The sequence below is a fragment of the Brassica napus genome, chromosome C1 (genome assembly GCF_020379485.1).
Source record: "Brassica napus cultivar Da-Ae chromosome C1, Da-Ae, whole genome shotgun sequence".
Lineage (NCBI taxonomy): Eukaryota > Viridiplantae > Streptophyta > Magnoliopsida > Brassicales > Brassicaceae > Brassica > Brassica napus.
In genome coordinates, this window is record NC_063444.1 from 3387821 (window position 1) to 3455109 (window position 67289).

The 67289-nt window shown below is 34.9% G+C and overlaps 10 protein-coding genes and 1 pseudogene across 19 annotated transcripts in view; 5 read left to right on the top strand and 6 right to left on the bottom strand.

The window, feature by feature from the left end:
* Nucleotides 1-978: 978 nt before the first annotated feature.
* LOC106374218 (receptor-like protein 4) lies at nucleotides 979-3787 on the top strand. Of its 2 annotated transcripts, XM_022694511.2 has the most exons (6): nucleotides 979-1917; nucleotides 1992-2133; nucleotides 2198-2269; nucleotides 2348-2413; nucleotides 2477-2623; nucleotides 2701-3787. In XM_022694511.2, the coding sequence occupies exons 2-6, from the start codon at nucleotides 2000-2002 to the stop codon at nucleotides 2891-2893; spliced, it is 612 nt and encodes a 203-aa protein (XP_022550232.1). In that variant the 5' UTR covers nucleotides 979-1917; nucleotides 1992-1999; the 3' UTR covers nucleotides 2894-3787. The 2 variants fall into 2 exon arrangements, with proteins under 2 accessions (XP_022550232.1, XP_048601169.1); XM_048745212.1 differs by having other exon boundaries at nucleotides 979-2133.
* Nucleotides 3788-6134: 2347 nt separating this feature from the next.
* Nucleotides 6135-9328, bottom strand: LOC106374219. Its single transcript, XM_013814294.3, has 2 exons — nucleotides 7156-9328; nucleotides 6135-7088 (listed from the first exon to the last, which is right to left on the bottom strand). Exons 1-2 carry the CDS (start codon nucleotides 7304-7306, stop codon nucleotides 6775-6777), a joined length of 465 nt encoding a protein of 154 aa, XP_013669748.1. The 5' UTR covers nucleotides 7307-9328; the 3' UTR covers nucleotides 6135-6774.
* Nucleotides 9329-13298: 3970 nt separating this feature from the next.
* On the top strand, nucleotides 13299-15142 carry LOC106375342 (nucleolar and coiled-body phosphoprotein 1-like). The gene is made up of 3 exons (XM_013815222.3): nucleotides 13299-13955; nucleotides 14285-14534; nucleotides 14619-15142. The coding sequence occupies exons 1-3, from the start codon at nucleotides 13653-13655 to the stop codon at nucleotides 14984-14986; spliced, it is 921 nt and encodes a 306-aa protein (XP_013670676.1). The 5' UTR covers nucleotides 13299-13652; the 3' UTR covers nucleotides 14987-15142.
* Nucleotides 15143-16486: 1344 nt separating this feature from the next.
* On the top strand, nucleotides 16487-17949 carry BNAC01G05870D (uncharacterized protein At2g39795, mitochondrial). Its single transcript, XM_013815223.3, has 3 exons — nucleotides 16487-16741; nucleotides 16835-17157; nucleotides 17550-17949. The coding sequence occupies exons 1-3, from the start codon at nucleotides 16565-16567 to the stop codon at nucleotides 17731-17733; spliced, it is 684 nt and encodes a 227-aa protein (XP_013670677.1). The 5' UTR covers nucleotides 16487-16564; the 3' UTR covers nucleotides 17734-17949.
* On the bottom strand, nucleotides 17880-19899 carry LOC106375344 (annotated as a pseudogene).
* On the bottom strand, nucleotides 19865-22736 carry LOC106375346 (photosynthetic NDH subunit of subcomplex B 3, chloroplastic). Of its 2 annotated transcripts, XR_007318297.1 has the most exons (8): nucleotides 22477-22736; nucleotides 22282-22395; nucleotides 22166-22219; nucleotides 21377-21439; nucleotides 21186-21248; nucleotides 21033-21076; nucleotides 20067-20858; nucleotides 19865-19924 (listed from the first exon to the last, which is right to left on the bottom strand). XR_007318297.1 is itself a non-coding variant. In XM_048745214.1 (7 exons), the coding sequence occupies exons 1-6, from the start codon at nucleotides 22651-22653 to the stop codon at nucleotides 21041-21043; spliced, it is 507 nt and encodes a 168-aa protein (XP_048601171.1). In that variant the 5' UTR covers nucleotides 22654-22736; the 3' UTR covers nucleotides 19865-19924; nucleotides 21033-21040. The 2 variants fall into 2 exon arrangements, 1 of the variants encoding a protein (XP_048601171.1); XM_048745214.1 differs by lacking the exon at nucleotides 20067-20858.
* Nucleotides 22737-23915: 1179 nt separating this feature from the next.
* On the top strand, nucleotides 23916-26243 carry LOC106375347 (protein TIFY 8-like). 2 transcript variants are annotated; one of them, XM_013815226.3, is made up of 6 exons: nucleotides 23916-24349; nucleotides 24871-25034; nucleotides 25116-25348; nucleotides 25427-25523; nucleotides 25591-25822; nucleotides 26002-26243. In XM_013815226.3, the coding sequence occupies exons 1-6, from the start codon at nucleotides 24139-24141 to the stop codon at nucleotides 26097-26099; spliced, it is 1035 nt and encodes a 344-aa protein (XP_013670680.2). In that variant the 5' UTR covers nucleotides 23916-24138; the 3' UTR covers nucleotides 26100-26243. The 2 variants fall into 2 exon arrangements, with proteins under 2 accessions (XP_013670680.2, XP_048601170.1); XM_048745213.1 differs by having other exon boundaries at nucleotides 23935-24349; nucleotides 25984-26243.
* A 1591-nt stretch (nucleotides 26244-27834) lies between these two features.
* LOC106375349 (coiled-coil domain-containing protein 93) lies at nucleotides 27835-30260 on the bottom strand. The gene is made up of 10 exons (XM_013815227.3): nucleotides 30049-30260; nucleotides 29847-29921; nucleotides 29628-29744; nucleotides 29354-29524; nucleotides 29180-29259; nucleotides 28902-28941; nucleotides 28700-28807; nucleotides 28435-28515; nucleotides 28215-28337; nucleotides 27835-28118 (listed from the first exon to the last, which is right to left on the bottom strand). The coding sequence occupies exons 1-10, from the start codon at nucleotides 30073-30075 to the stop codon at nucleotides 28056-28058; spliced, it is 885 nt and encodes a 294-aa protein (XP_013670681.2). The 5' UTR covers nucleotides 30076-30260; the 3' UTR covers nucleotides 27835-28055.
* Nucleotides 30261-33484: 3224 nt separating this feature from the next.
* On the bottom strand, nucleotides 33485-39139 carry LOC106375351 (transcriptional corepressor LEUNIG-like). 3 transcript variants are annotated; one of them, XM_013815232.3, is made up of 19 exons: nucleotides 38953-39139; nucleotides 38780-38823; nucleotides 37908-38005; nucleotides 37695-37804; nucleotides 37001-37516; nucleotides 36831-36916; nucleotides 36671-36749; nucleotides 36510-36585; nucleotides 36369-36415; nucleotides 35968-36288; nucleotides 35615-35800; nucleotides 35282-35530; nucleotides 35092-35209; nucleotides 34917-35026; nucleotides 34685-34834; nucleotides 34444-34599; nucleotides 34247-34363; nucleotides 33950-34156; nucleotides 33485-33850 (listed from the first exon to the last, which is right to left on the bottom strand). In XM_013815232.3, the coding sequence occupies exons 2-19, from the start codon at nucleotides 38809-38811 to the stop codon at nucleotides 33707-33709; spliced, it is 2802 nt and encodes a 933-aa protein (XP_013670686.2). In that variant the 5' UTR covers nucleotides 38812-38823; nucleotides 38953-39139; the 3' UTR covers nucleotides 33485-33706. The 3 variants fall into 3 exon arrangements, with proteins under 3 accessions (XP_013670686.2, XP_048601172.1, XP_013670685.2); XM_048745215.1 differs by having other exon boundaries at nucleotides 35615-35803; XM_013815231.3 differs by having other exon boundaries at nucleotides 35615-35821; nucleotides 38953-39138.
* An 8931-nt stretch (nucleotides 39140-48070) lies between these two features.
* On the bottom strand, nucleotides 48071-52736 carry LOC106374221 (probable indole-3-pyruvate monooxygenase YUCCA1). Its single transcript, XM_013814296.3, has 4 exons — nucleotides 50793-52736; nucleotides 50443-50691; nucleotides 49827-49949; nucleotides 48071-49751 (listed from the first exon to the last, which is right to left on the bottom strand). Exons 1-4 carry the CDS (start codon nucleotides 51453-51455, stop codon nucleotides 49524-49526), a joined length of 1263 nt encoding a protein of 420 aa, XP_013669750.2. The 5' UTR covers nucleotides 51456-52736; the 3' UTR covers nucleotides 48071-49523.
* Nucleotides 52737-62472: 9736 nt separating this feature from the next.
* The window catches only part of LOC106375352 (WD repeat-containing protein 75), a 5323-nt gene continuing 506 nt past the window's right edge, over nucleotides 62473-67289 (top strand). The window contains exons 1-16 of one of the 5 annotated variants that reach the window (XM_048745216.1): nucleotides 62473-62828; nucleotides 62901-63050; nucleotides 63335-63516; nucleotides 63707-64504; nucleotides 64608-64757; nucleotides 64957-65302; nucleotides 65380-65498; nucleotides 65577-65654; nucleotides 65738-65902; nucleotides 65985-66032; nucleotides 66115-66284; nucleotides 66351-66506; nucleotides 66587-66716; nucleotides 66800-66935; nucleotides 67024-67184; nucleotides 67267-67289. The exon at nucleotides 67267-67289 is cut by the window's right edge and continues 506 nt beyond it. In XM_048745216.1, coding sequence (XP_048601173.1) covers nucleotides 64217-64504; nucleotides 64608-64757; nucleotides 64957-65302; nucleotides 65380-65498; nucleotides 65577-65654; nucleotides 65738-65902; nucleotides 65985-66032; nucleotides 66115-66284; nucleotides 66351-66506; nucleotides 66587-66716; nucleotides 66800-66935; nucleotides 67024-67184; nucleotides 67267-67289 — 1970 coding nt within the window. In that variant the 5' untranslated portion in view covers nucleotides 62473-62828; nucleotides 62901-63050; nucleotides 63335-63516; nucleotides 63707-64216. Of the gene's footprint in view, nucleotides 62829-62900; nucleotides 64505-64607; nucleotides 64758-64927; nucleotides 65303-65379; nucleotides 65499-65576; nucleotides 65655-65737; nucleotides 65903-65984; nucleotides 66033-66114; nucleotides 66285-66350; nucleotides 66507-66586; nucleotides 66717-66799; nucleotides 66936-67023; nucleotides 67185-67266 lie in introns of those variants that run through there. The other 4 variants (XM_048745218.1, XM_048745217.1, XM_048745219.1 and 1 more) reach the window with 4 other exon arrangements.

Here is a 67289-nt window from a genome sequence, read left to right on the forward strand (position 1 = left end):
GTCTTTACGGTCTCAAGCAAGCCCCAAGACAATGGTATAAGAAGTTTGACTCCTTCATGGTGGATCACAACTTCAAGAAAACCAAGAATGATCATTGCGTTTTTATAAAGAGGTACGAAAGCGGCGACTTTCTCATATTATTACTCTATGTTGACGATATGTTGATTGTGGGCCAAGATCGCAACAAAATAGCCGCATTGAAGAATGACCTAGGAGAGTCCTTTGCAATGAAAGATTTGGGGCAAGCGAGACAGATTCTTGGAATGAAAATCACTCGGGATAGACCAAAGAAGCTTTTGTGGTTATCCCAAGAACGATATGTTGAAAGGGTGTTGGAGAGATTCAACATGAATAAGGCAAAGCCAGTGAACACTCCACTTGGTGGACATTTCAAGTTATGTTCGGAGCAAAGTCCAACAAGTGAGAAAGAGAAAGAAGAAATGAAGACTACCCCATATGCATCAGCAGTAGGCAGTCTCATGTATGCTATGGTGTGCACCAGACCGGACATTGCCTATGCAGTAGGAGTTGTGAGTCGCTTTCTAGCGAATCCAGGAAAGGAGCATTGGAAAGCAGTTAAGTGGATCCTACGCTATCTACGAGGCACAACGAAGAAGTGTCTATGTTTTGGCAATGGAAAATTGGAGCTGAACGGTTACACCGATGCAGATTGGGCTGGTGATAAAGATTCAAGGAAATCAACATCAGGATTTGTGACTACCTTTGCAGGGGGAGCTGTTTCCTGGCAATCGAAATTACAAAAGTGTGTTGCCTTATCCACAACGGAAGCGGAGTACATCGCAGCAACGGAAGCATGCAAGGAGATGCTATGGATGAAGAACTTCTTGCTTGAGTTGAGAGTAAAGCAAGACAAGTACAACATGCTATGTGACAACCAAAGTGCTATTCACTTAGCAAAGAATCCAACGTTTCACTCTCGCTCAAAGCACATTGATATCCGACATCACTTGATCCGAGAAGTTCTGGAAGAGAAGCTCATACATCTCACAAAGGTACACACCGACGAAAATTGGTCAGACTTTATGACCAAAGTATTACCGATCAAGAAGTTTGAAGATTGCTGCAAAGGCACAGGCATGGCGACTGTTTCGGGCTAAATCGGGAAGGGGGAGATTTGTTGGATTTCCCTCCTTAAGCCCAAAACTAATCAAATCATAATCAAGCCTTAGTCCAAGAAGAAGAAACATCTAGAGAAAAGTGGAGAAGTATAGATGAAGAAGTGTGTAGAAAAGAAAGTGTGTAGAAGATGAAGTGTGTAGAAGATGAAGTGTGTAGAAGATGAAGTGTGTAGAACTAACTTGTAGTCTCCACTTACTAGTATAAATAGGGGTGCTTAGCACCATTTGTAATCATCCAAGAATCAAGAAAAACAAAGAGAGAAAATATTTGTAAGAGAGAGTTTCCAAAAACAAAATCTTTGTAGTAAACCCTTTCCTAAATATTAAGAGTCTTCTTCTTAAATTTTCTAGTTGTCTAATACCATCTTCATCTCATCGATATTGGATAATTTTCCCAACAAAACGATTAGTATAGAGGAAACTACTATCCATTGAATCGATTAGGAGTAAACTGTGTAGATGAAAGCGATTCTCGTAACGCATCACCATAAGCATTGAGTAATTGCAGATTCTGTTCTCCGCTAGCTATAGTTTTTAGATCGAGAAGGAGATTAGTAATGGGTTAGTAATCGAGAATGATAATCAGCAAGTCGTTTAGATCGAGAAGGAGAATGATAATCGGATTACGAGAATCTGCATTAATGTAACTTCGAATGTTCACCTTTGTTTGATGAAGATTATTAATCTTTACTTCCATTGGTTTGATGAAGATTCAGCTTCTAATATATAACTTTGAATGTCTCTGTATACAGCGTTCTTACCACACTACCAAAAGAAGGTTTGCTTACTTTTTATGCATGAATGAAGGATACATTGAACAGTGTCAATGGTAACAATTTTCATTATTTGCAGTTGAGGCTATGGAGTCACTCAAAAGATCCTTAGGTATTCCAGAAAGACTAGGCTGGGAGGCAGATCCATGTACTCCTTCCAGCTGGGAAGGAGTGACATGTATTACTGACCCAATTGGTCAAGGCTTTGTAATCTACGAAATGTGAGTTGGGAACATAATTTTTGATCAATAACACTTCACGTCTAAAATTTGTTTTGCTGTATAGTGACCTTGCAGACAAAGGACTCAAAGGATATATCAGTGGAATGATCATGCTATTGCAAAACTTGAATTCCCTGTGAGTGATATTGATGTATTTAGTGATTCTGATTTAAAAGCCACAAAATTCACTCAGTATTATTCTTGCTTTTGTTAGGAACTTGAGTTCCAATTGTCTGATTGGTGAAATTTCGAGTCTAGTGAATACGAACCTGGTTAAACTGTAAGTATTCAATCATTTTTCTTGTACGATAATAGAAAGTTCTTAAAAAAGTCTTGATTGCAGGGACCTGTCAGACAACCATCTTAGTGGAACAATACATTCAAAGCTATCTTCTGCAAGACTAGAGCTGTTGAATCTGAGTAAAAACCAGTTCACTGGATGGTTCCCGAATGAGCTATATTCAATTTTATATCGTGGGGGTATATTAGAGTATGTTTTCCTCTTTCTTTGTGTTGTTCATGCTCAGTTTATATCTACAGCTGGTAACCAATGTCTATTTTTAACAGCGTCTCTGGAAACAAGGGTTTATGTGGCGTTGGAATACCAAGTCTGCCTCAGTGTTCACTGTGGACAATGGTTCTCCATACCAAACTTTCTATTGGTGGTTTCCTATGGTGTGCTCCGTATGCGAGTAGCATTTTATATCTCCTTATTCCACTTCCTGAGGGTTGTGCTGCTATACACCATCTCAGACTTTAGCGTGGATGACAGCTACGCCCTCTTGCGTTTCACAGCGACAGAGCAGATTCTCTTCGTCTATGCGGTGTTTGTGTCATTGTGGCCGCACTAAGGGGTACATGGGGACAAACAAAAAGCTACTTTATGGCTGTCATTATTCTCTGCTTCTGCCTTTTCTCAATGCAGCTCTCTGCAGCTGCATCTAAGGCGATCTATAAAAGACCATGTGCTTATGAACCTGGAAAGGCTTTGGGTTGTCACCAACTACAGCGTTCTCGTTTGTTTCTATCATATGAGCGACTCGTTCGATCTGAAAGCCTATCTGGTTGCCAGGATCGGAATTCCTCTGCTACAAGCTATGCGTTCGATGAGTTTAATGCACTACACTTACCTGATGCTAGCTTTTTGCTATCTGGTCAGCGCTATCATGGCATATTAGAACTTTTACTTTCATGAGTTTTATTGACTATCGGTTGGATACTCGAATGTTTTTTTTTTTTTTCTTTTTGTCAAATTATACTCGAATGCATTATCTCTCTTTCATTTGGTTATTGATTGCAACTCTTTCTTTTTAACATTAGTTTTTTTTTTTTAAATATATAATCAATGAGAGAGAGAGAGGTTGGATGTAGTTCCAATTACAAGAGTGAAGAGGTAGAAAAACAAAAAAATTGGAGAACTTTCAAACAAAAAAAGGCGAATGGCGACGAAAATAACAAGCCTGAGGAATCAAAGACCAAAAATATCTTGTCGCCCTTCCGTGTTATTGTTTATTGTTATTGTTATTGTTTTCAGAAAACTTCTGTTGTGTGAATTTATTGTTAATTCAAGTTCTGAATCCTAAGTATTCTCGCTTCCTGGCGAGGTCTTACCTTAGTGTTCATACGTTACGTTGTTTTCTTGTTTGCAGGTCTATTAAAGACACTACGAGTTCGTTCAATAAGAATCCGGTACAGAAAGTGGCTGCATATGGGAAATCACGAGCTCGATGTCTCGTTTACACAGGAGCACTTTATGGAAGCTCGACAGAACAATACATGTTTCCTATTCATGACTACAATTTTGCATTGGAACCGCTAAACGAGACGAACCTACAGTTAAGTGTTTCCCGTGAGCAAAAATGCGTCCAATGATACTCTTCAAAACTCAAGGACCCACAGTGAAGAACAATATCTGGAAGGAAAAGACGAGGTTGATACTCAGTAAACTCAAAATGAAAGCTATGTCAACGCTTTTGACCTCTGATAATGATTTGTCAGAGAAATGATAAACTAGCTTTAATGGTTTCTCAGGAACTCATTGATAACTTACAGTTGGGAGTCCGTCATCGCATACTTCCCTGGACATATAAGCCTTTCTAACAGCTAGACTTAGCTCCACCTCTTGGTCGATGCCCGGTCTCTGGTTACAGCTCCTGAGCACCACTTGGTCTTTGGTACAGAATTTTCCCCTGTCCTAGATGCCGCAATTGCCATGCGCTTTGAGATGCAGACAACTTTACTGCAAAGTGCCTCTACTGTGGATTCAATATGCCAAGCTTCCTGATGCGCCAACCTTTACAATAAAGAAGACTATTCACGGGAATCATACATACATGTGGTGGTGTCTCCCACCTTGGTCACTATCAAGCTCCAGTTGAATAGGTTGTTGAGGCTGTGAAAGAAAGGCTGAAACAAGATCCATGTCGCAAACCTAAGGAGATAGTGGAGAAAATTCACCAAGTTCATGGGATTACACCTATCATACAAGCAAGCGGGTTCCTGGTTGATGGGAGCTTTCAACAGTTATTTATATATTTCCATGTATAAATCTGTGGATATCTTAATTGCAACAGTTATTTTTATATTTCCTTTGGCCTTTGCTATTTATTATTGGTGAGCAGTTCAACAATTCTGTTCTTGTGCACCTTTGTTGGGAAGCAGCAAAATGTCTTTGATTTGTGGCATATCCCTTCCTTCTTTGCGGACCACATACTGCTTTGGAGGAACAAGGATTGGACATCTGACTGAAAATGTTACCGGAGTCGCTTAATAATTGTTGGATTCAAGATGCCTCGGGTCTTCCTATAATCAAAATGATGATGTTCAAGCATGCAGTGGTCTGGTATGCTGGTTCCATCTGCTCGGAGAGGAATCCTTGAGGCTATAGGACAATCTCGTGTGTACCAGGTTCAAATAGAAGCTGTAATCCAGCATGTTCTCGAGATTGGATCATTGATGATTGTAATATAATAGCCCAAGTGAGGAGAACATAATGAATAGAAATTAGACTCTGTTGGTAATCAATCTGACATGCTAGGGGCTGTTCGTTTCACCATTTGTATGATCCATTCAGATGATCCATTCAGATTTTTGGGACTGTTTGTTTGTCCATCCAAGTGGTTCATATAGATGAATCATCTAAATGAATTTTATGTTTGTATCTTTATTTTCATTTCCATCCGAATGAGTTTAGTAAACAAATTACCAAAATACTCTTGTCTTGATTTAATCATATGTTAAAATTTACTACAATAATAACTTCTAATAAACATTTAAATTGATAAACATGTATTTGAAAAAAAAAACATTAAAGTTTCAAACTAAAAGAGTATTAATAATAAACCGACTATAACTTCGGTTTTGGCGGAAAACGAAATTTTTCGGTTATGACGGAAAATGAGATTTTTCGATTTTGACGGGAAAACGAGATTTTTTATTTTGACGAAAAAACGAGATTTTTCGATTTTGGTGGGAAAACGAGATTTTTTTTGTTTGGCGAGAAAATGCATTTTTGCGGTTTTGGCGGAAAAACGAGATATTTTTCTTTTGGCGGGAAAAACACGTTTTTTGGTTTTGGCGGGAAACTCGTTTTTCGGTTTTGGCGGGAAAATACAATTTTCGATTTTGGCGAGAAAACACGTTTTGTGGTTTTGGCGGGAAAACATGTTATTCGGTTTTGGCGGGAAAACGCGTTTTTGCGTTTTTGGCGTGAAAACGCGTTTTTGTAGTTTTGGCATGAAAACGTGTTTTTCGGATTTCGCGGAAAATGCGTTTTGGCGGGAAAATATGTTTTTGCAGTTTTCGCGGGAAAATGCGTTTTTTACGGGAAAACACGTTTTTGCGGTTTTTGCGGGAAAAAGCGTTTTGGCGGGAAAACACGTTTTGCAGTTTTCACGAGAATATGTGTTTTGCAGTTTTGGCGGGAAATGCATTCTGATGAGAAAACGCATTTTTTTGTTTTGGCGGGAAAATCCGGCGGGAAAACACATTTTGTTGTTTTGGTGGGAAACGTGTTTTTGTGTTTTGGCGGAAAATGTATTTTGGGGTTTTGACGTGAAAAGCGTTTTTGTGATTTTGGCATGAAAACACGTTTTTGCGGGAAAACACGTTTTTGCAATTTTGACGGGAAAACACGTTTTTGCAATTTTGTGCGGAAATGCATTTTTAGAGTTTTGGCGTGAAAATTTTGATTTTAGGTTTTCGCGGAAAAATGCGTTTTTGTGGTTTTGTCAGTTTTCGTGTGTGACAAAATGATATTATGTTTATGTTTGTAATTTGTGAATTACATCAAGGGCATAATAGACGTTATACCAAATTGAATGAACCATCTCCATCCAAATGGTCTAAATTGGATCAGCTGAATAGACTTTAAAATTAGGCCTAAATTTTCGAAAGTCATTCGGATGATCCATCCAGATGAGTTGCACTTTTAGTGTCGGAACGAACAAAACTCTCATCTCCGTCCAGATGGCTCATCCGGATGGAGAAACAAACAGATCCCTACTATCGTGGATTAGTTAGACCTCAGCTAATATAAAAACAAAAATGCAAATCGAAACTATCAAAAGGATAATAAACACCGTGAACTGATCTAGTTGTGCATAGGATCCAATGTGTAGTCCAGTGCTAACATGCATTATTTTATTCAGACTCGGGAATTGCTAACTGAAAGAAACGTAAGAGGAGGAAGACGGAGGTGTAGAAGAGAAGACCCCTGGTGATTAATCCGTAAAGTTGGTCAGTATGAATAGGGACACGCATGACTGCTACATCTGGCCGACAAATGTACTTGTTTACTACTTGTGCAGTTCCTTTTGTTACAAAGAAGGATCTAGTTGTTGTTGTTGACATCATCAACATGTCTCTTTCCAAGATCAAATTTTCGCATGGGTGGAGTGACTCAGCCATGTAAACCACTCCAATTGCGTCACACACTCTGATTTCCACAGAGTCAGCTGATGAAGCAATTACAAAGATTAAAACAAATTGATTAATAACCTCAAAGAAATAAAAATTTCTTACCGGTATTAGATTCGACGGTGTGGAATTTGCGGGTGAAATCAGGACCTGTCAAAATAATTCCATCTGAACTGCCGAAAAACTGTAATGGTGGGAGAAACGGTGCAAAAACTATCATCATCAGCAGCATGAGCATCACATACTCCTTCGTCATCGTCAAATCCAAATATGATATTAGCCCTAGAATCAAAACAGCACCTGATAATAAGGGTAGAGAAAAGTCTACCGTGAAATAAGGGTAGAATTTAGTTAAGATTCCGAAAAGAAAGAGGGTCTCAACTACAATACTTGAACCCAAACTATTAAAACTAACCCATTATCTAATTTTGGTTTCATTCGGTTACGGCTGGGTTTTGGGTCTTTCCTTATTTGTAAATTTTAGTTTGGTTTCGGTTTAAATAAGGATATCCATTTAATTTCTTTTTTTTTTTTAAATCAACAATCTACACATATCTTTAAATCCTTAAAAACTATTTTAATAAAAATTTAGATATTTTAAAACTATAAAAATAATATATCTAATTTATTAAATTAGAATTATTTTCAGAGGTCATATGTTATATAATTATATTTAAGATTTGGACTACCAAACATAAATTCATTTAAATCATAATATATTTTAAAATCTAATCAATATGTATCTAACGTATAGTTATCTACTCGTTGACAAAAAAAACATATAGTTATCTACTATAGGTACTGTGACAACCTGTCTCGTGGACCACCCGTCTCGTAGGCTCCATGCTCACAGCGCTGCAGCGCATCAACCCCAACCCCTCTCTTATGAGTTCTCACCAATTTCATAATTTGGTTGTTGATGCGTTTCGAACCCAGGACCTCACCTTTTAACAACTCTCTCACAGGACAAGTTGTCACCAATTGAATTTGTAAGACCCGATCATGGATTCTTCAATCCAACCAGACCGCAGTCTCACCAAACAATCCTAACCAGTTTGATTCCATTAACTCCGATTCAAATACAATATTTTCTAAATATTTATGAGTAATTTGAAGTTCATTGTTACACACTTAAATCCAACCAGAATCAATAAGGCAAATAGATACTTCATACATAGATAAACAGAATCAAACATCATTCATTCGTTCAACATAAACAAGTTGCTCATTAGGCTATCATAAGTTCACAGGTTTCACAATAGACTACTAAGATAACACCACTGCTAGGTATGACACATTCACCACACATCTTCCCATGGCCGGAGTCCTCACGGTGATTTTCCTTTACCACGGTCCAAGCCTGTACCCGAGACCAACATAACACAGACACAAACACCTGGTCAGATTATTAAACAAGAATCTATCACACAGCATGGCTGGAATCACATCTATCATCAAAATTACTCATCAGGCCAAAACATGACCAATTTCAAAAATACTCCAAAAATTAATTAAAATTCATGACAATTCATGATAACTCCCAGCTAAAAGAATGCCATAATCAGAATTTGCATAACCGGTCTCGATCCTATAGATCTCGGCCAAAATCAGTCAAACCGGCCCAAAGTGAACATCATCGAATCAATTCCTAAAAACTGATTAAAATTCATGAAAACCCATGATAATTCATAACTAAGAGATTCTCATAATCAGAATCCAAATATTCGACCCAGAACATATGGATCCTGATCATGGTCAGTCCGGCCAAAGCCATGGACTTTCATCAGTTCTTTGATCCGGCCAAGGCCTAAGATTTGTGCTTCCATGTCTGAAACATCAACATCCAATACCACAACAAGAAATAGATGAAAGACAGTGTATAAGATCAGAGTTAGGTGTAACCAAACGAACCAGCCGGATCCATAGGCACATATGGTTCATCTGCCGGCTATGTCCGGTGGTACTTGGTCACACCTCTCACCTTAGGGTTACGATCTCCAGGGGCTGTCTCCTTCTCCTTCTCAATCTCCTTCTCCTTGTCTTTCTGCCTAGTATCCATCCTCTTGCTATCGCAGACAAACTCCACCGGAAACAACCAGGAACCACCACAGATCGGATCGCCCAACTGTCGGTCTGTCTCTCTTTTCTCTCTGGAACTTTTATCTGAGTTTTCTGTCTTTTCTCATCTGATATTTTCGACAGAGACAAGGAAAAAAAAATGAAGAAGAAATCGATCATAACCTCCCCCATAATTGCCTGGACGAGCAGTTACCAAAAGATACCAAAAGTGGCAGTTTTCCCATAACCGCCGCCCAGTAACTGCCCATGGCGGTTATCTTCTTTTTCCTTCATTTTTAAATGAAACCTGAGCCTTCTCACTCCCTGGTTCGATCCCCAATACTCCTGATCCAACCGTCACACATGGACCACCGGCTCGGTCCGTAACCGCTCGGACCCGACCACACTGGTTCGGACCGGAACACTCTTCCCAACTGAGATGAGCTAGTATTCCAGCTCATGTGAGCTGATTAAGTCATGGTGAACTAGTTTCCAGCTGCACCTAGCTGGCTGAGCTTGATCCGGACCTCATACAGCTTCCGGTTCACTCATCCAGTTCCTTATTACTTGTTTCCGGCGAGGCCCCATATCCAAGAGACTGGATCACTGTAATTCACGGAAGTTTATTTGGACCTCTCGCCCAGCCGCTTCTTTTCATTTGATTATTATTTGAATCTTCATATTTTGGTTAAGTCTCAGCTTCCTGATGCCCTTAACCTTCATTTTGGACCATAGTACGTTTGTCTCAAGGTCTTACGACCTGACTGGTGTGTCTCCTCGCACCATGGTCCGTCCGGGCGATCCTATCTAGGATCGGGGACATGACAGGTACGTTATAAACCATAAACCAAATAATGATGAACCAACCATTCAGTTATATACAACTATATTTTGACCCGCACTTTCAAAACGCGGGATAATTTTTTTGTTAAAACTTTATATAATCGCATTTTCTCTTTATTTGAAGTAAACATAGGCATAAAATCCATAACCCGAAGTCTGAATCGTACCCGGTCTGAAATGCAAAAAATACGAGAATGGATCTTGTAGGTGGTGTAAAACATATCCAAACTCGAAGTGTTATTAGCCGAACCTGAACGGGTAGCCCAGAGAGCCGGAAAACCCAAAACAAATTTGACTAACCCGAAAAATCAAAATAACAGCTTCGAATTTCCAAATTAATCGCAAATATAAGTATTTGAAACATATATATATATGCAATTCAAAGATTCTTGTATATTTAGTTTGAAATGATATCTAAAAATAAGTATTTAAAGTTTCAATAATTACCTTAAATATCTAATTCTATATCAATGAGTATTTATTTCTTACATTTTATTTTATAATTTTGGACTTAACTTCAGATATATCCGAAACAAACCAATATAACCTCAATCCAAACGATATATGGTTACTTTATGGGTTTTAGTATGTAATACAATTTAGAACCAAAAACGATATGTTATATTTGAACTCAATTTATACTTAGAAATTTACCATAATGAGATCTAGGATGTGATAAAAATTATAACCAAGATTCAAAATACCAGACCCGTAACCCAACGGTTACCTGAACTTACAAACCTAATTTAAAGTGTATTTTATATTTTGTTCAGCTAGTTTTATTTTTGATAGATAGTTTACATATTTGTTGGAATAACCCGTAAAATAAACTCGTAAGAATTACAAACATCATGACGATGGGCTGCGGGTGCTCACATCACCTTTTAGGCGAAAGCAGAAATAGGGACTTAGGGCTGCGGGTCATCAAAATCCCGAAGGTTAAGCTCATCCCGCTTTCGACCCGTCCCGTTTACGACCCGTCCCGTTTTTGACTCGTCCCGCTTTGAACCCGTCCCGCGAGGCCCGCAATTTTGCGGGCTTACCAAATGGAGGTCTAATCCCGCTCCACAGCAAGCCTTTACGGGCCAGGCCCGCGGTCGAGGTCCTTGATTGCCATCCCTAAATATTTCTATGGCCAAAAAATAAAATCACAGCTCGTTCGTACCAATGATCCTAACGTAGTTACTTTTAATAACAAAAAATCCTAACATCTAGCCTATATATATGGTAATATTTTATATTGAGATTGTTAATGCTAAAGTTTGTAAACAGTTTTTATGGTAATATTCTAAATAATCAAAAGAAATATTCAATAGGTGTGGAAGTCTTACACAATAACAAACGCCACCTCTGCTTCTCAAAAATCAAAAAGGAATATTCAATATAAATTAAGAAATTCTCTTTCAACAAATTCCACACAAAAAAATACACAATAACAAACATTCGTTGATGACTATTAGTTTTATGCACCGTAGATTGGTTTAAACCTTTATATATTAGTCGTATTCCTTGTGATATCTTATGTGTTTTTGTGATTGTGTAATTTTTTTTGAGGTTTTGTTCATAACAAATTTCAATTTTATATCATGTTTTCATGTTTTCCAGTGGCTGTAGAGATAACCACGAGTTAATAGTTTAAATAATTTTGATATATAATTCAATTTTTATTCGCATTTTTAAACCACTGAATATTTATTTTATGATGAAAAATTTCATTAACAACATTATAAATGTTTTGTTAATTTATAATATTTTTGTCTATCGAAAATATTTCTTTATTAAAATTAGTGCTTCTAAACCCGATCCGGATCCATGGTCAAACCGGTAAATTGGTAATCCTATATGTAATAGGTTTTTAAAAAATACAAGAAAAGATCATATAGCGTGTTGACTCGAGTTCTTTGAACAAGCTCTCCACATCAATTTAATTTGATTGAAAGCTCTCAATCAAATTAGAGATCTCCCGCCATATTGGACTTTTTACCTTTTTATTCTTATGAGTAGGGAGTCAATCTGAAAGGATATCGTGAAAGAAGCACACTGGATGGGCGTGCTTCGACCGTGTCTCCGGGGCACAGTTTCTCTTCCTTCAAAATTTGGATGAGTCGATGTCGATCGAAAGCGCTGTTTGATGAGCCTGCGTAGTATTAATATAGTGAAGTTTTCTTTATTTTATCATTTTTTCTTTATTTTTATCATTTCACATAAAAATATTGAAAACATATTTAAAAAATATTTTATAATAACTTGGAGTTACGACATATAATAAAAATAACAATAAGACCAAAATTAATAAGTATGTAAATATCTAATGCACACATTTAAATTGACTTTAAAATTTTAAAATTTGCTATTTAAATCAAATTGAATTACATACCAGTCATCCGTCAATCCAACTGGCTAGCCTCGGGATTTAGAAGTTAATTTGTTGCAGGTTTTATCGGGTTTAAATTATAAATATTTCTTAAAGCACAAACCAGATTACATATGGAATTACCGGTTTACTGGTTCAACCATGGATTCGAGTAATGTTTAAAATAGTGATTTAAATGCAGAAATATTTCAAATAGACAAAATTCTTACAAATTAACAAAATCTTTATAATAAAAAATTTCACCATAAAATATCTAGCACTTTTGAAACGCATATCAAAATCTAATATAACTTATATTAGTGTCCTCAGTTCTATAATGATTAAAGACCGATAACAAAAAAGTGAAATTTGAAATTTTAATCCTTTTGTATCTAGATCATATGATTTTTAATAAGATTTTATTTATTTTAAATGCTAAACCAAACAAAAACAAACATAGAAACTCTAGATATACAAAATAAGAAATGTAAAAATGTTTTTTAAAAATATTGTATTTATTGATAAACAAACAAATAATATTGTATTTATTATTATATTTTGAAATGTAAATAACCAAATATACAAAATAAGAAATGTAAAAATGTTTTTAAAAAATATAAAATAAGAAATAATTTTTTATACATTTTTAAATTCAGTATATAAACTATTATTTATCTTTATAATGTGTATTACAACCAAAAAGTTATAAATATGTTATTTAAAATGAATTCATGCATAAAATTTGCATTCGTTTTAGTTTTGCAGAAATTGGTAGATGTATTACAAACAATTTTTTAAAAAATAAAGTATCTTAACGATTCAATACCTTATATACAGTACACATAACATATGAATAGAGAGGTGAAAAACCTTTTGTCACAGGTTGCTTTTGTTTACTTTGGTGAGAGATGAGCTAGGATCACCACACAATTTGTGTTAATAAAACCAAAACAAAAGGGTTCAGTTCCAATCTCCGGTTCGATGTTTGTAATCTAATTTTCCGGTATAGATCCCCCACCCATAAAGAGATAACATTCCAAATAACATAGAAGATCTCCCCATCCCTCGTCGCGTAGCTCCACCCCCACCCCCCCCCCCCCCCCCCCCCCCCCCACAGTAGCCCTAATCTGGACGATCGCTACACACCGAAAGGAAACCCTATTTATCTCCCATTCGATACCAACTTTGCTTCCCCCAACCTTCTCTTCATTTCTCGTTTCTGATCCGTAACCCTAATTATCCACAATCGCCGCTACTCAGATCTTTCAGCTGCAATCGGGCAATTCCGTATCTGGGTTTCACTAAAAATCAAACCTTTTGAGCTCTTGTAATCCGAATCGAAGAGAAGATGGTCGGTGGTGGAAACAGGAGAGACGAAGGATCGATGCCGATTCAGAACACCAACTTGTTCGCGGCTTTGGATACTCGGAGGAAGAAGAAGAAGTCCGACAAGAGCAAAGGACGTCAAGATCCGGCGAAGGAGCCTGAGCCGCAGGTGTTCTGGGCGCCTACGCCTCTCAAGGCTAAGGCTTGGGCGGATATCGACAGCGACGATGAAGATGATGACTATTTCGCTACCACTGCTCCTCCTAAAGCCTTGTGGAGTACCTCCGAATCGTCCCGTTCGGATGCGAAAGAGGTTCCCGTTGAGGTTAGAAAGTCAATTTCTTTCATATGATGATGTGTGTCCTGTGTATGTTTAACCAGAAGCTTTAGATTTCACTTGTTTTGTTTTTTGTTTTTTTTTTTAGTTTGCTGTTGATTTACCTCATAGCCTTTATAGTTGACTGATGAATGATTGAAAGTTTGCATTTTTATGTTGAAAATGAATCTTGTTTTGGCATAAGCTACTTTGTATTCTGAAGGTATATATGAAAGTGTAAACCTTTGTTGTTATAAAATTTTCATGATATGTTTGCGCCCCCTGGTTGTGTGCCTGTGGGTTTCTGATTGAGATGCGTTTGCTTTTTAATGTGGCAGGAAAGTGAAAGTGAAGAGGACATTCTTGACGAAGGCGATGATGATGATGATTTGGAGGAAGAGCATGAGACGCAAGTTCATCCAGAAGCAGAGACTGAGGTGAAGAAGGCTCCTGAAGTTCCTGCACCACCCAAGGAACCAGAGAGGCAGCTTTCCAAGAAAGAGCTGAAACAGAAGGAACAAGCTGAGTTTGACGCTTTGTTAGCGGATTTTGGAGTTGCACCCATCAATGGTCAAGGAAACTCTCAAGGTATCTATCACACAGTTCTGCTCTACACTGGCTTATTATTATTATATGCTGAGAAAATCATTTGTTAATACTGATACCTAACAGATAAGCAAGAGAAGAAGGAAGCCAATGGAGAGGGAGAGAAGAAGGAGAACGCAGCCAGAGAATCAAAGGCCTCGAAGAAGAAGAAAAAGAAGAACAAACAGAAGGAAGTTAAAGAATCTCAGGATGAAATGAAGAGCAACTCAGATGCTCCTGCAGATGAGCAAGGGGGGGAGGAGGAGGGTTCTTCGTCCATGGATATCAAAGAACGGCTCAAGAAGATTGCATCAATGAAGAAGAAGAAATCAAGCAAAGAGACGGATGGTGGTGCAAAAGTTGCGGCACAAGAAGCAGCAGCGAGGAAGGCAAAGCTGGCTGCGGAAAAGAAGAAGAAAGAGAAGAATCACTACAATCAGCAGCCAGTGAGGTGAAACCAATCACCCACCACCCACCCGTTTTGATATATGAACATGTGTCTCTTCCCTCTTTTGGTTGGGTCAGTACTTTTAGAGATATGGCTATTGATCTTTTGAATTATGTTGAATACAATGTGGGAACATAGACAAGAAAAAAACTCTCTTTGAATTTGTTTTGCTCTTTCTTTCTATATGTTCTTCATGTTTATCTTCGTCCTTAGAAACACCCATTATAATTAACAAAACTTTTTAATACCGGAACTATACGTAAACCAAACTATAACCAAATCCAATTAAACTGAAAGTACAAGCAAAACCGTTCCAAAAATCTCAATTAATAATCATTCAGAAAGTTGTAGGATGACAATTTAGATTACTCAGTAGCTTAAGAATCAATTGGAAAAATATTGGTCCAAATCCAATTACTAGAGAATAGAAAATGATATATTAACTTAAAATATAAAAAACATGTATTATTTAGAGAATGATATATTAACTTAAAATATAAAAAACATGTATTATTTCTTTAAATAAAAGCTACGGAGTTACCTAATATGATTTACATATATATTTGTTGATTAATGACTATGAATAATAAAGATTTGATAACAGTTTTTGCATCTTTATTCATTTTTGTTTAATTTTATATTATTAAAAAATAAAGATTTGCTGTCAAAAAAAAAAATTAAAGATTAAATATTAACCATATAATAAAAAATTAATTTTTTTTCTTATATGTTATGTTTTGAATTTTTTTAAAACGGTTTTATATTACAAAAATAAGAAAACCTAATATGTTATATTTAAAAAAATTTAAAACAACTTTAAATTACAAAAAAGAGGAAACCTTAAATGTTAGATTTTTTCTTATATGTTATATTATGAATTTTTTAAAACGACTTTAAATTACAAAAATATAAGTTTTATTTAAGCATACGACTAAAAGTATAAAATGACATGTATCAATTCGATGGTTGATATGAAACCTTTCAAAATCATATGGAAGATAAATGTCAAAATCATTCAACTGCAGAAACAATACCGTTCATTTTTTTTAAGAATGTGTTCGGTTAAAAAATAAGATTTTTGTGTCATAATTTGTTTAATGGCTAATCCGATCAGTTCATGATATATTAATTATAGTTTATGTTCATAATTTTTAATAAAAATACTGTTCAATTTTTAATTTATGTTCAGTTTTTAATTTATAACAAGACTGTTCAATTTTTAATTTATGTATCCTAGTAAATTGTATTCTTCATGTTTATCTTCGTGCTTAAAACAGACACCCATTATAATTAACAAAACGTTTAATTATCGAGCTATACGTAAACCAAATTATAACCAAATCGAATTAAACCGAATCAAACCAAACGAAACCGATCCAGTTCTAGTTGAGCTCAGTTCTAATTTAATCAAAACCAAACCGAATCCGACATTGCACCGAATACCCAAGCCGAACCCGACATTGAACCGAAATGCCCAGCCATCGTCTTTTTCTTTGGTCTAGCGTATATAAATCGAAGGTGTTCGTGTTGATTCGGCGAAGAAAGAAGGCAACTCGCCGCTGTATTTTGAGACGGCGAAGTAATAATGTTGAGAAGAGTGATCGGTAACGTCGCCGTCCGGCGCCACTTTCAGCGAGCTCTATCCAGCAAATCCGGTGGTGGAAGTGGAAAGCCAAGCGACGTTTCAGCTGCGGTGGACTCGATGCTACTCCGTTCACTAAAGGAACATTACCTAGAAGTCTCCAAGATGATTCCTCCTCCCGTTCGTTCGTTTCCTCTTCTAAAGATTGAACCTTTTGGCTAAACCCTAGCTCCTCACTTAGGGTTTTTGATTTATTTTTTTTTACTTTTGCAGAAAGTGACACCTCCTTCACCGTTCGAGATTGTGAAAGGATCCCTCGAGGGAACTGGCGCTGTTCTGAAGAAATCTGTCGGAAATGAAGAGATTAATCTCTTTGTGATGCGGTTGGCTCACGGAGGTGACGATGAGGACGATGATGGGATTAACCAGCTGTTCCTCCACGTGGCTGTCTCGAAGCCAAACCAGGCTGAGTCTCTGCATTTCCTGTGCGGGCTTTACCCAGATGCGTTGGGTATTCACTCTGTTTCCATGAGGCCGAAGCTTGAGGATTTGGAGTTGTCTGATGATCCTGCTCGTTACACTGGCCCTTCTTTTGAGTAAGTTTGTTGTCACTCTTGAAACTTATCTTTTAACCGTTGTTCATTAGAATTTATTTTAGTTCATCAAATAGAGATCTTGACTAGTATATACTGATCTTAATTTGTCAATCTGAAGTTTGAGTGACTAAAAAACAATCCGTTTTCTCTGATGTGTTGTGATTCATATCTGTTTTGAGCTGTGTCTGGCCTTCCTGTATTCAGAATTTTCAATGTCATAATTGGCAGAGTGTTGAATCCGACTCTGTTTATAGGCCAACTATGTCTATCGTCATTTTTGAAATGATCTGACTTGATTGACATTAGCTATGAGTTCTTCTGTGGAATGATTTCATGAAACAACATCCATCCCTGGTAAATAAGCTGTTTTTATTGGTAAATTGTTTTGACAGGGAGCTAGATGAGAAGATGAGAGACGTATTCCATAGCTTCTTAGAGGAGCGAGGTGTGAACGAGAGTCTCTTCCCGTTTCTTCAAGCGTGGCTTTATGTAAAGGATCATCGTAACCTGCTGCGTTGGTTCAAATCAGTTGGCACGTATGTTCATGAAAATCCATCTGCGGAAAACAACGCCTAGGGGGCACTATACCGCTCTTATATGATGCAGTTCCAGGGACCAAGTTATCTTTCAAACAAACATATGCATCAAGTGATGTTAAGTTAAGAAAAGTTCATTTTTTTGACTCTGTGAGCTCTCTTAATAAAGAAGCTATGACACTAATATTAGAAAACAAAGACACTTCTTATGATTTAAAAAAGAACTAGAACATAATAACTCGTAATTTTCATGGTCCACTATAAGGTTTATACTTTCTACACAATATATCTTTGATTTTGAGCGATTCAACTGCACAAGGAACTGAAAGAACCCTGGCTCTAATGAACGTTCTGTTCGTTGTAAATTCAGAGGAGGATAAAGTAAGAAAAAACAAAGTATTTGGAACACACTCAAACTCAATCACTGATTCTCGTACTCTCCTACGCGTTTCAGAGGGTTCAGTTTATAAAAGCAACAAAGCATTTACACCGCACGAGCTTTCTCACCCGTTTCTTCCTTCACCTTCTCGACAATGGGACTCGAGAAGAATCCAAATCCTGCGTACGAACAGGGCCTTTCGTCTACCGTTTTGTCCAACATCGAGCAAATGTTAGACATCTAGACAACGCTGTTGGCCAACCCGTTATCAGCTCTATGTTCATTCCGCATTTGCTGTTGTTGCGGTTGTTGATTGTTATCGTTTTCACCAGAAGAGAGCGAGTTTAAGACCCCCTGGCTTGTCAAATCAGAGTTCTTCTCCCCAACTTCACTCTTGCAAAGAGGGCAACTAGCATTGATCTTAAGCCATTTGTCAACACACTCCTTGTGAAAGAAATGTGAACAAGGAAGCTCTCTCAACTCTTCGTTATTTGCATACTTCGCCAAGCAAATGCAACACACCTGCAAACAATTGTAAAACATTCAGATACTTGATTCCATCTGTGAGAGAGTAAATGTAGAGTCAAAAGTGTAAAGCAAACTCACAGCGTCCTCTCCTGAAATAGCACGTTCGTTCTCTGTTCCAGCCGCCACAACTCCACCTTCGCCAGTACTTGACCCATTCTCATCCCCACCGCTACTTCTGCTTTTCTTCAGCTTAAACTTATGCGTCGGCAACGCATTTATCGACTCAGGTGTGGCGCCTCGGGGTTGAGTTAGATCTTCTCTGTACCCGAGAATCGAGATAATGCAAGGCAAGCAGCAACATATCGTTGTGCAGAGGATGAAGGGCATCGCGTAGCCAATACAGCTAAACGTAAGAAACACTAAACATAACCTACACAACATATAATGGACCGAGTGAGTAATTGACAAATGCAGCCAAGGGTTTGTGTGAAAAAATTTGGACCAACCGAAAGAAGAACAATATACCTGTACAAGTTAGGAGCCTCGGCTGCAGATGAATGCCCTCCGAATATCCATACATTACCAACCACAAACCACACCGCAAAGAAGCAATCCAGTGCCATTTTGAAGTATTCCACAATAACTTTAAGCCTGAAAAAGCCAAAATCAAACATTAGCTTTGTCAAACAGATCATGTAAGAACACTTAAAGACATGTACCTAGCAGCACTTATGAACGCATGGTATCTACTACGTGAAGGCGTGTTGCTACCCTGTCTACCATCTCCTTCAGCAGTCCTGGATATAGAGAACGCGAACGGCCCCGCTGCAACGTTAAGATTAGGACGATGCTGACCAGACTCCTGCTCAGAAGCCTGGTTGGAATGATAATATCTCCAGTACAAAAGCGGGAGCGTCGCAACGCACCCACACGCATAACCAACAATCCAAGCAAACAAGGGAGCACGCGGATGCTCATGTTTAGACAAAGACAGAACCACAATAGCTGCAACGATCTGGCCGAGAGTGAGGAACAGCTCAATGGAGATCCAAAGTCCAGAGTTCAAAGGGCTTCTTCTCCTACGGTTGGTTCTAGGATTCGACCTCGTAGAAGAGGAAGAGGAAGCTGTAGCCACTGGCTGAGAAACAGGCAACAACGGAGGATGAGGAGGAGCAGTGGAAGGTGTTTCGTGTTGTAGAGGCTCCAAGACGTTGGAGATTCTATCGTGGGAAGAGGATGATGCAGTGGATGGGATGTCAATGACGTGATCTGATGAACGTTCCATGAATGTATAGAAAAGGTTTGAGCTTTACGATGGTTTTGGCTCAGAAGAGAAACACCCATCTAGGGTTTTTGTGCACCATGGAAAGTTGAATTCGATGTCCTGCGAAAAACCCACAACACGAAATCGATTGAAATTGTAGAATTAGGGGTTAAAAAAAAATCAAGATCGCAAATAGCAAACCCTAGATGGGGAAGAATTGGGGGAAAAGTGGATAGATTTAGCAAAACCTAATTTTTCGCACCTGAAACTGATTATCACGAGAAATTAGGGAACAAAACCTCCTCCTTCAATGGATGACTTTTTCCTCCTCAGAAAACCCAGAATCCAATTTAGGAAGAGGAAGAAGAAGAAGAAGAAGAGTCAACTTTTTCAGCTTATAGAAATCCTTTCCTAGTTATCGTCGTTGTTGATCGTAGTAGTGTTCTTTCTTCAATTCCCTTTTGCGTTTTTTTTTATTATTTATTTTGTGCTCACCGTTCAACAAGGGGGGGAGGGATATTAAAAAAATATATTATAGATATTTCTGGATATTAAATTTTGGGAGCCAAAACAGCAATCACACAAAAACAAAACAAAAATAATAATAATAATTTATTATTACAGGAGGGAGGAGGAGGAGGAGGATTCAGAGGGATATGATAGCGATGCCTCTCTTTGGCCCCTTGCTTTTTGTTTTTTCTTTCTCAACAAGAAAATGTTTAAAAGTTAATAAATGAGGAAAAAAAAAAGATTGCGTCCTGGCTGTTTTTTCACCGGTTATGAGGTTTCTTTTAGGTGATATGTATCATTCATCAGGCTTGACGCTATTTGTTGTATTTTCCGAGCTGGAAAACTGGTTTCTTTTATAGTGTTTATGTTTACAGTTAGCTTTGACGAATTTGGCGTGTGTGAGAGAGAGATACAGAGTAGATGGTCTATTTAATTTGGTCAAGATATTTATTTTGAGGGGGGACGTATCCATTGAGAATCTTCAATGTTGATGGAATGATGTATATCCTTCCTAATTTGGCATGATTCTCAATCTTCTTGTTTCCTAAGTAACCATTTGTTATATTTAATTTCCAAACGCGTAAAACCCACCGAGACTTTATCATATGTATATGACTATTGCCATCTACAAGGAACAGTTTTTGGAGATATACAAACAGAAAACTAGTATGGGGGGGGGGGGGGCATACATAAACGAATTGAGAAACATTACACTTACAAGGGAATTCACTTCTTCCATTGCGGAATCCGCTGAACCACAACCTAGAAAATAAACAAATGTGATAGATCTCAATGAGAAACATCATCAAAAAGAGCTTGATGTCTGAAACAATCTAAAGCTTTCAAGTAGGTAGGTAGGTAGGTAGGGTACCTTTCCTGAGTTTTCTTTGTTCCCTACTATTGTTTGGCACGCGAGCCTCCAAGATTCAGGCTTCTGCACCAATACCAACAAACAAAGGACTTAGAATTTTCAAGCATCACCAGCTTCTTGTTTTGTTTTCATCTTAATTTGCGTATCTTATGATGCGATTATATACAGATCAGTGTGATTAAAACTTAAACCTTTTTCAGATACTTGTTTTCTGTATCTGTTCTCTCGTTCAGAAGTTCTCTGCCATCAAGAATCTGCACACATTATCAAAAGACCAAATGCGAATTTCGCTTGAGTAAGGCCTAATATAAACAGAGCAAACACAAAATCAAGAGCCCATAGAGACATTGAGTCATTTGTTCTTTGAATGCGAATACTCTGCTCAGATTTGGGAAGATCTAACGAAGGGAGTATTGAAGGAGCAATACACTGGGAGGTGGGATGATCTTATTGGATTGATTGCGAGGGACTCAGATTGGAGTAAAGTTCAGCTCTTCACGGTGAGATATATGTTACAGTCAGCGGTACATATGATCTGGAGGGAGAGGAACAGAAGAAGACATGGAGAGACTCCAACTCCAACTCAAGTAATGATACGAGAATTGGATAAGAACATGAGAAATATCTTCACGGTGATCCGAAGAAGAGGGGATAAGAAGTATGAAGAAGGGATGAGATTTTGGTTCGGTACCAGAGAGTAGTTGAATCATGGAGGCTTTGGAGGTTGAAATGAGATTTTGAAGTATAGAAGAAGATAGTTGAGTTTTTTATTTAAATTGGTTGTCTTTCTTAAACTCATAGAAAACAATTGATGTAAGGTTTTTTTTTGAGTTAAATTTAACGTTCAATTCAAAAAAAAAAAAAAGACAAAATCAAATATGAAAAAAAGCTACCAAAACTCATTCATCTATCTTCAACTCTATAGTCAGAGATCAAATCATATAATCCAGAAACAAAAAAGATAAATGAAGTTGACTTGCCTCAACAATGCAAGTTCCACAGCTTCCTCCACCTCCACAGTTCATCACTTTCCCCTAAACAAAAGAGACATTTCAAACACTTGCATCAATAAGAGCGAGAGTAGTGTTAAACTCACGTAAGTAGCGTAAAGCTCGATCTTGCTATCCTGCATGATGCTTCTCAGAAGCTTCTCTCCGCTCACAGCTTTCGCTTTATCCCTCGGATACGTCCCGTCGCTCCCAGGCTTCGGCTGCAAATTACACAAACCAATAAAGAGTTTTCAAACGAGAATCGGATCGTAACTCGACGATAATATCGCACCGATAGTTACACCGAAGAACTCGAGCTCTATCTCAGGAGGAGGCTTCGTGGTAGAAATCCCCTGCTGAGATGCTTCTGAAGAAGAAGAGGAACAACAGGAGATAACGCGAGCTCTTCCATTCACGGAAACTTGTCTATTCTTCACACCGGAGAAGGAGAATCCGAGGTTGAAACCGAGCGAAGCCATTTCTTTCAGTTCGACTTTTCGTATGGGAAAGAGATAAAACAGCAAACCGCGAAATATGTGGACTTCGCTTTTCCACAAGTTATGAGGCTTTTTTTTTTTTTTTATCTGTTGTTAACCCATTAACATCAGAGCCCATTCACCTTTTCTTTTGCAGTTTTATATCTTCGATTTTTTTTAAAAATATTTTATTTTTACCAGTCTTCTGAGTTTAGGATTCTCTTAACTCAATTCAGCTTAATAAAACTGTTATTACAGTGATTTAAGATTTAATTTACTGTTTCAAAGTTGTAATATCTTGCATGAACCGGTAAATTAGTAGCATGAAAATAGTACAATTATTTATTTGTAGTTGTATAAAATGCATATATATACATAAATTATTAATTTATAATTTTAATAAAACCATATATTTACATAGAATTTTCTAAAATATTATTATTTTATCGATTTGTGTCATATTTTAAACCAATTTAACTCGAGATCAGTCAAATTTATTAATTTATAGTGGTTATTAATTTACAGAGTTTTTACTGTAGTTCTAATATTATTTTAATTTTTTTTATGTTTTATCGGTTAATCTAGTTAATTTTAGTAGAAATACATTTATTATTAACGAGTGCATTTCTTCCTGAAAACCAAACTGATGAACTGATTATGCTAAAACCAAACTTAAGACAACTGAATTTTGTTTAAATAAATACTCAAAAATTCAAAAAAAAAAATGTTTTCACAAAATAAGTTTCCTTACCATTTGACCACTGCATTAATATGGGATATTGATAAAGAAAAGATTGTAAACATTAAACCAAAAAAGTAAATTTGGAACTTGTGTGAATATAGTAAGTGGGAAACATGAAATCAGATCTGTCAAAGACACATAGATGACAAATATCATTGTTACTTATTTGTCAATTTAATCAACATTTGCCATCATCTTATAAACTTTTGAAAAATTCACAAGAGTTTCTAACAAGATCACAAATTCAAAAAAAAAAAAGTATGCATAGTTTATAAGTTGACAACTTTACTAACTGTCCCACGAACTAAACTTTCAGAAGTGCGTATAGGTCAGTAGTGTGTTGGTTACATTAGATACACACTTTATTGATTAGACGGTTTTAAAAACATTATGAATCTTTTACGATACCTTAATAACAAAAAGAAGTCTGTAATGCAATGATTTTACCATCTTACTTAATACTTTTTGGGTGAATTTAATATATAGTATTTATATGATTCGATTATTATATTATTTATGGGAATTAGAATCATGTAAGAGAAACACAACAAAGAGAGCTTCAAGGGGCAAGGACATAAAGACAAACCCTGCTCGCCTTTTTATTTCAAGTAAAAACAGACACTCTGATCTCTCTCTCTTTCTTCTTCCTCGTTGAGTGTGTCCATGAAATAATACGGAGAGAACAAACTGTAAATGAAGGAAGTGGTGGCGAAGTAGCTACAACACTGAAACACTTGTTGATTAAAATGACGAACCGCAACAACAATGATGATGTTGATTCTCGTCTCCGGGAGAAAGAGCAACAAGACAAGCTCTTGTTCCATGACTTCCTTGGTTCCAAGACTGCAACTTTAGCTTCCACTTCCATGTTACCACTGGATAAGGCAGCTAAACCGGCGACAGCTTCCGCTTCCTCCGCCGGTGGACGCGGCGGTCTTTCCTCTACCTCCGATCTTGGTTCTTCTCTCTCTCTTGATGCTTTTTGATGAAGTGTGCTTCTACTGATGTGTGTTTAAGATCATTCCTCTGTACGTTTAGGGTTTCTATTTACAGTACAGAAAGTTCAAGCCTTTTTTACATAGATTCGATTTGGAGTGTAGTTGGTTTCTAAAGGTGGAACCTTTAGGTCAATTCATTTGTGATCAGATCTCATAAGTAGAAAAACTGGAAGATCTTTTGTTTGTGAGTGTTCATTGTCTTGTTAGTTTGAAAATTCTATGAACATGAACATGGTTTTTGAGTGAGCATGTGGTTGATTAATGAGCTCTAGTAGTGAAGGACACAGTCTCTCTCTCTCTCTCTTCCTGTCTGTCCAACCATAATGTCTCTGGTGGATTAGTTGGGACATTGGTAATGAATTTGAGTGATGAGTTTGGTGGGTCATATACCCATTTGAGGTTGTGATGCTTTTATTTTAATGAATTGGTCTTCTTTATTTCATCTCTCTTTCCTTGAGTTCTCACTGCAGTGTGATGTAGGTAGCGGTGTGGGGAGTCATCTTGATGGGATACAATTGTTTGGACAAAGAAGAGAAGCTTCTGGCTCTATCATGAGCAATCGATTTTCCGGAAACAAAAGAAGTAACTCTGATTCACACATCACAACTCAAGAGCAGCACCCAGAGGCTCTGCATTGGTCAAAGGTATGCTAAAAACCAGAAACCTAACATGACTTCATCGTGTTCTCACAGCTTAGTAGAACTCAGTTTCTGTGATCTGTCTAGTTGCTAAGAACCGGACCTGGAAGCCATTCCGTGAACGTGGCAAACCAGCCTCCACGCGGAGGAGGTCAGATCAGTCACTTGCTTCATCAGCTGTCTTCAAGCAGGTTCAAGGATGACGTGGTGGCTCAGACAGCTGCAGATGAAGGCTCACGAACAGGGAAGAAAGGTCCACGCATCATGAGTTCTTATACAATGCCAAACCCGAGCAAAGCCGAATGTTATACCCCTTCAAGGTGAGAGAGTTAGCTTGTCTCTAGTCCTTTAATGCTTTCTCTTCATTTCATTTCAACACACATCGTTTGTATTTGAAGTACCGCGAATAGGAAAGATTTGACATCGAGTACTAAGCAGATGACTATCTTCTATGGTGGTCAAGCTCATGTCTTTGATGATGTTCACCCAAACAAAGTAATCCTTTTATCTCTCGCTTAACACTTTCATATTCAAGTTATATGAACGTTATGTTTCCTTGCAGGCAGATGTGATAATGGCTTTGGCAGGATCAAGCGGAGGCTCATGGTCTACGAATTTGTCTCATAAACTGAAGACAAAGAACTACACAAGCGACGGTCCATACAAACAAGGACAAGTGTATGAAGGAGGAGGCAGCTCTAGAGAAACACCGTTTTTGTCCCCGGATATTCGAGCAAGGCCGGTTCATCAAGACACCACCTCCAGTGCCTGTCACAGAATCTTTACACAACCAGGTGACTTTCTTGATAAAGAAAAATTTAGCCACTGTCTTACAAATACACGGTGGAGTAGAATAAAACAAGTCGCGTGTTGCATTGTCACTTTACAAAATGAGGATACAGAGTTTTCTAACTGTTGTGGTTTTTGTCAGCTTTGAATTTTTATCTTTTCTCAGGCGCTATTTGATTTGCAGGTAGAGAACATCAAGGAAGTATCATCTCAAGGAGACGGGATACCAGAGATCCGGTTCACATATCAGATCCTGAAAAGAAGCCACATGATTACGTCTGAATATGAGAGACGATGATGAATGTGGCATTTCTTCCAAGCTGTTATAAGTTCAGACTTGATAGCCAGTTACTATGTTCTATGCCTTTCTAAGCATGTATTCAAACTTATCTTCCCCAATGTTTAAGAGTATAATAGTTTTCTAAAGCGAGCATATGATAACATATCACAAAGGTATCATGTCTAACCAGAACTTGCATTGGGGATCGAGTCCCGACCACTGGGGAATTAACATTTCGGCATCGGACATAAAACCAACACGTGGCAACATGTGACTAGTCTGGACAGGAAGTAACAAGAAATAACAAATCAAGGTTCAATGACGCTCGTGCTAACGGAAATATTACAAAAAGGAGTAAAAGGAAACCTGTTAACATATAAAGATTTTTGATTTCCTTAAATTCATATTCATATAAATAGGGGAGCATTATAACCCCTCACGTAAACCATTCAAACTAACACACCAGAGAGAATTCAAGAACCCTACATATCAAACCAACGAAGATGGAAGGAGAATCGAGTACTCCTCATCCTGTTATTATATTTCTAATGGTTGCTGGTCTTGCCTATGTAGATTACCCTAGACTATGGAGATGCTTTGTCGGGATCGAGTTCCGGATCCACACAAGCCAATTCATGTGGAAACGCAATATCATATTCTTCTCTATTTGGGTAAGAGAGAAACTACTCATCACAATTTTTTTTTTGTATTTTTTTTTGCTGGGGTTAAAGATATATGATGTATAACTTGCTGCAAAAAATCGATGAACAGATCTCAGTCATACCAGCACTGCTGGGTCGCCTCATTGACCTTATGATCATCATACCATGGCAATGGCAAGTTCAGCTAAACGAATTACTCTTCCTTTTTCCAAGAGTGGTTGTATGGAGTAGTAGTCCTTCTCATCTGGTCCTATCAGGTAAAAGTTTCTTAAAATAGGTCTAGGCATCCGTCCATCTGGTCTGCAAATCGGTTATGAGAGAAACGATTTTTTCAAAAAATCTGTCTAGCCGTTCAAAAATCGGTCTGCCTAAACAATAATCTTCGATAAAACGCTTAACCACCGGCTAGTGATTTTTAGAACATTGGATTATTTTATATTTTTTTCTTTTGTTCATTAGAAAAAAAGGTTAGGAAGAGATCACTGAGTGTATTTCTTTTTGCTCAGATTGTGTTCACTGAGATCGATTGCTTCCAAACCGCGGATTGGCAGGGAAAAGATTCAGAGGATCAAAAGTGAAGGAATCGACCAACTTCCCCTTGATTGGTTGTTTAAAAGTGTTATAGGCTAAGCCATACAAACTCTACTAGTGTCTCTCATCGTCCCATACGTGGTCTCTCTCTTCCTTGGGGCTTTCGGTGCAACCTCCTACGCCATCCAGCGGCTAGTTTAGCCAGCCTTCTTCGTCTTGATTGTCATATGTTTCATTTGCCGTGCGTTCGTACGCCTGGTCATACACGTTCGTAAGGTTGAATACGACAGGCTTTACTCTATCGGCTATAGGCTGATGGATCACGTCTGAGACAAGGGATGCACGCGTTTTAAATAAATAAAGGGTGTTTACAATCTTTTACCTTCGCTTTTCCTTTGATGACTTATTGACATTTTAATTCTCCTGCGTTAGATTGTCCAAGTAATTATTATTAAGAAACTACAATTACAACTACAGTTTCCAATTACGTCAGATGAGATTGTCTGAGAAAGAACACCCCCACCAAACCCTGAAGAATAATACCTAAAACACAAACGAACATGTCCTTTCCGAGGTTTGTATTCAAACATATATCTTCTTCCTCAATGAGTAGAGTATAATAGGTTTTCCATAGCTAATATTATATAACCCAATTGGTCAACCAATGTTGTTTCTATGCATATAGATTTTCATATTATTCCCCGTGTCTAATGCTGAGCATATGGATACAGCAAATCAAAAGAGAATCACGTTTAAACCACCTTATTACATCCCTTGTTTCGAGCCAGATACTTGACTCCTCAGCCTGTCATTTCTAGTGCATTCTTCCTGCGATTGAGAAATTTGGCACACTATATAAATAGATGACTCTCAGAGAGTTGAAACGCTTATCAGTATCGATTGTTTCTTCTTATGTTGGCAAACCTGGAAGGCTCTTAGTACAGTATAACATTTTCTTTGCTCTGCAGCTGCAGCGGTGTACTTTTCCTTTGAAGCATCACAGCGTCTCTGCTCTTCTTGAAGACCAAGTTGTACCTTTCCTAGCTTCTGCACTTGCAAAAAATAATAATTGTTATGACAAAGCAAAAGTTATGTAAGCTTTGTGCCTCGAGCCATGCACCTAAGTGAATAAAACTCAGATAACCTGTTGGATTCCTTTCATGACTCCTTCCATTGAATCAATTGACTTCACACGGCCAGCAGGAGTACCAATCACGTCTTGAAACTGCATTCAAATCAAGGGTGGTTAACAAAGAAGAATGGTAAGAACGAAAGCTTTGACACACCCAAGATATATATACTAAAAGGAGAAAGCAGAAACGTAAATCAACTTGATATCTAAAGGTTAACGTAAAGATTTGATATGCAAATACACAGAAAGTAGCTAAACAGTAACGCATATGTTTTACCTGCGAACCTATTGAATTAAGTAATGATATCTCCTTTAGCATCAAGTCTTTTATTTCTAAAAGAGCATTGTATGTCCCATAGAGCTTCCTAGTTTGTTGAAGCTTCTCCTGTTGAACATAAAGGTTCGTCAATCAATAAGCTTGCAAGTTTCATTTTCAACCATGAAATAAACCTGTAAAGCAACAAATAGACCATTCGAACCTGGATACAAACATTAAGCTCTGAGAATCTTCTTTCATACCTGCACGGAAAGAGATACTGGACTTTAGTGTGCAACAATACAGCAAAGGAGAAACTAGCCATAGTAAAACATGATTCCTAAAAGCTAGAGGCAAAGCAATTTGACTCTTGGCATGATGTTTCCACATCTTTACAACATAACTAAAGATAATTGCTAATCAAAATAGAGGGAATGGGGTTGTATCAAATTCAACACGAAGCAGTACACACTAATACAAAGTAGTGGAAGGAGACCATACTGTAGGAGTTCAGATTGGCATGGTACATCATCAATCTGTCGCTTCAGAGACACTATTTCTCTTAGCGTTGCTGCAAGCTCCTACAAAGAAACGAGGGGAAGCAACCATAACCTTCTTTGAAAACTTTAATCTCATCTCAAGATGTATAGCTTGTCTATAGCAGAAAAAGAGTACCTTCTTTGCTGAAGTCAGATGATCCAGTGATTCAACCAACAAAACATCCAAATCTTCCTCAGGAATCTCACCCTTTGCGACTCTCTCCTCCAAATCACAAACTGCATCTTCTAACGCAGAACGCTTAGCATCGCAATTAGACCGGACTTCAGATTCCTGTTTTTCTAATTCCTGAAAATACCTATAACTAGTTAGTTTTCACCACATAGAAGCTACGCACAATATAGTCATAAAAACATGAACTTCCGGAAACATATAAAACACTTCCATTCACCTTAAGCGATCTTAAAAGAGGTAGCAACTCCTCCTGGACTGAGACATCAACACCTTCAGCGTTTATTCTTTCTCGCAGCTGCTGCAGCTTATCCCTAACATCACATTTTCTCTGATTCTAACTTACAAAAGACAACAAAGTTTAAAAAAAAAACTGTCATTACCAAATCAAGAACACCAGTACAAGAAAGACCAATAAAAACAAAGAGACAAAGAGCACCTGTTCCCTCACTTTCCCACTCAATTCTCTTATGGACGCCTTCAGATTCGTCACCATATCCCCTGAAGAACAAACCTATTGTTTACAGAGTATCATCAGAATTTTCCTAATTCTTAACAGATCAAACGAAAGCCTCCAAATTTTTCAAAAAAAGTTTGGTTATTTCATCAAAATAGACAAATCCCAAATAGCTCGTGCTAACCTCTTGAATGATATCTTCATTTCCCATCACTCACTCACCGTGATCTTCGAATGGATTCGCCAAAGCAAGGAGAAAGAGTGTCCCTTTATAATCCGTCAATCTTCCACGCAGCTGTAACGATCTCAAGAAAATGAAGGAGGCAACACAATTGAGAGAAAGACAGACTCTTTCCGGGCGTAACGCAAACTAATAAAAGAGATTATTTTAGTGTCAAAAAAACTATACCATTTTAATGTGATTTTAGCATTAATTTTTTTTTTCAACACACTAGAAAAATATTATCTATAATAATATTATTAAATCAAAGATTCTTTTAATTATTTAATATTTTTGATTAATACTCACAATTCTTATAACATATATAATTACTTATTTTTAATAAATATTGGACTTATAAATTTAAAACAATTAATACGTTTATATCACATAAAATATATTACAGTAAAATAATAAATTTGAAATACATATAAAATTAAAATAACTACACACATACAAACAAAAAAATACATTACATCTAAAAATACATTCATCTTTTACTAATTATTTGAATTAACATATTCACCCCCACAAATATTTAATTAATACATTTCAAAATTTAAAAGAGTTTTTCACTTTTAGATTTTTTTTTGTCGAACAAAAGATTTTTAAAATCAAACATCATCAATCAACACTTGTCATCTCAATTTGTACACTTAGAACTTCAACTCGTTCTTTATTGTTGCATTGATATCACATTCATCTTCTTTGATTATATTATTCATTATGATACAAACTATCAATATATCATGTCATATATTTTCATTCCACAATTGCAAATTTTAATTGCAATACTCCAAATACATGTTCACGCTTTTCCTACTTGTTTAATTGCGAATATATTTTTTTTTTGAGACCACACAAATCATTAATTGTTTAGATAAGAATGAACCATTTTAGATATCTACTATCATTTTGTAATAACTCATATTATAATGTTTTCTATTTGTAAAATATTAGCTGGTGGAACAGTTTCTTCAGCAAAATTAATAAAAAAAGAAAGAAGATGAGATACCTCTAACATATTAATATCTTTATTAGATTCCCACATACCAAAAATATGTGTGTAAAATCCAACGATCATAATCAGCTATATTCTGGGTATAACATCTTGTCGGAGAAGAAAAATCCATTTTAACACTTTATAGCGCTGTGACGTCTTTCTTTGAAATACATTTAGCGTTTAAAATTAATAAATGACATTTAAAACTTTCAAGTTTATGTTTACTTTGATGGCTTTGACATTTTACTTCTCAACTATTTAAGTGAAGCCAAAACAAATTAAGTGGAGGTATTTAATTTAGAAATTTAACTGAATTTGAAAGAGTTGAAGTTTCCATTAAATTTTTATGTTATTCAATTAAGTAATTCATCAATTTCTTAGAAAGCTTGTTTTATTGGATTATATATTTAATCACTTATAAAATATTTTAAATTGTACTCCTTTCGTTCTGAAAAGATCCAAGTTTTTAGGAAAAAAAAATTATTTCCAAAAGATAGATTTTTATATTTTAATATATTAATTAATGGTAAATTGTAAACTTCAAAAAGCACAATTGTTTTTTGTTGAAATTTTATTTCTTAAAATTTACGTGGAATAGTTAGTAACAACAAATAATGCATTGGTAATCAAAATTTCATATTTTTGTGTTATCCAATTTTAGTGGATTTGTGGTAATTGTATTTGAAAGAATTTAATGAAAAATTTATTATAAATATAAAGAACCGATTCTTAAGGTTCAAGCTAGGATTTGAAGAAAATTATTTATATCATTTATTTATTTGATATGTATGTCAAACTTATTTGTCATTAGACGATATATTTAGAAATATGATGTTCATTATCAATTTTAAGAATATATTATCGTTTTGATGAATGACAAAAGTATATGATTTCTTGTATTCTACATTACAATGGAGGAACATACCATTTATATTCCGAGATAGTATTATCTCTACATTTTTATATAGTGATATAAAAATAGTTGGCTTCTTTTTTTTTTGTTAGTAGAGTTATTATGGAAATGATTATGGTTTTGTAATTTTATCAATAAACTTGTATTTTTTTGTGCATATTCTTAAAGAATTGTTTTTTATCAAATTTATTGTAATCCTTTAAAATCTAAAATAAAAGAATTTGATAAATTCATAAAAAAATTTATGAAATCAAATTATTAAAAATATTTCAAAATCTACTATTTGTCTACAGTTGAATTGTTTCAAATTAATTAAATTGTCGTATTCAACATTGATTCGTAAAGTGAAGATAGTTCACAAGCAGATCCGAATGTGGGAGAGATCGACCATGGATGTTCTGTTTTTTTTTTGCCATAGTTAAAGGCTCGGAATCAAAATTATATATATAAATTATTTTATAGGCTAGGTTAATTGCGCGGAATCAACATTATATATATAAATTATTTTATGTATTAAATATTTTTACATATTATGAAATAATAAATATATATTCAATAATTAAAAGTCATAGTAACTATTAAATATATAATTAAATTGGTGCGAACATATAAATAAGTTTTATTAATCCAATTTTTTTTTTTATATTTGATAGGATATGTTATTAAATTTAAATGATACTAATATAGATAATATATTTTAGTATATTTTTAATATTAATGTCTATTAAATGATGATTTCTACTCATATAGTTTTTTTGATCATTTGTATCTTTTATAGAAAAAATAAATAAATTACTGATAACAAAATTTTCATTGTGGGAATAATAGTTTTAGTAATTTATAATTTAAAAAAAAAGTTGTCAATGATTGTTCAAAACTTTTATAAAAAAATTGTTCAAAGTAAATTTTGAAACTAAAATATTGTATTTTATATGGTTTATAGTTTAATTTAAAACGATATATATATTAATCTTAATAATTAATTAAATTAGAATTTTTACTTATATAATTTTTGTAATCATTTGTATTTTATCATAACAAAAATTTCAAACCATAGATCATAAAATTTGAATGTGAAACTTTTAACAGTTTTAGTAATTTATAGCCGTTTGTAAACATTCAAAATATAACATATACATAAAAATCTAAATTTTTATTATATGGTTATTATGGTTGTTTAATTTATTTAATAGTTTAAAATTAAACAAATATGATAGAAGATACACTATTTTTTATCAAATCTTTATTATTCAAAATCATTAATTACTATATATACTTTAGTCACATTAGACAATTCCGTAAATTTTATTTAAGGAAATAATAAAGTACATTAATAATGAATTTATTATTAGTTTAATAAAAAATTTATTATATAATTAGATGGACCAACATATTTCTCTAATGATTATAAAAATCATTCTAATGATAACATGTGGGTATAAAAAGAAGTTGTAATGATTCTTAAATAATATATTGGGGATAAATGGCATATAACTTTCACTGTCATTATTAAGAAACTAAGATTACAACAGTTTCCAATTAGGTCAAGATCATACAACCGCAACACTGTTTAACCATATTTGGAGAAAGACTATATTGAGATGGAAGATGAAACTGTCTGAGAAAAAGCTACAAAGGTTAAAAGAAACACCCCTCCTTAAGAAGAAGAATAAAACCTAGAACATAAACGAACATGTCCTTTCCCCTCACTTCCACAGCTTCACTAGCTTGTCGTGACTAGCTGATGCAACCAATCCCGTTGCAGTTGAAACCGCCAGTGACGTAATCAGCCCATCGTGAGCAGGCAATGTCATCGTCTTGTTCTGGGACATGTTCCACAGTTCTAAAGACTGCACATACAAAGATTGTAAAGTTTCAATTTCATGATCAAAATGACACTTCTCCAACACACACACATGACATGAGTAATGATGACATCAAGTTTTTACCTGGTAACAACCAACTACGAGTAGAGAAGGGTAAGTCGGATGGAAAACACAAGACTGGAACTTGTTTCCATTGCAGCTTAGCTCATGAACACATTCTCCTTCATTACCTGTCCCGAACGTCCAAACTTTCACCATATCTTCACTAACCGTTGCCAAGAAGTCACCAGAAGCATCCCAGCAGACCGAGTTTATCTGATTAGTATGGCCCTGTACAGTCCTTAGTGGTTAGTACATACATAACATATAACAAGCATCTATCACACAATATCGAAAAAAAGAAAAGTCTGAACACTAAACCTGCAAAGAGTGTCGACAAGCTTGTGTTTCAACATCTAGTACAGATACAACGTTTGCCGACGAAGCAGCCAGATACTTTCCAACACGTGGTTGGAATCTCGTCTGAGTGCTACCACCCTGTGAACAAAACAAAACAAAACAAAAGTGAAACTAAATGTATAGATTTGCTAAATAAAAGCAACACGATAATGTTGTACCTTGTACACTCTTGAGCAAGTTCCATTGTTGATGCTCCAGTACCTTATCTCGCCGTCATCGTCACATGAACATATGAGATCATCCTTGTTGGGATGGAAGTCAACTGACGTAATCATGGAAGAATGTCCGATGAAATTACGAAGGGAGTAACCTTTCTGTAATGTAGATGCACAAATCCTTAAGAGATCACAAAATGGAATAAATAAAAATATATAGTTGAATCATCAGACTTCAACTTACATTATCAGCATCCCAAACCCTGACAGTTTTGTCAAACGAAGAAGTTGCAAGCCGAGGCAGGTTCGGACTAAAACGAACATCTGTTATCATCGCCGTGTGCTCCTCAAGGGTTGTCTTGGGCTTCATAGTGTCTGTATGCCATATTACAGCCTGCAAAAATGGGATCAAACCAAGATGCTATTTAAGTTTCAGAAACCGCAACAAGACTTCAATGATGATTCCTGGCTTTTACCTTTTTGTCATGTCCGGCACTAGCAAGCATTTTGCCATCCAATGAGAAGTGGCAACAGGTGACTTTGCTTGTGCTCGCACGTACTGAGTTCACTTCCGCAAACGTGAAACCTGTTGAAGAGGCATCATTGAGAAATATTGTTGAATAATGTTGAGTGGGGGCTATAAACACACACCTTTACTAACATCCATACATCGTCCAACAGTGTCTCGTTGATCACCATCCTCATGGGATAAAAAAGACTCAACGTTGTCGTCAAGTGACCCATCTTCCACAAATCGATCCATATCAGTCTGCAAAATAGCCAATAGTTGATGATACTAATTCATTTGTGCCCTCCCACTAACAGTTTTAAAGATACTCACTAGCTGATTTGATGGAGATGTAAGAGTCCCAGTAGTCCCCTCAGTGCCAAACATAATTACTGGTTTGGTGGAACCACCACCATGAGGCAGATTAGGCATAGAAACCGCATCTCCAGGAGTATGAGTTGAAGGTGTAGAAGGTGCTGAGCTCGGTGATGGCCCCGTAGTGTTGGCTGTTCCTGTACTATTAGCTGGACCAGAAGACGAAACCGGTTGCTTTCTTTTCCTCCCAGTTTGATTCTTCAATACCTTCAATTATTTGCAAAAAAAAAATATTTTAGAAAATCAACCTCAGATATCAGTAAAACATGAAATAGGAAACTAAGAACAGACCTGTTCATTTCCTCTAAAGGAATTTGACATGCCACCATCCATCGTGATACTACCACCTCCTCCCAGTTTATCTTGTTGCTGAATGTTGTGATTTGAACTCTGTGTTTGCTGATTAGAAAGGGCGTGCTGATTAAGTGCCTGTGGCTGTGCTAAATTCCCACCACCCTGCTGCTGATGCTGCTGCTGCTGTAAAAGAGCCATCTTTAACTACAAAGCATACGCAGTTATTAACGCAATCTCCTTTCAAAATGAGCAGAGATTACTACATCTTATTCAGTCAATGAAGTTGCAAAACTTTTGTACAAAATTTAAGGCACCTACTTAAGATTTGTAAGAGATAAGACAAGGCATACCTTTAGTAGCATGTCGGTGTCTCCACGAGGCAAAAGAGAGCCACCAGGTTGCAAAGACGATCCAACATTATTAGGTAGCACATCGCCCACAGAACCACCCTCAAGGCCATCCTTTCCTAGGCTCATGTTCCGGTTGTTCAATAGCATTTTCAGTCTCCTGTTCTCGTCATTGACGGATTGTGAATTTAGATTCTGTTGAGCCATCATGAGCTGTTGCTGATGCTGCGGAGTCAACATGTTGAGTCCGTGAAAAGACTGCTGCGGAGACTGCATAAATGGCTTTTGCGGCTGGAGAAGACCAGAACGAAGCTGATCAAATCCCTAAATCGGGAAAGAAATCAACAGTCAAAAAAAAAGAAAAAATTACAAAAGAGAGAACGAGCCAGTAAAATAAATCTTACTGTGAGTGGCCACCCTTTAAGTGTAAGGTTGTTGCCTTGATTTGAACCTGAAACAGGAAACAAGCACTAGTCTTAAAACTATTACTACATTTGACACGCTTGACCTACTGAAATGATATCTTCAGGATCGAAAAAACCTACCAGGAATTCCAATCAACGACCCTTCTGGAACAGCAGTTCTGGGGGTGAGCACAGTGTTGATGTCGCTTTTCATATCCTAAACACAAGAAGCCAAGCAAGTAATTAGCTAACAGTAAAATTCAACAAGGGAGTAGCTGCAACATAGATTCAATTATACTTACCACCGCAGAACCAGGAAGTTGCTGATTTCGAGCTTGAACCTGTGGAGACATACCACTGCTTGCACCATGTAACACTTGCCTGAGATTCACCAGAAAACATTAGCACAAGACAGAGAAATATTAAATGGAAATAATGAAGGTAGAAGGATGAGAACAGTACCCTGCAGGCTGTCCGGAAGCTCCAGCGGATTTCAACATCGATGCATGGTTTGGATCCAACATTTGCCCACCATTTTCCCCGAATCTCTGTAGCCAAAGGAAATTTGAATTCTAACATTTGGTGAAACTAAGGTAGATGGAAACTGAAACACATGCCTTGCCTAAACTAACCTTCATAGCAGCCTCATCTAAAGAATCCCTCTGAGTAGGCATTTTGATCCTCTCCTCGTATGCCTTATTATTTGCTAAGGCACTCGCAGACCCAGAGTTTTGCCTCATAACTGGGTCGCTGTTATTACCAACGAGTCCATTTGCTGATCCATTTGCAAGGTGGGATCCATCTCTCCTCTGTGGCTGCTGCTGCTGTTGTTGCTGCTGTTGTTGCTGCTGCTGTGGTGTTGGCTGTTGCTGGTGTTGAGGCGCTGCCTGCTGCTGTTGTTGCTGCTGTTGCTGCTGTTGTTGCTGTTGAGAAGGTGGTTGGTTTAGATGTTGTTGTTGTTGGTGTTGCTGCTGCTGTTGTTGATGATGTTGCTGTTGTTGTTGCTGTTGCTGTTGTTGCTGTGCACGTTGCAACAAGAGTTGTTGCATTTGTATTTGCTGTTGTTGTTGTTGATGATGCTGCTGCTGCGAGACCTGTGGGTGTTGACCTTGTTGCATTTGCTGGTCTCGCGCTTTCATCATTTGTGTCTGTAAAAATAGACGACATATGAATATACAACTTCTAAATCTTCTCTTCAAACCACAAAGGAAAGGAGAGAACACAGTTCAACTGTAAGCAATCAAGCTACTAGCTAATTAACTCTATATGACTAACTGAATAGAATAACACAAAATTGAAAAAAAAAGTGTAAACAAAGAAGGATACCTCAATGTAAGATGCAGCAACCTCGGAATGCTTCTCATTGGTCCTAGCAATAAATATATCCCAGAAGACAGACCACCACTCAAACAGAAATCCACCAGGTGCGTCAATAGCTATACAAAAACAATCCAAGAAGAATAAGAAGTTCATTAGGGAACAAAAGGACTTTTATCAGAATCGTAGTTCAAAAAGGTTAAGAAGATTCTGATTCCTAACCGACTGGATCCAATGAAATTTTTCCTTCAGCTTGGAAAGCCTGAGCTGTAGCTTTCAAATCTCTTTTGACCAGATAATCATGGATATAGACATCCAACCTGTTACAGCCAAAACAATCTCATTTAAAGCAGCAACGCAGACACTACCCACAATATATATAAAACACGTCAAGATAGGCATAAGAAGTGTCTGGAGAATCTCAAGAAAGGCAACTCTACAAAAGAGGAGAATAACATATGTCCCAGAAACAAAACCATCCAGTCACTAGAAGAAACACAAGAATTGTTTCATGATGGAGCTTTTAAAAGTAACACTAGCATACCAAAAAGAAGTGTAAATCTAGAACAGTGACAAACTGAAACCTGATGACACAAGAGTCAACCAGAACTGGATAAACCAAATAAATATATATCCAGAGATTCTCAAGGCCCTTGAAAGTGACTGAAAGCACAAAGAACTAAACTTTGGCCAAAACATGGAAACATAACCAAAAGAAAAGTCCCCACAACAACAAAATCTAGCAGGAGAGTCTTCTGAGAAACAGAAACTGAAAAATCGGCAAAAGTAACGGCAAAAGAATGTCAAAAAGGAGAAAGCTAAACAATTGCGACAAGCTATAGTCTCCAGATCAAGTATAACAATACGCAATAAGTTTTCAAAGCTAAGGACTCTATAAAAGGTATGGAGGAGAAACACACAAACCCTAGAATCAAATTGTAGTTAGAATGCATTATATAGAATCCGAACCCTAGAAACAAACGAGCAAAACAATACACAGAGAATCTAAAAACCTAAACCCAAAATTAAAGACTCTACGGTAAAGCAATCAGCACAAATATCAAAATCAAAATTAAAAAAAAAAAAGGACTCACATTTTATCAGCTTCCCAGTTGGTCTGAGACATCTCTTTTTTGTTCTGAAACAAAACAAAACCCCACAAAGACACAGTTAGGTTCGAATGTCAGATGTAATAAAACCAATAATCATATCTTATATAAGAGCAGAAACCCAAAATAAAAATCAATACTTTTGACCCCTTTTTCACCTGATTTTCTCCAGAGAGTGAAAGAGATTAGCACTTGAAACAAAGCCAAAGCCAAAGCCAAAGCAAAATCAAAACAGAGACTTTAAAGGACGAAGGAGAGGGATAGAGATAGAGAGAGAGGGAGAGAGATGATACGAGTTTTAAGAGAGAGAGAACTAGTCAAGTAAAAAAAAAGGAAAGCCTTTGAAGAATATCTTTAGCCTCTGACCATCGCAAATAAGAATTATTTTATTTTTTATTTTTTACTGTAATTAATGGATGTACATACAGAAATTTATATAAAAGTCCAATTTATTTATGGAGATAAATATTTTCTTATGTTTTTAAAATTATTTACCTAAACATAATGTTGACTGAAAATAGATTTTTATTTGAATAAAAAGTAGTTTCCATGTCAGTTTTGTTTTGGGTGGATGGAATTGCAGAGGATATATACAAGAAGGGGTAGCTTTGTTAAATTACTAAAATGCCCTCATGGGGTTGTGTATTTTACGTGACGTATCACGCCTCCTGTCAAAGTACTTTTGTTTTTAATGACAAAAATTAATCATTTATAATCAATAAATAACGCCAATGTCTTTTTCATTTTTACGTTTCTCACTTTTGTTATTTGTCTTATTCGGTGTAGATCTTGTGGAATCATAAACTTAGATTCATGTAATTTTAAGAATAACCTATATAAATCGAATAGAACATAACACGTTTGAGTGTCTATGGTGGTGTTATTAGCTCTTTTAGAAAACAAAAAGTTATCAGCTAAACGCATTTGTTTTATTAATGTGATTAACTCCTATAATAAAATAGATACTGAAATTTTCATAAAATCAAACCTAAGTTTCCAGACTTAATTTTAATAATAAAAAAGTTATATGTCGAAATAATATTTGCGAGTTTAATTAAGAGTTCATAATCCTATTATTATGAAATAGTTTCGTTTTAGTTAAGAAATGAGTAAGCCGGTTAACCTATATTTGTTTACCAATAAAAAACTTAGGGCTTTATTATTCATATATATGTGATGACCGCTCTTCGAGAACACGCTAAGCGCTAGTCGGGCGGTCGGGTTGGGTCTAGCGCCTAAAGAAAAAATCAGAGATTAATCGAAAATTATGCGGGGCAGAATTTTTAGATTGTTTACTATGTTATAAAACATGTTAATCTTTAATTATGTATAACATTAATACATTTTCATGTTTAAGATTGTATAAAACACACTAATAGAATATATAAACTTAATATAGTGTAATTTTCATCAAAATTATGAATATAAATGATATTTATAAAATTTAAGATCAAATAAATAAATTAAAATATTATTAAAAATAAAATTAAAATAAAATTAAAAAAATAGATTAGGCGGCCGCCTAGACGGCTAGACGGTCATTTAGGCAGTCTAGACAGAGAAAATCGGATATCCGATTTTTTAAACCGATTTGGCATAAATCAGGGCGGAAGAGTGACGCGTAACGCCTAAGCAGCCAATTTTTGGAACATGGATAATGACATATATAAGAGATTATTTGTATACTTAACAATCTCCAAATATGTATATTAGTTTTGTAAAAAAAATAAAATAAACTATTGAGTATAAGTCTTTTTAGGTTACTTTTAATTACAATTGTGGTTTACTAAAGATTTATGAAAACAGCGTAGTAATAAGTTAAAAATCTCCTAAACTATATTTGCGAAGTGATTTATACACATGTCGTCACTACAATCATTCTCGCTGAAAAAAAAATGACATGACACTTAAAATAGATGATATGGTTTTAGAAAATATTGACATGATATTATATTAATTGTGAGATGTAAAATTTCCTTATAAAAATTAAAATTTTTTTTGCAGGAATTTTAAATATGGTAATAAAAATAACTCATATATCATCATTAATGTTAATTTTCAATATAAATATTTATTTATGGTAAACTATTAAATATATTAATAATTCATATATCACAATTAAAATAATAATATATATGTATATATGTATCTCACATTAATAAAAATAAATAAATAAAGTAACACTAATCAAAAAAAAATTGATAGTTAAATATTTAAACATTATTTAAATTTATCCGTTCATCTTCATCATTTATATTAACAAAAAGATTTTTCAGTTTAACTAAAACAAACAAAGTCTCAAATTTATTAGAATTTATATTTATATGGAAATATATATATATATATATATATATATATGTATATATTTAAAATTATATGGGAAGATATATATATATATATATTTAAAATAAATAATCATTAAACACAATAATATAATTAAAACTATTTTTATAAAATATAATTTTATCTTTATTAAAAATTAAATCAAATCAAATTTAAATAATTATACCAAATAAAAAAAATAAGATTACAAAAGTATGTTTATGATTTTTTATAATTATTGAAGTTAAAATATAAATTAATAATGTTGAAATATAAATCAAAATTTTCTTTTGAAATAAAAAATATTATGTTAAAAATTACTATTTTTGCGCATGGCGCAGGAAAACTCATAATATTATATTACAATTGATATTAATAATGTATTTCCTTTTTTCAAAATAAGATTTTAGTTAACCTTTAAATTTAATTTTCCTTTTTGAAAAACACATAAATAAAAAAGGAAATATTTATAAAATATGAACATATAAAGTTTTATATAAAACGAACTTTAATTATTTTTTCTAAATTTTCCTAAAACAACATAAATAAAAAGGAAAATATATAAACTTTTAATACACATATATATAATGAAGCTTCATAAAAATTGTAAACATAAATTATTTAAATAATATTCTTCTAAAAGAGAATAATATTTTCACTTTGAAATAAATAAATATTTATAAAATATAAACATAGAAATTTTTATATACAAAGAAACTTAATTATTTTTTTCTAAATTTGCTCAAAAAACCATAAAAAATTAAAATATATAAACTTTACTATATATGTAAAGTTAAATATTTAAACATTATTTAAATTTATCTGTTCATCTTCGTCATTTAAATTAACAAAAAGATTTTTCAGTTTAACTAAAACAAACAAAGTCTCAAATTTATTAAAATTTATATTTATATGTAAATATATGTAAATATATATATATATATATATATATTTAAAGCAAATAATCATTAAACACAATAATATAATTAAAACTATTTTTATAAAATCTAATTGTATCTTTATTAAAAATTAAATCAAATCAAATTTAAATAATTATACCAAATAAAAAAAATAAGATTATAAAAATACGTTTATGATTTTTTATAACTATTAAAGTTAAAATATAAATTAATAATGTTGAAATATAAATCAAAATTTTATTTTGAAAGAAAAAATGTTATGTCAAAAATTATTATTTCTGCGAAAAAATTCTAAACTGTTTGACTAATGCGAAGATGCTTTTACTAATCCAAGACAAAAGATTATAAGTCTACAGCAAACAGAGTTGTGAATCCTTCTTAATGTAAAAAAATCATTTGATTCTCTGTTGAATTCATTATTAGAAAAAACTTCGATCTTATCCAATCGTAAAAACACATATTGGGACAATTATCAATTCATCACTGAAGCGACTATGACTAGTTGACTACGAGGAGAATTCACTTATCTTGGTACAGGCAAGTCAATCAAAAAATATTTAAGTAAATTAAGAGTATATAATCTTACTTCATTTGAGATTGTTTAGTCTTGAATGGATAAACTCGAATTAACTATGTTTTGTTATCTTAGTCAATATTGACTAAATTTAAAATAATGTTCGCCGGGGGAAATTTATTAACCCATCCTTTGAAAGTAGTCTGATCGTAAGCCCAATATTAGCTCTCAAGTCCACGAGACCAAGGCCTTCTTTTCATTATTCTTTTGTTGGTTATAACTTATAAGTGTAATTAACGCCTTGCAAAAGAGGCAACTACAAGCAGCGGCATGGTTGCATTTAAAAGCAATTTCAAATTATTAAGATACTAGTAGAACCAGGAGTTCAATAAGTTATATATGAACAGGATCTTGTAGAATACTTGCGAAAGAATAATAACTGGAAGAAGATTCTGATTTCTGCGCAGGAGAAAATGAATTATCAGCAAGGACTCGTCAGTGAAGCAGAAGGAAAGAAACTGAGACAAGGACGAAGAAGGTAGAATCAAAGGGTCATAGAGAAGAAAAGAAAATGGGCCATCAAGAAAACAAAGCACAATATATTGAGTTCCCTAGAAGTCTAAGGTGAAAAGATGGCAGAATAGTCCTGGTCTATATATGAACCGAAGCAATGAGAAAAAAAAATGTTGAGGTCTTTTCTTCTTTTCCATCTAACATACAAGTGCCTAGTATCGTAGTTCGATTGGCCATTTGGGTATGCATATCATCAACACAAATCTGGGTTTGAGTTTGAGTACTTGGCCATTTTAACTAAACTTGTACATCGTAAATCTTAGAGAGATTAATAAGGTAAAAGAACAGAAGGTGAAACGTTGAATATAATTATTTCTTATTAACCTCGTATGCAACTATATATTCCCTTTATTCTTTAGAATCTGATCTTCAAAATTGTTTGTTACTAACTTACGATCGTTTTTTGTGTCTAGTAGCTAGCAGAATTACAACTTGTTTTTGGCTTAAACTTAGCAAATCTACGGTCACACACACACACACAGTTTTACGATTTCTGGAAAAACATGTGAAAATGCATATGTTTTCTAATAATTTTTTTGTTAGATCCTATCGGCTATCCGGTTAGTCCCGAAAAAATACATCTACTACTACATAGTTTTTTTTTTTTTTGCACGTTACCCAAGAAGCCGTTCGATGGATTTCCCCAGATCTAACCAGGCCGCTCTTCCCTCCTCTCCCTGATTCTGCTCTGTTCCTCTATGATGGTGACTACTCCTCCATGGTGTCTCCGGCCCCTCCAGATCCGCCGCCGTTGTCGTTCTTTGGCTTGATGCAGCACTGCTCCTCCTCCTTGAAGATAATGGTGACAGCTCTTCCTCCTCCGTCACAGCCCAGGTCTCCTCCAGATCCGCCGCCGAACAAGCACTTTCCAGCTGAAACTCTTTCTCCTGTCAAGCCAGCAGAACCTCCAGACCCACCAGACGCCTCCGTCAGCCTCGTTCCTCTTCGAATCTTCGTTACTTCCTCCAGATCTTCTCCACAAGCTACTCAAATCCTAGATCTGATGTTTAATCTTTTAAGGGTGTCAAGTAAGCTCAGTGATGGTGATGCTGCTCTTGTGGTCACTGGTGACACTATCCTCGTCTACTGGCGTTCTTTTTCTGTGTTATACAGGTTGTCTCTTTGTCAGTGTTCTTTTCCTGTGGTATACAGGTCGCATCTTTGTCAGCTCGGGAATGGGTCTTCTAACAGCTCTTGTTCAAGCTTTTTGTTTATGCATCCGCTAATAGACGTCCAGGTTCACCTTAGTTCCTTACTCTCTGGTTATCCCTATTCTTTTGAATGGGATGCAATGCTAGATGTGTGGGTGATTCGAGCTTTAGTTGGTATTGTACTGATAGACTCTGTGTCCTTTGGCTACATCCTTATGTCTCTTGGCTGTTTCTACTCTGCTATAGAGTGTTCGCTGCCTATTGCTTCTTGGTTTCAGATCTGTCTAACTTCTTCCAGAGTGGAATACTTAATGTTAATTTGCAGATTTTCAGCTAGGTGGTGGTTTCAGTTCTTGATTATCACCACTCTGTTGATACCAGCTTCAACTTTCCTATTACCATCGGTTTTGTATTGTTGCTGCTCATGTGTGGTACTGTTAGCCTCTAGACGGGAAGATTACTCAACAGATGATTCACTCTATGTACTGTTCAAAGGCTCAACATCTTGGTGTCACATCTCTGCTATTCCTAGTGTTGTCGAGATACGAGGACGTCTCTGTAATGTGGATGCAGCTTGGGATGCCAAGGCTAGGAACTACGACATTGGAGTCATCTTCTCGGGTGAGAATACCATCACCCTACCAAACCTCTGCGAGTCTCGCAATCATGTACCATCAGCACTCATGGCTGAAGCCATTGTTGTCCGTCTTGCGGTAGCTACTGCCGTCTACTCAACCGTCCGATCCCTTGCAGTTCTCTCTGATTCTCTATCACTCATCAAGCTATTGAAGAATGGTGGATCTTAGCCGGAACTTTTCGATATCATGTTTGATATTTATCACTACTTGTCTTACTTTGATGTTATATCTTGTACTTTCATTTCTCAAAACTTTAATGGAGAGGCTGATACAGTGGCAAAATCAGCTTTCTGTTTGGTTGTAACCATACCCCTAGTTGGGGTGTAAACTCTTCTAAAGTAATGCATGCGGTTTGATCAACAAAAAAAAAGTACTACATAGTAGAGTATATTGCAAGCGTACCATATCCTTTGACCCGAGTTTGAATAATTTTTGACTAATGCATGGACCGATCGTTTGTTATGGACCACCGTATTAACTACTTTGACCGAAACTCAAGTTTATACTAGCCAAACAACAATTTAGTTTCCAATGAAAATCAAATTTATGACGACTGTGGATACATGCACACCAGCCTTTAGAGATTACCACACTACCACCACCGCGGCTTGATTCTAATAACTAATAACTATAATATACCTAAAATCTAGTAGTTTAAGCTTGGCAGTTCCGATTATAAAAATGCATAAAATGACTAATTAGTAATGATATTGGTAATTCGGAAGTGAAAGTCTTCAAACACGATTTAGCATTACTCCCATTGGAATGGGCATGGTTGAAGATACGAAGAAAGAAAAAATGGGCGTAGCAATCTAAGAGCAAGTTGGATGGAGTACGCAGATTAAGCAGAGGACACGACATGTCTATTCTCATGAAAGCTTTGCTTTTGTCATCATATGTACATATAAATACAAACTTCAATTTTTGACCCGCACGGTTTCTCAAGTTTCACATATATGGCTACATATAAGACGTGAGTAAGAGAAGTGCATTTGTTTCTTTGCATGGCAAATCCCCATGCACCTTGTTTCTTTTTGTTTTATTTTGTTTTGATTTGTTTTGATTTGATTTTTTAGGGTCTTATACCAACTGCATCTTATGTGTGCAGCGGGTTGATTAGTACAAGTGCATGCCAACTTAAGAGTGCAATATGGAAGGTACGGTTTCTCGGATCATGAGTATTTATCTCGATTCTAATTCCCCCTCGTGGTCCATACCTTCTTCTTACATCACTATTACATATTTACATCCTTATCAAACATATAGTATAAGACAATTGTATACGTATATGCATTTTGATAATCCTAAAACATAGTTGGGAATTTTACTCTTCCCCTCTCTTATTTATTTGTCAATATCCCGTACTTGTTACCAATAGAGATTCAGTCATTAATCGATGGAGATGTATGAGCGTTTCGATATAAGCGAAACAAGAAGAACATAGATCGCAGTGTCAATATATATATTATGTGTGACAAATTGACGATACATACATCAATAAATTCATGACATACATCGAATTTGAAATTAAATGGATGAAGTTATCAATGTCATGAAATCAACTAAAGTAGGATTGATCTAAAGAAATAATGTCATTTAACAAAAAAAAAAAAGAGAATTACATGTTTAGGTTACTAACCAATACTAAGTGACCCAACAAGTTAGTTAGGTATATCATCAAAAGATATATGTGTGTAATAAATATACCCATATTTTTGAACAAAAAAAAAATATATATATATATATACCCATGCATACCTTGTTAATTGATATGCAAAAAATTGTTCCCTCAATATAATTTCTTCTAATTTTTTTTCCTGCTTTGTTTAGAGAATTTTGTTACTAATAAATTAAGTTTTTTTCTTAAATTTTTAAAACTTAAATTTGCTACAAACAAAATTCTTCAAACAAAACAGACTCTCTTACACGTGCAGGTTAATAAAGTATTTAATGGCACTAAATGTTGAGATCAATAAAATAAAAGGTTAGTATCATTTGCTCATGCAAAACACAGAAATTTACATTGCTAGTAGCAATCTTAAGCGCAGTTAGCAAAGCGTAGTTAGAAATTAAAACGGTTAAATTCAGATATGAAAGAAAAATGTCATAATTTTTAGCAACAAAAAAAAAGAAAATGTCATAATTCTCAAAAGGAAGTCATAAACCGAAGGAAGGAATGAAGCATCGAGGGTGTTAAAAGAGCGGTGACACGCTTAACATGCAAAGATAAATGTCAAATCCATCATGAAAATTGACAGTGCCTGCAAAATAGTCAGTAAGCCCCTAACCATATAATAATAAAAATAAAAGTGACGTAAGTGTCTGAGCATAGTTAACGTAAGGTGTGCATGGATGCGTGTCATAACGTTTCTCGACTTCAATGCCCTCAAATAGCGTTGAATGTTTTCAATTAATTAGTTAGTTATTTGACTTATTTACTCATAATTGTTTTGTAAAGGATTTGACTCGCATTCGCTTTTTACATTTTCAATTTTAATTTAGTACTTAGGTCCGGGTGGTTAGCACTTAGCAGGGTTTCAATCCGGTAAAAACTAATCAAATAAAACTGAGTCAAACCAAACTGAAATATAGAAAGTGATTTGGATTTGATAGTACCTAATAAATCGAATGAATGTTATTTTTAAAAAAACCACTATATATAAATATAGTTTGGTATATTAACCGATCAATTCGAAGAAACCGATTAGTTATAATATATTAGTATATTTATATATAAATTTTATAATAAGATAAATAATATATACATACATTATTTTATTAAAATGATATTCATAATTAAAACATTGATTTTAATAATTTGTTATTTTGTTTTAAGTTAAAAAGGTTAGTTTGTTTTTCTCATTTTCATCAAACTAAATAAAACATAACTTTTTATTTTTAATGGTAAATATTTTGTACTAAATACAGTTATATATTAATATTATGATACTACTATTTTCATACTTTTATTTAATAGGTAAAAAACATAAAATATTATATGTCAAAGTTAGAATAAGGACTATATATATTTATGTTTTAATAAATCTAATTTTTAATTATATAAGCTACATTTTTTTATAAAATATAAATATAGTTATGATTTTTTGGTATAAAACGAATAAACCAAAAAATCGATAGTGTATAAGCCAAACCAAATTAGATACGTTTCCAATATGGTAGCTAATTTTTATAAACCGAAATATCCAAAAACCAAACCAAAACCGGATCGAAATCCATATTGAACATGGCTAGTGGTTAGTATGAACGAAAATTGTGAACCGATCCCATGGAAACTTAAGTTAGAAAGATATCAAGAACAAGTTTGAAATTTAACCAAATTTAGAAGTTTAAATAGAAAAAGTTAACCAAATTTAGAGATATCAGTGTCTTATTTTATAGAAAAAAGTGATAAAACTTGCAAAAAGAATTTTCTAGTATTTAGATATAATTCTATATAATTATTTTTAAGTATGATATTGAACAAAATTTGGGAAACTAATAAACGTGTGTTTTTTCTTTGATAATAGGTTTTCTAAAATCAAATGTGTTTGTTTGTTTATTGCAAAGGATAACTGGAATGGGGTATATCTAGATTATATAATGTACCTTAATTATAACAAGTTAGTTAATTTCTGTATATTTTCCCGTTGCTTGATTTCACTACAATTTATCAAAATGATATGTTCATTCAAACTTTGTTTGTTGAAAAAAAAAATCAAACATTGTTTTTGTATCAATTATAAATATAAACTCTGCTTCTAGCAAATAGTTTGCGCACAGCCATTACTCCAATAGTTTTTTTTTAAAAACCATTCCTCGAATAGAAAGATATATTAAAGCCCTGAGTCTCTGACTATATAAAACTTATACACGTAAACAAAACAAAAGTTATTACTCCAATGATCCATTCAGATGTGAATGCAGTGACGATTTGCTTAAGTCATGTGAGTGAATGAAGTTGTATTTTGGGTAAAATTGCATAAAATGAAGCCCTTAAAGAGATTTATCTCTTATAATAAGAAAAACGTGTATGTATGTGTGAGTTCTCTCTCGTGACGGCAAAGAGATAGAGAGAGATGGATCAGTTTCGTTGAAAGAGATCGTCCATGCGGTGGTCGCAGAAGAGTGTCAGCTCTCTATCTCGATTATCATTTCAGTGACAAATCAGTGCCCACCTTCTTCCATCTTCCTTACGTCTGCATCTCTCTTTATATACACACCTCGTTACATATCTATTTATCTGTCTTACGTAAATGTGACACACTTCAATGTACACAAGATTTAGTTCCCACTATATCGACTTTTACCGTTTTTCACATTCGGTGCCACCTCAATTAGATTTATATGTGTTGGTGTAGCTTAGATGTTTTAGGATGTGACTACAAGAATCTGTTTTCATTAATCGGTTGCTAACAAGTAACAGTTAGATTTAGATGTGCTGGTAAGAGTTCTTATGACCATATATGTGACAAGAAAACACACATTTATTTCGGTAAGGACAATAAAAGACATTGTTAACTAATCCGGCTAATTAACCACATCTGTAAAAGTTTATTTCTTAAATTTACAACATGCAAAATTAGGTAGTAATTGTTTATTTTAAAACATAAATTAGGACTTAGAGATTAGGACAAAACGAGAGCTGCACATATTCTTGATGGGCCCCTTGATCTCGTCTCTCCACTGGTCAGCTATTTCCCCAGCGATATTAACCGCGTCTGACGCCGTTCCAAGGAGTCCTCTCCTAGTAAACCCAACCGTGTACAATCCTTTCCCTCCTCTCCACCCGTTAGGAAACGGCGTTTTTGGCATCCCTTCCTTCGTGAAAAAATCACTTCCCTAATAAAATACAGGTGTTATTATTGTTTTTAGTTAATTGCTAGGTGAGTGGGAACTATAAGATGTTAAGCTTACCTGAAGCCAAGTAGGCACGTTGCTTTTGTAACCAGTGGCAAATATGATCGAGTCAAATTCCTTTTCTTGACCATCCATAAACTTTGCTCCATTTTTTGTAATTTCTTTTACACCTTCCATTATCTTCATTTTTTTTACAGTAAGAAACGACAATCATTAGGTATACCGAAAAAAACATAGAAATAAAACTATTAGCTCGGACTCATAAACAAGGTTTATGGAATCATGGCGACATTAAAATGAATCACGGAAGCATATACAAAAAATAGTACCTAATAAAAACAAAATCTAACTTTTGAGTTCATCAAAGAAAGATAAATTATTTTATTAAGAACAAGAAAACATTTTTAGAAGCAGAACAGAACTTTTTTCAACAATTTTAAAAAATTCTAAAACATTCTTTTGTAGTTTCCACATTAACACGGTTCTTTTAAAAAGTTAGACTAATACAATATTAGTATTATTTAGTGGGTACTGCAGAGTTATAAACAAAGAGATAAATAACTAAAAGATGACTACTGCTCAGTTGCTGGCCACGCAAAACTGTCACTAAATTAATGTAAAAAAAATAAATGAGGAGAAAGTCTTAATTCAGTAAATTAAATAGGAGACCCACCTTAATCTTGCCAGATCTGATGAGAGACATAGCTCCAACGTCGAGAACCGGGCTTTTTCCGGTGACATTTTTTAGCTCAAGCGGACCGGTTTTTGGTCGGTGTATACCTAACCGGTCGGTATTTCCAAACGAAAGATTAGCCATCAGTAACAAGAACTTATCAACAAGCCTTAATGGTAAACACTTGAGAAGTGTCATCCCAACTCCAAATGTTGATAGCCCAAGTATCTCCCTTGGCAACACATGAACCTACATGAAATAAATATAACATTTATAATCAATATACATATACCAAAACGATAGATTATTTTTTTAATAAATAGAAAGTAAATATGTTTTTATTCACTTACTGTGTTTCGGACAACAAGATGAGGAGAAGCGTTATGTCGAACAAGATCCAAACTAATCTCCATGCCGGAGTTTCCACATCCCACGACTAAAACTCTCTGTTGTCTGAACTCTTCGCCGCTTCTATAATCACTAGCGTGAATAATTTTACCACCGGAAAACTTCACTATCCCCGGAGTCTCCGGGACGTAAGCATCAGCGTTCTCACCGGTAGCCACAATAAGCCACTTCGAGAGATACTCTGTCTTGTTTAGAGTCTTTACTCTCCACAAACCAGAGGACGTATCGAAAGCAGCGTTTACAACGTTCTCGTTGAACCTCGGGACGATGCCAAAGTGTGAAGCGTATGACTCGAGGTAATCCAAGAACTCGTTTTTAGAAGGGTATTTTGGGAAATTTTCAGGGAAGTCCAAGAGTGGTAATCTGCAAAAGTGTTTTGGGAGATGGAGCTTGAGTCGGTCGTAGGTTTTGGTTTTCCATAGAGATGCTATTGAATCAGAACGTTCTAGGATCAAAGAAGGGACTCCACGGTTTGAGAGACATGCTGACGTGGCAAGACCGGAAGGACCGGCTCCAATGATGATGGAACCGTGTACGAGGATGATCTGTTTGGTCTGATGGTCGGTTTGGTGGAGAGGAAGTGGAGGAGAAGGAGGAGAGTCCATATCTTCGAAGAGTGCGGAGGAGACTAAAAGAGTGAGATATGTTTTACTTTTGGAGAAATGTTCTTTGGTGTGAGGCTAAAGAACTGGAATTTATAGAAGGGGAGTTTCACTAGTGGGACCTTGTAAGATTCTTTCTATGACGTTTTCATTACAAGTTTCGAACATAGTACATTTGTTTTTTTAGTATATTTAAATTGTAAACCTAAAATCAATATTCTTACTTTCTTAGGCATTATGAATACTGACGGCAGATTAATTAATTGAACGGGCATAATCAATGAGAAGGAATTAGATCATAAACAGACCTACATTTAGTAATCTACATGATAACATAATGGTTTGCCAAATCACGTAATTATGTGAATTCACGAACTTTGGATTAAATTATTTGACGATTCCACCCGCAACCATCATTGTTCACCATATGAAAGCCTAATTAGATTTCTATATAGTACTAATCAATAAATGGTGGAGACTTTATTTATTTTTAATTGTTCAGAAGCTTAACGTTTTTGTTTTTGCTACATATTGATGTCATACACCGTAATCTCTACTACAAAATGTTGCAATTCATGTTAACTGAATTTAAATGAGAAATAAATGAATACTGAAAAGTTTAAAACAATAAATGAAGAGTGTTTTCAGAACACCTTGAATGTAAGATTAATCCGATTAACAGAGTTTTGGAAGTAACATGTATAAATGGTTTAGTCATCATCTCAAGTTCATATGATTGATCTATGAAGTCTAGATACAGTGTTTCTAATTATTTTATAAAACTTGGAAAATGTAAGAAATCAAGATATTGAGTGGATAATAGAAATAGTGGTGAAAGAGGCATTGGAATAGTAAAATTGCAGTGCAAAATGACAGTGTAATAAATGGAAAGCGTGAAGCTTAAGTAAATTATTTGCTCCTCTTCCCATTTGATTTTGGGAAAGAATCGCCAAACATAAAAAAAAAACAATCAAACACAGGAATTGACCAACAAGTTGGCTGGACTTTTTAAAATTAATGATCTATTAATGCTCTGAGTTAGCTTTTGCGCGTTGTCTTAGCCAACATTCATTTCATTTCCATTTCCAAAGTTTCTCACAACAAAACAAAATACTTGAATTTGGCTGAAAGTTGTTTTGGACATGTGTAAAAAACTGGTAAAGTGACTTTTGTTTGCAGTAATACTCAAAATTATTAGGTGACAGATGTTATACACTTCCAATTCAAAAAAATAATGAGTTATGACAGAATTAATTTATCTCATACAGTATATTATAGGAAGTTACCTAGTGAACAAAAAAAAGGAAGTTACCTATAATATATCCAGACTGTATGAGTCCTAACATGTCTCCTACGAATCATGGTTTTTGATAGTAAATGGATGGTTTATATTTGTTGATATCCACCCAATATATATATAAGAGGGTTGCTAGTGCATAATCACTTATAGTAACAATTTAATCAAACAATCAAATGTACGGGTTTAGTAAGTTAAACATCCATACAAATTCCATGTATAGTACACAAACCTATTATCATTTTGTAACTGAAACATATGGTCTTTTCACCTATAAAATGTTGTCTTTTCAAATTTCCAAAATACTGGCCTAAAATGAGCATATAGTATAATTCCAAGGAAATGGGTTAGGATTTCAATAATTTTGATGTAACAAATATTTTTTGTTGGTTAACAATATAACAAAGATTTTCTTAAAAAATTGTATATCAAACTACAATTTGATTACGGGTGTACGATCGTGCGCCGAAATTAGCTAAGGTTTGTTCAAGAAAGCAAGCATAATTCTCTCACATGCTTCCTCAAGAAACTTTATAGCTTTAAGATGATTATTTCATTTGAATACTAAACATTTACGCGTGATCATTTTCTTTAAGGTTATAAACTGGATAAGACTCCCAAAGTATGGATTACTCATTTTATGGGTATTATATTATATGAAATACCTTAACAATTCGATGTTCTTCTTGTTGATATGTATGAAAAATACAGTGAGTCGTGACTATAGCTCAATGGTGACATAGTTCAACCTTTGACCCCCCTATCCCGAGTTCGATTTCCTTCTGAACCTATTTTTGAGAACCTCACGAGACCTAGCGGCAGTACTGAATGCTCTCACACATGACTACCCAGCGTCACCAGTTCGATACTCAGGGACAGCGGGGTGGTATTGGGTTAGCTAAAAAATCCCTACGGGGATTTCTGGCGAGGTGGCCTTTCGGGGTGAGCCCAGTCACTATAAAAAGTTCAACCTATACAGCTTAGTTACCAAAAAAAAAAAAAAATACAGTGACCAAGCATTACATAACTTTTTCGGTTAATGACTATTATATTTCTTTCTGGCTAAGCACACTGTATAATACTTGAATAACGTAACTTCTTGAATCGCTTAATACTAGGATATTCCGGATCTACACAATTAAATCGGAAAGAATATTCTGGTCATCTAAGACTAGCTTAGGGAGATTTGGAGACACATCGTCGTGTATAACTAACAAAAATAAATAAAACCATACAAGTTACAACATATTTTTTAGACCAAAAAAAAAAAAGTTACAACATATTTGATCATCTGAATCTAAACACTTAGCATCCAAACTCTCGTGGGAAGCTAGGTCGAGACTAAAATGGAATGATTAAAGGATAGCTATTATTGACCAATTCATGACTTTTATGGGAAAAGAAAGCAGGTTGTAATGATGAAAGATACTCAAGGGCATAAACAAATAATTGCAAGTACAATTATAATCATTGATACGAATTTTCCTGTTTTGTTTCAACTTTCGTTATAAAAGTTGCATAAGTGCCATGCATGTGGTTCTTCGCCAAAAGTATAGTTCATCTTATTAAATAACATGCACATAATGAATTATCTGTTTGGTACTGCAAAATTTGCTTAATGTTGTGTAAGTAGTGATATATATGGACTTATTCTTTTCATCAATGGTTTGTTAACGTCTTGATTAAGTTCTAGGATTTACGACCTCCAGATACTTGTACAGTCAAATTTTTGTATCAAACCGAAAATGTTTATAATATATTTATGATGATGGAATATTGTAACAACTGTAAGTTAATTTTTGTTTCAAGCACAGAAATGCTAAAATGCAATCGAATTAATTTCTTCTTTTGTTGGTAAATTTATTCTAGAAAGCATATTTTTAAATACAACCAATTGAAATCGTTGCGTGAATGATCATTTTGGTCAATATGATCTATATTTTAAATTGACTAATAAGAATCTAATGGAGTTTGTTAGGATTTTAGATTAGTGATATGATGTGGTGGATAGGTTAACTTAGATGCAGCTGTGTTCTAGTCTTCTTTCGTCCATATTTTGTTGTTAATAATATTCTTATATGATGACCTAAGTTGGCGCATGCATGCTTTAAGATTTAAGTAATTGATACTGGAGGAAAACGATTTAACTATTTCATACACCTTTACTCAGCTATCGCCAAAAGAGTCGGTTATAATAAACTAGTAAAAGCTAGTAATTCACTATTTTTTAGCTTTTGGGTAGTCCATCTAATGAAACTTTATCACGTTCATAGAGTAGAAAAAATGACCAATAACTTTTTCAGAAGTAAAATAAAACCTACTAATCATGTTTGTTTAAGATTTGAGAGGCACTGGAAATAGTTTCTGATGGAGAATTACATTTATTTTCCAAGCTTTGATTTGTAGAGGTGTCTTAGTACAACTGTACAAACTGATTATAATTTGTCAACGCAGAATGCAAATTTTAGTTGCTAATATTCGACTTTTATAATAATACAAGCTTTAATTGAAAATGATAATCTTGAAAAACAATCCGTGTTTTTGCGGTACTCGTAAAATATCAAGTGTTCTAATTAATTCAGTGCGCCTACATGGACAAAATGTAAATGCGTACCGACTAATGTACTAGTTTATTATCCGACCAAACCCATTCGAGATATAGATAAGCGCATTTGCTGAGATTTTATCACTTGCTTTATGATTTGAATTCAATCTTTTAATTCACTTACAAGATACGAACCTTTTAACCTTTGTTCTGGTTTTGGCGGTGATGATCTTAAGTCACTTTCATAAACTTTTCCAATGGTAGTATAATACTAATTAAAGCTAATTTCATATGGTCAGAATTGTATAGACGGTTATTAGAGAAAATATTGATCGGACCAGTGTAACTGTGTAACTAATGTTCACGAAGATTTTGCTTTGGTTGTTGGGCTGTAATCTGAGCCCAATTCTGGGTTTTTGTAAGGGTATCATACAATCATACAATAAACAAAAAGGGAATAAAGTGAGTAGAAAGAGTGTCCACGTCAGTTTTAAAAATCAACCAATAAGAAATCATATTTATGCCACGTCATCAGTCAACTTCTCAAAAAGATTCGGTGTGTCTATTTCGATCGTCTTCTCATCTTTTCTCCGCCTAATACAAGAACGTTTCTTCAGACGAGATTGTCTTCTCATCTTCCATTCCTTCTTCCATCTCTCATAGTTATATATTCACCCATAAAGTCACTTACAATAGATAAATTCGATTATTTGATTCAATATCATAACCTCTACTTCGGTTCCAAATACAATATTCCAGTTTTAAAATTTACACCGACTCGGGAGTACTCCGGTTAATCATGGGGTTTGGGATTTCCGTCTAACCATGTGTCAGATCCCTGTTTGTTTCATCATCCCTCAAACCAGAGAAAAATGAGTCGTACCATCACTACAAGAAAACATCGGTATTCTGACGGACATTCCGACGGAAAATGAAATCCTCGGAATTTCCGAGGAAATTCCGAGGAAACCCAAAATTTGAGTTTCCTCGGAATTTCCTCGGAATATACCGACGGAATTCAGAGGAAACATCAATCCGTCGGAATATTCCGAGGAAATTCCGACGAACTAGTGATCGATCGATGCGTTTTTGGACATATACCCATCGATCGATCACATTGTTACGCTTTGGTCCATCATAGTGATCGATCGATGCGTTTTTGGACATAAATACATCGTTCGATCCGTTTATAAAAAAACATTCGAGATTTTGAAACCCCAAACACTAGTTCCTCAGAATTTCCTCGGAATATTCCGAGGAAATTCCAAGGAACACTTGATATCCTTGATCGATCGATGGGATAATCTCATCGATCGATCACATTGTTACGCTTTGGTCCATCATAGTGATCGATCGATGCGTTTTTGGACATAAATACATCGATCGATCCGTTTATAAAAAAATATTCGAGATTTTGAAACCCCAAACACTAGTTCCTCAGAATTTCCTCGGAATATTCCGAGGAAATTCCGAGGAACACTTGATATCCTTGATCGATCGATGGGATAATCTCATCGATCGATCACATTGTTACGCTTTGGTCCATCTTAGTGATCGATCGATGCGTTTTTGGACATAAATACATCGATCGATCCGTTTATAAAAAAACATTCGAGATTTTGAAACCCCAAACACTAGTTCCTCAGAATTTCCTCGGAATATTCCGAGGAAATTCCGGGGAAGAAAAGGGTTTCCTCGGAATTCCCTCGGAATATTCCGAGGAAATTCCGAGGAAATAGGGTTTTTAAACCGAAAACAACGTTTTGCGGTTTGAATAACACCTATATAACCCTTATTAAGTGTCTTACGTTCATTATGAAGTCAAAAATTTGTTCATTACCCTATAATAAACACTTTTCCGATTGTATGAACGAAATCCCCACAACATAAGAGAAACACTTATACACTTTAATGAACGGTAAAGGGAATACTTACAATTCGTTTTGAAATTTGTTATTTCATGGTTTATGCTCATCTATACAAAGAATCTTCAATGTTATGCATTACAATTGTATAAGAAATGAAATACGGCAAAAAAAATTGATGTTTTGAAACCCCAAACACTAGTTCCTCGGTATTTCCTCGGAATATTCCGAGGAAATTCCGAGGAACAATATAAATTAATAGAAATACATGCACAGGATATTCTTTTTCCTCGAATTAATGAAAATATTCCGAGGAAATTCCGACGGATATTTAAGTGGCCGTTGGAATTTCCTCGGAATATTTTTATTTAACCGGGCAAACAAGCCGCCAAATATTTCGCGAAAATTGAAATTGAAAATACTGAGGAAATTCCGACGGAAAATATCCGTCAGACCCAAGGTTTTATAAACTCGAACCGCATCTTCTTCCCCATTTCTCTCTTCTTCCCCATTTCTCTCTTCTTCCTCTCCGGCGATCTCTCTCTCCTTCCGGCGTTCTCCACCTTCTCTCGCGACGATCTCTCCAGCGAATCCTTTCCATTCCTTTACAAATCATGTAAAGACCTTATCCCACTCTCTTAGGTCCTATTTGTTAGGTTTTTGAAGTAGATTTGATGATTTTATAAGTTTTTTGATAGATTTTTGTTAGGGTGATTGGGTAGGATTGTGATTTGTTGTGTAATAGGTTTAGAATTGTGATTTGGTTGTGTTGAATTGATTTAGAATTTTTTTTATAAATTGTTTATTATTTTTGTATTTACAAAACGTTTATATAAATTCGATTTTACAAAACGTTTTTGTATATAAATTCGATTTTTGGATTTATAAAAGATGATTTCATATTTATAAAAATATTTATATTTATTAAAACTAATTTTGTATTTATAAAACATTTTTTTGATTTATAAACACTATTTTTTTAATTTTTTTTATTTATAAAAACTATTTTTAAATATACAAAACGTTCTTTGTATATAAATTCGTTTTTTGGATTTATAAAAGATGATTTCATATTTTAAATTAATTTTGTATTTATAAAACATTTTTTGATTTATAAACACTATTTTATTATTTTTTTATATTTATAAATACTATTTTATATTTATAAAAAGATGATTTCATATCTATAAAAATATTTATATTTATTAAAACTAATTTTTTATTTATAAAACATTTTTTTATTTATAAACACTATTTTATTATTTTTTTGTATTTATAAAAACTATTTTGTATTTATAAAAAGATGATTTCATATTTATAAAAATATTTATATTTATTAAAACTAATTTTGTATTTATAAAACATTTTTTTATTTATAAAAACTATTTTATTGTTTTTTGTATTTTAAATATGTTTTCTATTTCAATTTTAATTTTATATTTTTGAATTTCAATTTTAAAAAATAAATTTATAATTTTTTTTTTGAATTTTGGAAATATTCCGAGGAAGTGTATCCCTCGGAATATTCCGATGACATATTTCTCGGAATATTCCGAGGAATTTCCGACGAAAAAAATCCTCGGAATATTCCGAGGAAATTCATTTCCTCGGAATTCCGTCGGAAATTTCCGAGGGATTTCCGAGGAAACATGAATTTCCGAAGAGTTATTTCCGAGGATTTTTTTCGTCGGTATGTCGTCGGAATAGCGTTATTCCGACGACATACCGACGATTTTTTCCCTCAGTATGCCGCTGTTTTTTTGTAGTGCATGGTGAAGAAGGCCTCAAACCCTAACCAAATCAGAACCGGAGCTGAACGCAAGAGATCTTTGGGGAGATCTTTGGGTAAGAGAGAGACATATATGTTTAAAAAAAGTATTTACCGACTCATTATCCTTGATTTCTTGCTTCTACCATAACTATTTAAAAATCGTCTTCACGCATACAAGATATTAGTCGCATGTTTAGCCTCAGGTATGTCCTTGAAGACGACAGTGCCGACGAATGCAGCGCAGCCCATACTCGAAAGAAGTAAGCCTAAAAATATTTTAGCTTTTCGCAAATTAATTCAACATCTAAAAGTGTGGCATTAGACAGGTTTAAGTGAAGTTTTCTCATTCATGAATTTTTTTTTTTTAAAACATACTGGTCTCTTCTCTGTTTCTTTGCTCTCAAATCCCAATAAAAAAATATGGTATGTTTTATTGGTTTAGATGAAAGTCATTGATGGTTGCTGGCTCATGGCACCGCAACTGGCTCGAGAATATCTTGAACCCAACCACGGATCAGCTACAAGGCCATCTTTCCTCTGTTTTCCTGTAATGAGCATTATCAAGATTGCTCTATAAAGAAACCTTTTACCTAATATGCTCAAAGAAAATCTATAATCTCACTCTTTTTTTGTTCGTTTGTGGATTTCAGAGTGTGCAGCTGGCGAGGAAATGATTGTCTAACTCGATATCGTGACCCTTTCCCTGTCTGTATGGAAAGAAAATGCACTGTAGCTTCTGGTGATGTATCAATTCTTCACTACCGAGCTTAACTAGAACACCGAATTGATTGTGTAGATATAACATGATCTGGTCATGAGTTCTGACCTAGGAACCATAAGCATAACATCGTCAAAGACATCACAAGCCACACCAGGGTCATACCCATGCTCTCTCTCTCTCTCTCTCTCTCTCTCTCACTACGACATTCTCTATTTCACCAAGCTTTCCAATACAACAACAACAAGACAAGCAACATCATCAAGAACAAGTATGCAGAATGCAGCGAAGGCTCTATACTACAAGTTGTTACTAAAAATAAATAGAATAAGCAGTTAACTGAAACTCCTTTAAGAGCTTCTGTGTCATCTACTCTATATGAAGTAGAGGATGAGAGAGTTGGTGTATCTGTTAAGAGTGGGCTATATGAGGTACTATCGTTCTCTGCACTGCAGTGTTTTTAGAATTTTCATTTAAATTTTATCATGTTGAAATTTCAGAGTCTTTATATCCAATCAATGTTTCTTACCAAGGAACCGGAATAGTGTTGGTGACTTATGATCAAGAGTTTACTAGAATTGTGAGATTGTTTTCTATTTGATGCTTATTTGCTTTTCACCGTTTTGAGTTTTTGGTTTTAAGATTCATAAAATAACCTAAGCTAAATGTTTTTTTTTTGTTCCCTCTCTCTCTCTCTCTCTCTCTCTCTCTCATTGAAGTATTACACATATATATTGCTGATGATGGATAACACAAAAAACCAGTTTAGTTTGGAATTTTTTCACCCAGGGCTGGTGCAGAAGGAGCTTTAGGTGTTTTGCATGTTCAAGAGATAACTGGATAAGTTTGAGTTATGTGTAAATGTAATTTTCTTAGGTCAGTGATTTCATGGATAATGCTATCCTAAGTTTTTAATGTATTGATTTCATACTCTCTTTACGGGGACGATAATCCCTCTTTGCTCCACACTACTACTACTTTTACAATATTCGATAGTCGTCACAAGCAAAAAAATGTTTAGGCTTATACACATATTCTCGAAATTGTAGTTCTAATGCTTTTTTTGTCGGCATTGTAGATCTAATGCTAAAGTCACACATTTATATCATTATCATTACGAGATGAGAGTTTCTCTTCACTTTCTCTAAGGTGATAAAAACAAAGGATTGATTGTTGATTTGGTGCACCAAAAGTTTTAATGTCATTTAGTTACCTAGAAAATAATTAATTAACTATGCAGCCATTAAAATTATAAATTTAGACTAATCTTTGGAAACTAAATATAACAATTTATCTAACATAACTTTTTTTTGAAAATATTTATCTTTCGAACAAATTTTCCAAATGTAATTTTAAAATCAATATAAAATCACTTGCAAAAAGACAAGAAAAATCAACTTAATTAAGTTATAAAATCAACTCAATTCTTTAAATTAACATAAAATATTTTAATTAAATTATTACAAATATAAATTCCATGAAAAATTGAAAGACAAAATTTTGGAAATCATGTAAATGTTCCAACTAACAGAACAAGATGATGTCTTAAAAAATAAAATCAATATCAAATACTACGTACTAAAAAACAATATAAGAAGTACGTAGAAGGAGGTGAACATTTAACTGAACATATAAAAAAGACTAGAGAAAACATATTAATAGAAACAAAAAAATGAAGATAACAATAAGAAAATAAATATAATTAAGCATATATAAAAATGACTAAAAATATATAAATGGGAAATACATATCATAGAAGGAAAAACCAAAAATGAATGAAACTTTTTATTTTTATCATAGGTCCACATTTGAACAAGATGAAAAATAAATACTTTCACCAAATTATTGAACATCAAATAGCGGAAAGAAAAATTATGTAGGTACAAACATTAATCTTAAAATATATACAGATGAAAAAACTACATTAACTAACTGTATATGATATATTATAAAATTAATCGAAATGCATGAAAATTAACACTATCCATAATATTATTAATAAGATTTTACTTAACAGTTCTATTAATCATTTGAAGCTTCAAATGATAATTAACAAAAAAATAAAATACAAAAACATCATACCACATATAATTCAACAAATATATTACGACTGAGAATAAGAAAACAACATCAAAATAATTTATTCTACTCAATTCTAAGTTTCATGAATTATAAATCTATTTTATAATATCAAAAAATATGTGATAAAAATAATATTTTTGACAAGTTATACTCTAAATTTATTAAAAATACAAAATTATGATAATTATTTAACAAATAAAAATCTATAAAAAATACAAACTTAAACAAAACAATTTACATAATATCAAAAACTATAAATTGATAAACTTAAAAGTATAAACCGCGCGCGGTTAAAAACTCTAGTTTATATAAACCCCAAAAACACACGTTCTTACTATTAATTGCAAACAATAGTTCAAAACAATAATGTTCAAGAAAAAACATTTCTGAGAAAAATGCGAATTAAAATCATAATGTAAAAATCATTTAACCAAACTATCGTGCAGGTTTATGAGTTTACTACGGGTATGAATGGTGACCGGAGAATGATGGAGAATAATGCATTTCCTAATGTTCCTATAAAAAATCACTATTCACAAAGAATAATAATTTCCTCTCATTCCCTCTCGTTTCTTTTTTTGTAGAGAATTAAAGGACAAAACTATTCCTCGTTAAATTTGAGAAGAAACTATCTTTTTTTTTTCATTCTTGCTATTTTTTCCCGTATATTCTTTTTCGGTTTGTTCCTTTTGTTTCCCGAATGGACCAGACCTTCCTGCTTTTTAAGTACGACCTTAGACCATCTCCATCGGGAGGTTTTAAAAAGAGGTTCTAAAAAAAGACAAAAAAAAATAAATCAAAATAGGCTAAATGCACAGAACCGATCCTTAATATGGTGTTTTTAGAATCGGTTAAAACCCCTGCGTGTCCCTTTGCCATTGGGTATTTAATTTTCCATGTCTTTCTTCATCGCTCTTCCTAGATGTTTCAAGGAATCAATCCCTCTTCCTCCTCCAATCCCAATCACTCCATCTTCTCTCTAGCTTATGATCTCCATCTCCTTCTCTTTCAGAGAGGTTGATGTCTGGCGTTGGAGTAATCGTTTCGGATCCATGACTACAAAGCCAGTTCCCGCAAGTCGAGCTTCGTTCTCTCAAGGTAACTCTGGATCCATGGCTACACAATCTCTGTTTTCAATCTGTATATAAACCTTTCTGATTCGTGTTTTAGTTTGCGGCGTTTACGTTAGAGGATCTTCCACTTGTGTTGGTGAAGTCACTCACCTCTGCGTTCAAGGAGAAAGAAATCAGAGAGATCTTACCATATTTGGCTTCTGATTACGCAGCCTACGATGATCTCGATTTCGAATCGTTTCTCACGGTTAGTTTTATGAATCTCTTTCGATGTGTTAAATGTGGTTTTTGGATTTGATGATAATTTAGATAATGTTTTCCTTTTAGTAATTCAAATCAAAAAGTCTCTTCCTTTTATCTCCTGAACGGATCATAGAAATCGATTGTCATGTTATTAGTCTGTGTCAAACATCTAAAGGTTTATGCTTTATTGATCAAAGTCGTACTTGCTGATCACAGTGTAACATGTGATACAGACTCTTATTGTGTGTCTGTGTGTGTTGTTTTTCTTTAAATTTGGTTTCTCTGTAGCTAATCTAGCAAGAGCTTCACTGGATTCTGGAACACAGCAACAAGATCCTAGCAAGCAAACTCAATGTTTCACATACCGAGAACTCGCCACCGCAACTAACAATTTCAGGCTCGAATCTATGATCGGACATGGTGGTTTCGGTTCTGTTTTCAAAGGAAAGTTAGTGTTTCCTCCTGGACAGGTAACTCTCAACATATATCATCTAGAGTTGTGATTTAACTGTGCTCCTCTTCTTTTACTCTGTTACTGTGCTCACTCACTCACTCTGTTTATGTTCACTCACTCACTCTTAGTTATCACTTGTGTATCACCATAACACACAAGTACACACTCATAGTCTCTTGACTCTCACGTTTGTTTTCTTATTGTAGAGAGAAGAGAGAACACACGGATGTCTACATTGTTAACTCTTTTCTTATTGAATTTGATGCACATATTTGTAGTAGTTTTATCTAACTACTACACACATATTTAGACATTTAACATGACCACTGAAATCCAATAATTAACTTAAAAAAAAAAAAAAAATTAGGAACCTCAATGAAATTCTCCCATTGGACGATAAAAAAATTAATTAGACTATCAGAGATTCTAAACTTTTCAAATCACAAAATTAACTACTAATTTATTCATTAGAATCCATAAGGGTTTCTAACCAATGGACTTGCTCTTATAAGTTTCGTCGCATATTTGGTCAGTGATTAGTGTCCGACATGTTTTTTTTTTTCATCGCATAATATTCCGACACGGGCGACACAGTGTCCTTTTTTTGGGTTTTCCCTCGGAATTTGATTCGTCGGAAAATCATGGAGAAGAAAAAAAGAGTATATTTTTAATCTAGCCGATTAGAGATGCTCTCGTCATCTCAACCTCCGTGAAAAATGATTCGCGGCGGAAGAAACTGCATCACTTCCTCCCCTGCCTTCTCAAACGACGCAAAGAAGCTTCTTTTATGCACTGCCAACTCCGTCTCCATCTTCTCCGTCGCCACTGGCTTAAAGGTTGCTTCCCTGGAGGGTCACACAGCACCAGTGACGACTGTGATTGTTGACCCCATCCTCCCCGAAGACTGCTGGACGGCGTCGCTCGATGGAAAGATTCGTTTTTGGGACTTCTCCGTGCCGAGTCTTACGCTAGCATTTGATATCCACCTTCCCATTTACTCTATGGTATTGTTAAAAGTTCGATACTTTACTTTGTTGTTAGTTTAATATCTCTGCTTTGAAAGCAAAAAAAAAAAAAAAATTAAAACTTTCATTGATTTAATTATAGGTGATGTTTACATGTCGACCGTCACGTAGCCTGATTGCTTATGTTTCGGTTGAGGAGTACTCAAGTGTCTCCAAAGATTTGTTTGGACAAATCAGGAGAGTTAGTCTCTTGGATGAGCCTCTTCTTAGTGGTGGTGACACTTTAAAAGAGGTCAGATTTTTTTAAATCAATGTTCTAAAAATCGCTAGGTGGTGGTTAAGCGTTTTATAGAGTATTATTGTTTAGGCGGGCGCCAAAAATCAGTTTGAAAAAACCGATTTGCGGACCTACTATAATCGAACACTGGATTTTTCTAAATAGAGACTCATGTTTTGTTTCAGGTTTTGATTAAATTTTGTTTGTTGAGTAGATGGAAGAACCAAAAAGTATTGTTATGAGTCCATCTGGAGAGTTTTTCGGCGTCTGTCAAGGCTGCAAAATACATATATGGAGTACTTCTGTTGGGAAGATGGCTAAGGAGACTACATTACATCACACACAGTTGATTACCGTTTTTGCCTTTCATCCCACTAAGAGAATGTTAGCAGTGGGAGATGCAACAGGAAGAGTGTTGATTTGGAAGGATATTGGTGATGTAAAACTTACTTCAGTGACAAGTGAAGATGCTGCTGAGTCTTCTTGCACTGCTTTTAACTGGCATTCCGATGAAGTGACCGTCCTTAACTTCTCTTCGGATGGAGCATCTTTGTATTCTGGTGAGACTTGAGCTTGTAGTGACTGTAGTTTCATAGTTTCAGAAGTTGTATATTGAGTTCTTATGTGACTCTTTCAGGGAGTAAAGAAGGGGCTCTTGTTGTTTGGGAGCTAGATACAGAGAAGAAGCAAGTTTTGCCAATGATGGAGTCTCCCTTGCTGTATTTCATCTTCTCTTCAGATCCAACTCTTTCCTCTGTAAGTCATATACAATCTTTGTGTGCCTATATATTCAAATGTTTCAACAACTCTACTTAAGATCAAGAAGTTTTTCAGGCGATTTGTGCAGATAATCAGGTTCATATTCTCAAAATGCCTTCCATGGAGATATTGAGAACGATTCCTGGAATCAAGGTTCTTTCTTATTAATCCTATTGGATTCCATTTCCATTGGAGTTAACTTCACATTCATGTTTGTGTTCTTACTACGTTAACAGCCTCGGATATTAGATCGCTTTGGATTTTTAAGCTACGTCAAGACGATGCTTATCTCCCTCACCAGAACTGTGTCCATTGATCCCTCTTCCGGTATAGCTGCTTTCTCCACAGCGAATCACTGTGTTCAACTCTACAACCTCTTAAGTGACACTGAGGTTACAGAGGTTAGCATCTTTAAAAGGAGTTTTTATTGAGTTTGTATCTGATAACTCTATTGGTTTAACTATTTAACAAAAACAAATGCAGATTCAAGTTTGCGAGAGAGATCATCAACCAGAGGATGATGGAGTCCGGGTTAGTACATTCTTTTACTAGTAAGGGATGTTCCTCTTTTTCGTCTTCTTTTGTAATGATTTAAACAAGCATGGAAAAATAGGTTGCAGTGACAGCAATTGCTCTCTCCCGGAATGGCTCACTGATGACTACAGCTGAGACCAGTTTTGCTGAAGGAAACCTCAGCGGAGGCTTAGTTTCTCTCAAGTTTTGGGTGTTTGTACCAGACAAGAAAACATTCAGCATATCCACAGTCATAAACCAACCTCACAGGTCTTTATAAACTTACAGATGACTTCATGGTAACTCTTTAGTCCTTACTGTATTTTGTTGATACAGTGAAGCTGCTATCACAGCTATTGACCTTAACTCGCGCCGTTCCATGGCTGTTAGTATATCTTCTGCTGGGGACTTCAAGACTTGGGTTTGCAATAGTGACAAGAATCTGACAGCAGAGGATTCAAACTGGATATGTCATGGAGTTGGCTCTTATAAGTAAAGCATCTATCATTACTTAGATGTGGTGAATCACAACTTGAAACTGATATGACAAATCTTTTGTTTTTTAATTTCAGGAGAAAGCAAATAACAGCTGCCACTTTTTGTCCTGATGGTTCTCTTCTGGCTCTTGCGGCTACAACAGTTATTACCATCTGGAACCCGTTAACGACTGAACTCTTGTTTGTATTTGGAAAGCTTCATACGGTGAACCTTCTACAACAAAACATATTAATCCATTTTCATTAGCCAGTGTTGAAATAAAATGATATGCTGGTAAAATGTTTCAGCCAGTTTTGCAACTCTCATTCGCTGGAATAGGCTTCCTTGTTGCTGCATCCTGTTGTCCTCATGCCCCGCCGCACTTATCTGTCTATGATTTGATGACGTTGGATTTATCATGGTCATATAGATTATCCATAGAAGGTTTATAACTACTTATCTTGATTTTTGTTTTTCTTGTTGTTGATATTGTCTTCTTAGTAATATCTCATCTTTTTGTTTTATTTTGTAGCAATTGCCACCAAAGAGAGGTCATCATACTTTGCAGTTTTAGCATGGCTTCCGGATTTGTCTGTAAAAGCTAATGAAGAGATCTTTCGTGGGAAAGATGGAGCTATCCTTTTGTTTGATACGTCATGCCCTAAACCGGTAGCTATTTGGACTGTAATGGAGGTATGTTTATACTCTGACCTCTTCAAGAACCTTTGAGTCAAAGTTCTGTCATTGACCATTATGATCACAATGGTTATTACAGGCCAGTGGAGGATCGCTTTCATT

What these genes read in the sequence shown, in the direction of transcription:
- LOC106374218 (XM_048745212.1), top strand. Translation starts at nt 2,000, where the DNA reads ATGGAGTCACTCAAAAGATCCTTAGGTATTCCAGAAAGACTAGGCTGG. An exon ending in GGCTTTGTAATCTACGAAAT is followed by an intron (nt 2,134 to 2,197) that starts GTGAGTTGGGAA and finishes TTTGCTGTATAG; the next exon opens with TGACCTTGCAGACAAAGGAC. An exon ending in TATCGTGGGGGTATATTAGA is followed by an intron (nt 2,624 to 2,700) that starts GTATGTTTTCCT and finishes TATTTTTAACAG; the next exon opens with CGTCTCTGGAAACAAGGGTT.
- LOC106374219 (XM_013814294.3), bottom strand. Translation starts at nt 7,306, where the DNA reads ATGACGAAGGAGTATGTGATGCTCATGCTGCTGATGATGATAGTTTTT. An exon ending in CACCGTCGAATCTAATACCG is followed by an intron (nt 7,089 to 7,155) that starts GTAAGAAATTTT and finishes TTGCTTCATCAG; the next exon opens with CTGACTCTGTGGAAATCAGA.
- LOC106375342 (XM_013815222.3), top strand. Translation starts at nt 13,653, where the DNA reads ATGGTCGGTGGTGGAAACAGGAGAGACGAAGGATCGATGCCGATTCAG. An exon ending in CGAAAGAGGTTCCCGTTGAG is followed by an intron (nt 13,956 to 14,284) that starts GTTAGAAAGTCA and finishes TTAATGTGGCAG; the next exon opens with GAAAGTGAAAGTGAAGAGGA. An exon ending in TGGTCAAGGAAACTCTCAAG is followed by an intron (nt 14,535 to 14,618) that starts GTATCTATCACA and finishes GATACCTAACAG; the next exon opens with ATAAGCAAGAGAAGAAGGAA.
- BNAC01G05870D (XM_013815223.3), top strand. Translation starts at nt 16,565, where the DNA reads ATGTTGAGAAGAGTGATCGGTAACGTCGCCGTCCGGCGCCACTTTCAG. An exon ending in CCAAGATGATTCCTCCTCCC is followed by an intron (nt 16,742 to 16,834) that starts GTTCGTTCGTTT and finishes TTACTTTTGCAG; the next exon opens with AAAGTGACACCTCCTTCACC. An exon ending in TACACTGGCCCTTCTTTTGA is followed by an intron (nt 17,158 to 17,549) that starts GTAAGTTTGTTG and finishes TTGTTTTGACAG; the next exon opens with GGAGCTAGATGAGAAGATGA.
- LOC106375346 (XM_048745214.1), bottom strand. Translation starts at nt 22,653, where the DNA reads ATGGCTTCGCTCGGTTTCAACCTCGGATTCTCCTTCTCCGGTGTGAAG. An exon ending in TCGAGCTTTACGCTACTTAC is followed by an intron (nt 22,220 to 22,281) that starts GTGAGTTTAACA and finishes TCTTTTGTTTAG; the next exon opens with GGGAAAGTGATGAACTGTGG. An exon ending in ACAAAGAAAACTCAGGAAAG is followed by an intron (nt 21,077 to 21,185) that starts GTACCCTACCTA and finishes TTTATTTTCTAG; the next exon opens with GTTGTGGTTCAGCGGATTCC.
- LOC106375347 (XM_013815226.3), top strand. Translation starts at nt 24,139, where the DNA reads ATGACGAACCGCAACAACAATGATGATGTTGATTCTCGTCTCCGGGAG. An exon ending in TTCCTCTACCTCCGATCTTG is followed by an intron (nt 24,350 to 24,870) that starts GTTCTTCTCTCT and finishes AGTGTGATGTAG; the next exon opens with GTAGCGGTGTGGGGAGTCAT. An exon ending in GAATGTTATACCCCTTCAAG is followed by an intron (nt 25,349 to 25,426) that starts GTGAGAGAGTTA and finishes TTGTATTTGAAG; the next exon opens with TACCGCGAATAGGAAAGATT.
- LOC106375349 (XM_013815227.3), bottom strand. Translation starts at nt 30,075, where the DNA reads ATGGGAAATGAAGATATCATTCAAGAG. An exon ending in CTCTTTTAAGATCGCTTAAG is followed by an intron (nt 29,525 to 29,627) that starts GTGAATGGAAGT and finishes AGGTATTTTCAG; the next exon opens with GAATTAGAAAAACAGGAATC. An exon ending in TTAATTCAATAGGTTCGCAG is followed by an intron (nt 28,516 to 28,699) that starts GTAAAACATATG and finishes ATTTGAATGCAG; the next exon opens with TTTCAAGACGTGATTGGTAC.
- LOC106375351 (XM_013815231.3), bottom strand. Translation starts at nt 38,811, where the DNA reads ATGTCTCAGACCAACTGGGAAGCTGATAAAAT. An exon ending in TAGATGAGGCTGCTATGAAG is followed by an intron (nt 36,917 to 37,000) that starts GTTAGTTTAGGC and finishes CTTTGGCTACAG; the next exon opens with AGATTCGGGGAAAATGGTGG. An exon ending in CTTGCTCAAGAGTGTACAAG is followed by an intron (nt 34,364 to 34,443) that starts GTACAACATTAT and finishes TTTTGTTCACAG; the next exon opens with GGTGGTAGCACTCAGACGAG.
- LOC106374221 (XM_013814296.3), bottom strand. Translation starts at nt 51,455, where the DNA reads ATGGACTCTCCTCCTTCTCCTCCACTTCCTCTCCACCAAACCGACCAT. An exon ending in ATCTTGTTGTCCGAAACACA is followed by an intron (nt 50,692 to 50,792) that starts GTAAGTGAATAA and finishes TATTTCATGTAG; the next exon opens with GTTCATGTGTTGCCAAGGGA. An exon ending in ACGTGCCTACTTGGCTTCAG is followed by an intron (nt 49,752 to 49,826) that starts GTAAGCTTAACA and finishes GTATTTTATTAG; the next exon opens with GGAAGTGATTTTTTCACGAA.